This window comes from Cetorhinus maximus, chromosome 6 (assembly GCF_964194155.1).
Source record: "Cetorhinus maximus chromosome 6, sCetMax3.hap1.1, whole genome shotgun sequence".
Lineage (NCBI taxonomy): Eukaryota > Metazoa > Chordata > Chondrichthyes > Lamniformes > Cetorhinidae > Cetorhinus > Cetorhinus maximus.
The window spans coordinates 43501769-43573857 of record NC_135884.1 but is presented as its reverse complement, the minus strand read 5'-3'; the positions used below and the strand labels follow the sequence as shown (position 1 = coordinate 43573857).

Here is a 72089-nt window from a genome sequence, read left to right as displayed (position 1 = left end):
ACTTTGACATATCCTGGAGCTCCAGCACTGCGCCTAGGTGCAGCTCCTCTAGGTTGCCCCCAAAACAGTAATGCGGGTCACAGTGTACCTGCCTGGCCTGCTCACCAGCAGCGCTCTGGGGAGTTCTTCTACTGATCATGATTCACAGCCTTGGAAAGGCTGCAGCAATTTTTTAAAACAGACCACGGGGTCACCATTGGACCCGGCGATCATTGTAGACCCCCTGCCGCCCGCCGACTCCCGCTGTCCTCAGGAGCCATGATTTACACTGGGTGGGCCTTAATTGGCCCACGCGCGTAAAATGGCGGCATGGGTCCAACTGCGGTCGGTGATCAGGTCCGCGCCCGCTCCCGAACCACCACCACCACCCCCCACAGCATCACCCCCCCCACCCCCCAACCCCGCCACCCCCCCCCCCCCCCCCCCCCCCGTAGCTGAAACACTATTGTGAAAGCTTTCTTTTTAATTAGTTGGAAAAATGCAAAAATGCAGCCATTACCACAGGAAGGGTCTTTTGTATTTTAATGACTTCTCACACATATGTCCAGAAAGATCATTTGCGTCTTAATGACTTCATCAAGACTTATCCAGACATGAAGCTTATCTCAGGGTTCTTGCAGTTTCATTTGTATTGACAGGAAAGGAAAGGGCACCTTACCTCTCAACTCAACAGGAAAGTATCTATTTCAGGTTAATACTTTACAAGTTCATATCTATATAGCTCAAAAGCTCATTTTGCATAAGTGTGACAAGCTTCAAATTAGATTAAACCAAGTCTATGCTTAACCCTAGTACATTATGTCTCACAGTCACAAATGAGAAGCTTCTTTCTGTTCTATCCTTCACTGACGGCTAACTGTAACAGTTGGGCCTTAATAATTCTATAAGTGTTACCGACATTCATCAAAAGCAAAATATACAGATTGGAGATAACTCCACTCCAAGCATATAAAGGAAAGCACCCAAAAAGTAAAATGGAACCAATTCTCCGGCATCAAGGACTTCCAAATAGACCCAATGAAATAGAATGTCACACAAAGAATGATAGTCTAATCCAACCTGTGAATCGAAATAGGGCAGAGGAAAGTTAAAGTGTATCAAGAACACAATGGAACTGATTGTGTACATCTGAAGCAACTCCTTGAGAGCCAAATGACAGAGATACTGTCATTGTAAGTTACACTGGGCACATTAGTTAATATGGTCTTATGACTCTTAAGAAGTTATTGCTCTTATTCAAAGATTAATATCTACATCTTCATATCATCACTTCCAAGTGGCATCAAGCATTGCGTACTCTACGGCAAAATATAAATTAATGTTTCTGCTTCACTTAGTTCTTTATGCATTGTTGTATTTCTGTGTATTTACATATGTTGAGATGGATATGTTGCTTAAGGGTAGATCAAACCATCTCACAGGTTGCCTGATTATTGGTTGGATATCAAAACTTTCATCAATGGGATATGTTGCTGGTTCTGAATGCCAGCAGCTGTCTATATTTTTTTCTGCGTGCAGCACTTCACTGACCTCCATTCTTGGCTGGTACACCGTGTTAACTTCGTCTGCAGCTTTTAGTCAAATTTGGCTTTTGTCTCCCTGGGACAGTTTTAAGTACCCAAATCTTTAACAATGACTCAATAGGAACTGTCTTCCATGAAAAAGTGGTTGGCAAACCTTCTTTCTTTACAATGTAAATCTCCGTAAACACATAATTACAGCAATTGTGTGTATGATGTCAGTGTTACAAAAGTGAAGCATGGCTCTTCTCCATCCCCAAACAAAACAAGGTTTGGCAAAACATTTTACAACAGAATGCTCCTTTAAAATTTCAAAACATTTGTAATTGTTAGTGACCGGAGGCCAATTTCTTCAGCTGCATAAGTTCTCGGAATAATTATTGCCCTTCACTGTTTTGGCTTAAATTCTGTGGCGTGATGTCTACTAAGCCAAATAGAGGTCTTTAAAATTATGAAAGGTTTTGGGAGGATACATTGGCAAAGATTGTTTACATTGATGGAACACAATGTGACATGCAAAGGCCATATGACAATTCTCTCAACTTCACAAACATGTAGAGCTTTTCCATTAATTCTTGTTTCACCTTGTCAAGTGCATGAATAGCCACTACCCAGAAAGTTGCCATGACGTTCACATCATACACCAATTGATCATATCAGCCCTGATAGCTGAAAGCCATGTATCAGGATAGAGCATGGCTATTCCTTTCAGCCATGGTTTATGACTCCAGTAAGGCTTCCAACAGTAGAGTACAATAAGTATTACCCTGCAATGTAATGGATCAAAAGACTTTGAGTGCCTGCAATACAGTCTAGAAAGAATCCAGAATCATTGTGGCTACATAAGATTGTTGTGAAAAGACATGCTGTGATTCCAGAATTTGACAGAGGTGATGAAGATGTTACAGAAATTCTTCCCTCCCAACAGTATGTTGAGAGTATGCAGAAGGGAGAGCACATAGAACTAGAGAGCCAACAGCCAGGGCAAGAAAGTAACAAGTTATAGCCCAGTGCTCTCAATGAATAAACATTGAGAAACTAAAAAAAAATCTTTCCACCAGTCGGCATTACCCCCTCACAAAGCCCTTTGCCATCCATGACTTCCTATTCCATTTATAATGCAGAAGTTTCCCTTCCTTCTACCTCCATCCAGCTCCACCTCTGGTCTGTGTTGAGCTAATCATTTCAATTTAGGAACTGGAAGAGAGGAAGAGGAGATACTAATAAATCTTAATATAAATGAGTTAGGGAAGAATAAAATGGTTAGGATGCCTTCTTCTGATTAACAAAAATGTCCTAAGTGGAAACTGAGTAAAGACAGCATCAGGATTGGCTCTGATGATTTCCATACTAAATTAGTGTCATCTTCTAGTACTTTATATTTTTAAAAACCACAAAGGGCTACAAAATGAAGGCCATCCAAAGATCACCTGACTTCTCTTGTGGGATTTAAACACACCCCTGTAACAAGAGGGGAGTAAAGGAACTTTCCAGACTGATGTTGACTTGATACCTTTTCCTGAAACTAATTGAAAGGGGTAACTTCAATTTGAATGGATCATTCAGGTACAAAGGCACAGGTTGTCACAAACTCTTAATGTGTGAAAGTCACCACACGGGATGAATAATCAACCTAGCCACCCATCTTATTTGGAAAAGGGCTTTGCACTTGTAACAGGTCACATGGTGAGATAGCCATGTTTGTTGCCTGTTTTTAAAACAGCAGGAAACTGTTCTGCAGAAATATTCCACTGAAAGCCATCGACCAGCTGCAAGACATCCAATCTGCCAAGGTACTAACCAGCAATACCTTGAAGGTGGGAGATTCCTAACAAAGACAACTTTCCCCAACTTGTTCCAAGTTCAAGTTCACCTGAAAATTCAACCACAAGGAACCTCGCATCTTACAGAAAATCTTCTGCTTTACAAGACCTTCGCTTCAACCAAAGCATCAACTCATCTAAGAAACTATAGGCCTGCTATTAAAGAGACTGAAACAATCATACATTGTAATTGTATTGTTTTTCCCTCATCTTTATCTAATCTTTGTGTGTGTGATAGTGTACATGAGTTGAGTAAGTGAGACGTCACATTTTTAAACCTCCGGGGCAAGCGTATGATAATAAATAACTTAACTTATTTTTAAATTCACAAAAAAGCTTGCTGCTGGAATAATTTAAATCGGGGCAATCCTTGTGAGGGTAAGAAAAACCCACCCCTCATTTACAAAACACACTTGATCATAGGTAGTAAAAAAATACATAGGGTGGAACTCTATGGCTCCTCCCGCCAAGGGCATTGTCCAGTCCTGCCAAAGTCAATGGGCCTTTGAACAGCTCGCTGCATTTTACAGCCTCGCCCCCGCCACACGGGGCGTAAAATTCTGCCTATAAATTCTGTTTGTGACATTAGCCACATATGTACTTACATCTAAAGTATGGAAAGTCAAGCATTGAACAGCTGCATATGAAGCATAAGCTCAGAAAAAGAAGAAAGGTTATAGGGAAAAAATGTATGAAAATATGTATAAATGCAAAATGTTCTCTTTTGTTTGAATTACACTCAAATCATATTTGCCGGTCAGAATTAAATTATTATTTACTGAATGACTGTTTATTTTTTAAGTGCATCAGGAATTTTATAGAAAAATTGGGCCCCATTATCTGATAGCCTAAGGCTTTTGATTTGCTTAAAACCCAAAAGTAATGTTATGCACTAATGCAACTGGCTTGTATGTTATTCCAATGTTTGAGCATATCATTCATGCATCTCTCCTCAAAACGATATTTAAATGTTGTGACATTGAGGCTGCGTTTACACTAAAGATAATAGGTATTAACAAGTAAGGTGCATAAATCAAGCATCAGGGGTAACAGGAGCCTTGCTCTTGTGAATATGGCTGCATTTTCTTTTCTTAAATTCAGTCTTTTCATATCAGAAAATGTGCATGAAATGGACCTAGATTGAAGCAAAAGCAAGTCTGCTGTGGAAATCATGCTACCCTCATTTTTGCCTGGTCACTGTGTGACTATTTTCCTGCTGTGGGATCAAGCTGATGGCAGGAAAGATTGTTTATATTTTAGTCAGAGGTGCAAATGCTAGTCTACAGCTATGGGGAAAATCACTTGACCCAAGGGAATAGAGTGTACACATGGAAACAGATTGGGGTCTCCATGCCATTTTTTTTTATTGTAAGCAACTATAGACAACCCTAAGTAGTCTGGTGTAATTTATATTGTGTGATAATTCTGACTAAGCATTCATTAGTACCTTCTCCAGTGAGAATTACATTACTCCGCATTGCCATGACTGGAACCAGGTTACTCCAGGTGTTGCATCCCTGCATGAAAGTGTTGGCATGATGTAGCATCAAGAATCAGCACTTATGTCATATCATTCAAATTCATCATTCTTAAAGCAAAACTAGCAGGTAACAAGCCGAAGACAAGGATTCAACAAAAACCAGTAATAAGAGAGCCTCAAACATCTCAGTGTATCATATTCTAACTGAAATTAGTCACAACTGAATGGAGGGAGAGGGAATGGAATGGTGAGAGTGGGAAGCAAGAGACTTGATAATACAGTAGTTAGGACCATGTCAAAAGAAGAGGCACAGACAGTGAGTGGTAACACCCGAACCCACCAGATCCCTCTCCAATGCAAGAGAAGGTTTATGAGGACCACAAGGTCAGGAGGGGTAAGTATTATTCACTCTTGTCATTGATTCATCTTCCTACCTGGTCACTGCTTCAAAACCAATCTGATCACTTGAACCTCAGTGTCCTATATGACAGGCTAAGGGCAGAATCACCCCAGATTTGCACTAAGTGAGGTGGCAGGCAGGAAAAACGATATTTTACCTGCCGACCGCAATGGCAGCTTCTCACGCCGTATCATTCCAAACCCGCTGCATTAATTATGCATTCCCAGGAAACACGCCGTTTCCATGTCGGGCAGGGTCTCATTTACCTGCCACGCCATCATCTCACCATTTCATCACGCCGGGCGCCATATTTAAAATGCAACCACATGCACACAAATCTCAGTCCTTCCAGCCCGTGGCTGCTGCAAAGAAGACATAGCCCCAAAAGGCAAAAAGACTGCAGCCCCCAGGTTCAATGACGCTTCTCTCAAGCACCTTTTGGACACAGTGGAGTCCGGCTGGAAAGTCCTCAACCGCCGCTCTGGCCTCAGAGTGGGCAGCATCCTCACAAATCCAGCTTGGGAGGTGGCCGAGCATCAACACCCTTCAAAAGAGGACAGCCACCCAGTGCCGCGAGGATGAATGTTCTCCTCTGTTCCACCAGGGTATTCTCTCTTCTCATCACTCTCAACTCACACACTCACAAACCCTTCACACATCCACAGGGCCCTCACGCACTGCCCGTTCAAGGGACATCACCATTCATTCTTTCACACACACCTTCATTATCCTCATCCCATCCATGAGACTACTCACCACCCACACATGCCAGCATACTTATCATCTAGCCTGGAGGGCATCCTGCTTACAATCTCTCCATCTCTATCCATGCAGGACAAGCTGACACACAACAGGAGGGAGGGGTCGCAGACTGGTGGAGGAATGCCTGAAATCAATGTCCTCATGGACTTTGAAAACAGAGCCATCCAGCTGGCTGGCGAGGATCTGGACCAGCCCTGTGCTGACAGTGAGGTCGGTGGTGCTCTACCAAGTGAGGATCCAACAATGCAACATCCATCAGACCACCATGCTGTGAGTGATGTGTCCTGTTTCACAGGCCACTACCATGTACTAATTATCCCTCCTTGCTTTCGCAGGCACATCTGGGAAACAGCTGAGGGAGTCCAGAAACCAGAGCCTCTAATCAAGCCCCGAAGAAACCTCTGACGAGGTATCTGGAGACACCCTCCTTGAAGTCCCATCATTGCGCTCACCCACACCCTCCACCAGCGCAGAGACACACACCTTGGTGGGACCTACTTTACAGCAGTCTCAGGATAACAATCTCATGAGCACATCACACTGTCTGATCCGCAACAGGCGGCACCAGGGACTTCCCAGGTCCTCGGCATTCGGAGGACTGCTGGAGGCCAGAAATTTGCTGAGTCCGAGTCAGATGATGAGCCTCTGGACTCGGTCATGTCACAGTTGCTGGAACTACAAAGGCAAGCTCGGGAACATCAGGAAGGAATGTCCACTGCACTCCTCAGATTGCAACGCACGATGGAGGAGTCCGTCTGCCTTCAGGCTGAGGTGATAGCGCCGGCATGCCAACGCACTGAGGTTAGCACTGGTAGGATGGTGGCCACCATGGAGATACTGGTCCAGGACATCGCTCCTGCATGGTTGTGCGGGTTCAACTCAATCTCTGATGCCATAGTTGGTTTACAACAGTATGTATGCGAGAGGGGTGCGGGGCAGGTCAGTCTCATTTCAGCTACCCCTTCTCCTCAAGGAGTCAGCCTGGGGCCCTTGGGCACCCACAGGGAGGAGGATCAGCAGATGTACCCCCTGGGGCCATCCATCTAGGTGACCCCGGGAGTGTCCAGCCCATCTGAATCCCCTCTTCCTGTGACTTCAGCAGCTCCAGCTCCACAGGCCGAGGAGGGTGCCACTGCCACACAGCAGGACCCCGAAAGCAGGCTGAGGCCCTCCAGGTCTCGGACCTGCAGCGGACCCCTGTCACTATCATCACAGAAAGTAGCAGTCAGCAGGCTGCCTCCACCTCTGCTGTGGATGTCCAGGGAGCACCAAGACCAGCAGGGTTAGGAAAGTTAAGAAGATGCAATTGCACAGCTTGGGCACGGGTGTTAATCACTTGTCCATGCTGTTCACTATTGCCAATAAATTCCCAAGAATGTCACTCTGCCTATCACTCCTTGTTCAGATGAGCAGTGTTCCTGTCACTCAGATGTGAAACCTTTCTGCACAAGATAAAGGCAGGTGTCTCAGTCCAGGGCCTCTTCCCTGTGCTTTGTGCAGCCTTCAGACCAAAGTGATGGTCTGGTCTCACACACACTGGACACATTACTGATGCCTGCACCTCGGCGGTGCTGGTCATTGCTGCCAGAATGTGGTGGGCAGGTGTCACAGAGTTCCATCATTCTCTCTGTGTGCTCTTAGCACCTTTAAGGTGGGACTGGCCCCCACCTCTTCAGCATCTGTGACCAGTGACGCCGTGCTCCTGAAGGGGTGAGTGCTGAATGTGGACAAAGGATCAGATGCTTTTAAAGTTTCATGGCTGCGTCTCCATGATATGACCCTGATCACAGAGCGCAAGTGAGCTGCCCTCAGCCAGACAGGAGTCAGACATTCTCAGAGGCTATATGAAGATCTATGGAGTGTCGTCATCATCCTCCTGGAATTGAGTGACTCTTAGGGCTTCCACTGTGTCTCCATGGCAAAAGCCTTATCACAGAGGGTATGTGTGCTGCCATCAGCCAGACTGGAGTCAAACGTTCACAAATGCGATGTGAGGATCTATGGTGTCTCCTCACTGCATGTCATCATCATCCTCCACAAATCTAGCAGCTATGATGGCCTCCTGAGCGCGCCTGCCTCGTCTGGTCAGTGCGAGGGCTCATCCCAGTCATTGCTGCCTTGAGGACCTCCTCACCCTCATCCCCATCGATGTCCTCCTCATCGGAGGAGACCTCCAGCTCCTCCATCTCCTCCTCAGCCAGCTCATCTCCCCATTGCAGCGCCAGGTTGTAAAGGGTGCAGCAGATGATGACGATGCGTGACACCCTCTGGGGACTGTATTGCAGGGCTCCACCAGACCGGTCCAGGCATCAGAACCTCATTTTCAACATCCTGATAGTTTGCTCCATCAAGTTGTGAGTTGCAGCATGAGCCTTGTCATACCATCGCTCTGCTGCAGTCTGAGGCCACCACACAGGTGTCATCAGCCATGTCCTCTGTGGGTAGCCCTTGATGGCCACAGTCACTTTCACGGCCACTGGTGGTGGATGTGCTCCATGTACCTGTGGTGCCAAATCCTGCAGTAACTGGTAGATGTGACTGACCAGTTCCCTAGACATGCGCAGTCTTTGGCGACACTGGTTATCAGTCATCTGCAGGAATGAAAGGTGGCGTCTATAGACCCTGGGTCTATCTAGGCAGCAACCGGAGATGGCTCGCTGTGGCTTTTCGGTGGCGTGTGTGGGAGCCCCAGCCGCCCCTTCTTCCAGAGGATGCTGCTCCTCCCTCTGCACAACCAGGTGCCTCAGTCGCTCTCCTCCAGTCATCTTCACTCTTTATACGCCATGAGGCACACAGCCAGTTCACCAGGCACCATGATCCTGAGGTACTCCCCTTGCAGGATGAAAGAGAGAGATGCTTACGTTAACTTGGATGTTCCAAGAACCTCTCTTGTTTAAGTCTGAAAGCCCCTTAACGCACCCTAGAGAGTGCTAGCCACCACTTGGATGGCTAGAGATTAGTGCGCTGCATGGCTGCCTGAAACCCCACCTCATCTTCGCCCCACTCCACCTGGCTGATTGGCAGCAGCTTTGCCCACTGGACTGCATGCTTTGCTCTCAGCTCAGGCACAGGCATTCTCCTAACCCACACTGCAAGGCTGCACTGTTAGCTTGAACCATGGGGGAGACTGGCCCAAATCAGGATGATGACATAGCAAGGGGCTGTGAGCAACTCCAGCAGTGACTGCTCCACGGCCAGCTTTAGCAAGGAGATTGTACAATGTGCCCAGTCATCCAACTGTTCTGCAGTCCACTAAAATGCTCATTAGTTTGCAGTCTGTGCCCGAGGGGTGAAAAGCTCTGGAGCACTTGGTGGCACTTTGATGCCTCTGCATTGCTTGAGTGGGCAGAGAAGCTAGAGACCCGACTCCAATCATATCAATGTGACTGCGCCTGAACTGTCTCAGCTGCAGAGGAATGGTCACATTGTACAAGATTTCCCTAATGTGTGACCGCTTCCCTCACCCATCAATCCCCTCCACCCCACACATGCTTGTGCAGTACTTTCAACCGCAGCGCAGCCCTTGCCACCCTCCCCACCACCCACCAAGTCACCTCATCTGCAGGACAGCTCTTGATCCCTCCACAATGCACCTCAACCGCAGGGCAGCCCTTCGCACCCCCCTGCCCCCTCCATGCCTCAAACTTGAAGCCAACAGGTGACCCTCTGCAGTGTTACTGTGTACTCACCTCCGAGTTCCCCTCAAAGTGCAGCCCTCCAAGTGCACGCCTTTTATATGCTGTTGTGAAACACATTGACGTGCTTTCCCGCCGATGTGGGTGGATGATCCAGCAGGGAGAGAACAATATCGGCAGGCTGGGCTTATGGTGATATGCAGATATATTGCAACAAGGTTCCTGACGTCCAATGGCGGGAAACGCAGCCCAACATTGTCGGGCATAGCGGACAATCACAAGCTGGTTTCACAACCTCGTGAAACTCATTTTTGGCCTTCTCTCCAAATTATACCCATAGAGTCATAGAGTTATGCAGCAAAATGGGATTAGAATTGATAGGTGCTTAATAGCCGGCACGGACACGATGGGCTATTGTCCACTCACGCCACCGAACACGCCTGGCGCCAGCGGGCACGGACAATTCCGCCCTAAGTTTTTGCTCCCATATCCTCAGGGTGCTTGGCTTTCTCTCATTCAAACAGGTACCTGACATGTAATCGATGTGCATGTGACCAGCATTTTGTCAGCCCAAGACTGGATGTTATCCATGGCCTAGAAAATTGTAGATCTGGATTCAAATTGCAAGGGTGATTAGTTTGGACATAGATTCAAACTAATGAGAGGTATCAGATTCTTATTCATGTACAGAGTGACCAATTCTTCCAATGGAATTCCCAATAAGAGTGTTGGAGGAGAAAATCTTGGAAATATTTAAGATGTGGTTGCATGTTCTTCTGGTTGGATGACCTAAAATGGGCCAAATTATATTCCTCATTGATAATTATTTTGTGACTATATAATACAGGAGATTAATCAACAACATTTTGATTGCATGTTAATTTTATATAGAAGGCTATGTTGTCCATACCGTGTAAGTGTGAGTTCAAAATGAACTCAGTGCCCCTCTCAGATGGAGGTTACATCTATACAAACAATAGAGGAAACCAGTGAGAGTATTTGCATCTCACAGGCCTGATATATATTGTGGTTTTGTTGAGGACAGAGCATCTAGAGTACAATGCAAGATGACTCCATTAAAAAAAACATTAATTATAATTAAACTTTGATTATACAGCCAGAAACTTCTGGCTTCAAAAAGCCTCTGTCCTGTCAGAACCAAAAAAGTCTGCTTAATATTTCTATTCCTATTCTGGAATTTACTGATACAGCTTTCTAAATGTGCACCTGTGAAGGCTCACAGTGGCTGGGGGTGGGGAGGGGGGTGGGTCCTCCATCAAACTAAAAAGAAGTCTCACAAATAGCATAAAAAGAAAACTTCAAGCACTGCTGGAACCTAATTCATCAAGGAGCAACAGGGTCAGAGGTTTTGCTGCAGATTGTTTTGTTATCTAACCCCAACAGGTGAGTTGTAAGGAAATCACACACCACATTTGACAGGAGCAAAGAGTGGACAGTATGCCAGTAATCAACGGAACAAACACGTCCCATCACTCAATTCCAACCTCTTCAAAAGGAGTCAGCAGACAGCGTCTCATCTCAATAGCTTCCAGATATACGGAGATTTGCCTAATTCAGCAATCCACTCCCCATCACAGAAGAACTGTCAGTATGCTCTTGGATTGGTACAATGTCAATATTTTGTCAGTGGTGTCTAGTTCTTGACAAGTAATTTAAAACAAATAAACTCACAGCTGTGCTGAGAAATCTAGCCAAAGTCTTAAAAAGAGCTTGAATGCTCTAATTATTATCGTCAAGGTAATTCTTTTGTGGAATCATAGTATCATAAAATGGCTACAGGACAGAAGGAGGCCATTCAGCCAATCATTTTTGTGCTGCCCCTCTAAAGGAGCAATTCATCTAGTGCCACTGCCCTGCCTTTTCCCTGTAACCCTGTAAATGTGCGGTAGCGGGCGAGATAAATAACGTTTTACCCATCGGCTGCAATGGCGGCTTTTCACGCCGTATCGTCCCAATCCTGCCGCATTAATTATACATCCCCAGGAAACAATGTTTCAATGCATGCAGGCTCTCATTCAGCCACCACACCATCACCTCGCCGCTTCCTCACGCCGGGCACCATATTTAAAGTGCAGCCACACGGACACCTCTCAGTGCTTCCAGCCAACGACCACCGCAAAGATGACATGACCCCGAAAGGCAAAAGGACTGCAGCCCCCCAGTTTAATGACGCATCCCTTGAGTGCCTTTTGGATGCAGTGGAGGCCCACCATGATGTCTTCCACCCCCGCTCTGGCCACAGGATTGGCAGCAGCATCACTGATCCACCATGGGAGGTGGTGGCTGCGGTGGTCAGTGCCCATGCCCTGCAAAAGAGGAAAGCCACCCAGTGCCACAACAGGATGAATGGTCTCATCCATTCTGCCAGGGTAAGTCACTCTTCTCATTACTGTCAACTCACTCACTCACAAGCCCATCACACATCCCCCCAACAGGGATCTCACACCTCAAGGGACAACACTACTAACTCTCACACACACCCTCAAATCTTCCTCAGGCTCATATCCTCTGGAGCTCATGTGCTCATCCCATCCATGGCTCTGCTCACCACACAAATGTTCCACACAGTGCCACGTGATCTGCTCAGACTCTCAGCAGGGAGAGGTCCCAGGCCAGGGATGGAGTGGCCCACATTAGGCCCCTCACTTACTTTGAGGAGTGCCATTGCGCTGACTGATGAGGAGGTAGCGTGTGCCTGTGGTGATGGTGAGGTCGGTGGCAACATCCTCATGAGGATGCTGCACCACATCATCCCTCTCTCAATGCAACTGAGAGTTCTCTCTCTCCTGCTTTTGACTCTGCTGCCATGCACTAATTATCTCTACTTTGGTTCACAGGGAGCTCTGCCAAGCGACCAGTACCCTCAGCCAGCCAGTCCCTCAGCTCCATCCAGGTCCTCACCTCCAGCCAAGAGGACACCTCCTCCATTGAAGAGGAAATAAGCAGCCTGGAACAGCGCTTACCTACACCCTGCACCAGCGCAGACACACACACCTCATTGGGACCTAGATCTAGAGCAGGCTTGGGTTCACAATCTGGTGGTCACTGCACGGACACGTGTCCACAGCAGGTTCAGCTCCCCGGTATTCAGAGGATTGCTGAGGAAGAGGCATCTGTCAGTTTCCAGTCAGTACCAACCACCCTCCCCATCCCTTCTACGATTACGTCGGACCCTCACCCTCCCACCCTACCACCTCAGTCCGCCCTCGTCATTCTCACCATTCCCTTGTACCACGCCCACCCTCAGCTTGCTCCCCAGGTAGCAGTCATGGGTACATCAGAGCCCTCTCTTGCACATTCACTTGGACATTCCCCTCACACTCCGGACTCCTTCCCCCTTGGAACTCCTTCCTCTCTCTGGACTCTTTCCCCCCTTGGAATTCCTTACACCTCTGGAACTCCTTCCCCCCAGACTCCCCCACCCCCAGACTACCTCCCCACTCCACCTAGTCATTCAGACGCCCTTACTTCCCCTTCCACTCTAACTCCTTCCCCTCTCCACACTCCTTCGTCCCCCACCCCCTCCCAAATTCCATCCCTGACACCCACCTCCCCAGTTGCTGTTTTCATCCCCATTGCCCCCTCCTCCCCCAGTAGTCCCTCCCCCTCCCAACCTCACCCTATCCTGACACCTTCATTCTCCCCTCCCAACCTCCCCACTCTGTCATCTTTGTTCCCCCCCTCCCAACCTGCCCCCTCCAACACCTTTGTTCCCCGTCCGACACCTTTGCTTCCCCACCTTCCAACCTCACCCCATCCTGACACCTTTCCTCTACCAGTTGATCCTAGACCTTCCTCTCCCACCCCCCCGGTACATCTTCCTCCCCCAAACACAGCTGAAACCTTCCTCGCCACCCCCTCGACGATCATCCGTTGTGAGCAGACCCTCAACAGTGACTTTCCACCTCCTGTGAGCTGCTTCGCAGCAGAGCCACGTCCATAAGAATCCACCCAGCATGCCATGGACGTTCCTCCCAGATCTCATTGCTGTCGGGCTCCAGCATCTTCTGCTCCTCGGATGTCCGCGATGTGAGCGAGGCCCTGGGGATAAGTCCTGACTCCTGCACGTCACACTTGTCAAGACATGTTCGGCACTGGCATGTTTTCCTGTCAACGTGGGTAGACGATCCAGTGGGCGGCGGGGATGATTCCGGTGAGCTGGCCTTATAATGATATGCAGATGTATTACAATGTGGTTCCCAACATCCGACGGCAGCGAACGCAGCCCACCATTGGCAGGCAGGGCCGACGATTGCAAACTAGTTTCAGAATATCGTGAAACCGATTTTCAACCTTCTTGCCATTTTGTCCACTCATGCCACCGAACACGCCCAATGTCAGGGGCACAGAAAATTCTGCCCATTGTTTTAAAATGCTTCTCAAGCACCGGGATTAAACTGACTGGCCCACCTCATTCCCAAGAACTAGGTCCTGCTATTTACCCTTTCTCATTGGAACAGAAACACGCAGCTGTGGAAAACTCACCTGAACACATGCTGGGAACTCTTGCCCCCCTCTGCCCTTTACACTACTACTATTCCAGGTAATATTTGGATAATTAAAATGCCTCATTATAACTACTCTATAATTCTTGCACTTCTCTGTAATTTCCTTGCAAATTTGTTCCTCTACATTCCCACTAGCTTGTGGCCTATCGACTGCATTGAGAAATGTAATTGCACCTTTTTTGTTCCTTAACTCTAGCCAAATAGATTCTGTCCTTGACTTCTCTGGGGCTTCCTCTCTCTCCAGCACTGCAATGCTCTCCTTGATCCATTATGCCTCAACTACTCCTTTCTTTCCTTTCCTATCTTTCCTGAACACCTTACATCCAGGAATATTTAATACCCAGTCCTGCCTTCCTTTGAGCCAGGTCTCTGTTGTTGTCACAACATCATAATTGAATATTGCTGAAGATACAAGTTGCTGAAGCTTCTCATCTTGCACTCATCAGGACAAACATAAGAATGCCAATTTTCAAATGATCGCAACAATTTATACCACAGGAGAAAAGGTGGACGATTGGTTGACAAGTCAACTCTGATTGGCTGAGGCTGTGCCATGGAGAAAGCAGCAAGAAGCTGTGGACTCACCAAGCTCTTGGGTAATTCAAAATGGCGCAAGGCTTGAAAATGTTCCTTTTGTTTGCAGAGAACAGGTCCCTGCATATGAACATATGTCACTCCTAGCAAGCATAAATGAGCCACGTTATGAGCTTAACTGATTATCTTAAATTGGTTGTTGGTGTTCTACTAACACATTCAGGATTGTTCAGCAAGTGGCACCACATCATGGAATCACACCTAACAGTAGACGCTTTGTAACATCATATTTCCACATGGCTATCTGCATCTGCAATTCACCAATCTTATTCACCAAACTCTGCGCATTCACATACAAGTGCTACCCACCTAATATCTTACAATTTTCTATTTGAGTACTATCGCAAATCACCTCACAAGGAGATTAGTCCAGGCTCTGTTTAGGTGCAAGCTGTCCAGTCTGAGCAGGTCTCATCAACCCTAGAACTGTCCCAAGGATCTAAACCCCTCCCTCCTGCACCATCTCTCCAGTCATGCATTTATCTGATCTGTCCTCCTATTTTTATACTCATCTGTGCATGGTACTGGGAGTAATCTGGAGATACGACTTTTTAGGCCCTCCTTGCTAATTTTCTACCTAGCTCCTTAAATTCTGACTGCAGGGCCACATCGTCCTTTCTACCTATGTCATTGGTACCTACATGGACCATGACTCCTGGCTGTTCACCCTGTTCCCTCAAGGTGCTCTGCATCCTTGACCCTGGCACCAGGAAGGCACACACCATCCTGGATTCACGTCTCTGGCTGCAGAAATGCCTGTCTGTTCTCTTATTCAATCTCCTATCACTGTTTCTGCTCCAGTCTTTTTTGTGCACACCTGTACAGCTGAACCAGCCAAGATGCCATAGACATGGCTCTGGCTGCACTCCCCAGATGAGCCATCACTTTCATTAGTATTCAGAACTGAATACTGGTTGGAGAGTGAGAAACACTCAGGGGACTCCAGCACTACCTGTATTTCTTCAAGACTGCCTGACAGTCACCCATTACCTCGTTCCATGCATAGGCTTAAGCCGTGCGGTGACCACATCTATAAATGTGCTATCCACAAAGCTTCCAACCTCCTGGATGTGCTGTACTGACACCAGCTGCTGCTCAAACTCCAAAACCTGGAGCTCAAGCTGCTACAGCTGATGACATGTCCTGCAAATATGGTTATCCAGGACACAGGAATTGTCCTGGAACAGGATCCCTGTGCACTCCAGGGGTCACAACTGCCCTGCCATTCCTCTATCTATCAGATAACAAAACTTACTACTCAAAAAAAAGACTCATCAGCTACTGATATCCCTTCTTCTTTTGTCACTTAAATATAGGGAGGTTAATTGAAATGCTTTACTTAACCCTTATTATCACCAGGCAATCAAATCACAGCCTTCCTGTGATATCATAGGTTGTTTTTCTTTGGAAGCATAGATTCTTGGGAGCAGAAAGGAGAGCCTTTTACACAGTAGCTTATCAATTAATCTGCCATACCACAAACTGGGAAACCCAGCTCCCAATCTTGACCTGTGATGCATTCATAATAAAGTTTCCACTTGACTAGACCCCAGTCCTGCTCACAGTGTTGAAGGCGTGAGAAGCACATAGGAAATGAAAGCAAGAGATAACTGGTGTCAGTATTTCAATGCCCCCAGATTGGCACTTGTGGAGAGTGTGGTTACATTTCCATTTTGGCCATTATAATCTTCAATACATTCCAGATACAGACTGAGAGGGGCACAAAAGAGTGAAATGGAAATAAAATAAATTAATATAAAAAACAGGTAATAAATAATTTAACTAATGCCTGTGAGCCAAATAAATAGAATGAATATGTGGGAATGGTTTCAGCAACTATAACCCAAGTATTCTGCCAGACTGATTTTCTTTAAACATGCCCATAAAGAAAAGTACTGAAGATAACATTAAGGCTAAAAAACAGAAAATGGACATTAAATACTCTAATCAAATAAACTGAAATGGGAAAATAACAACTTGTTTTTCCGACAAATCATGACCATTCTTCTCAGCACATGATGCCTCCAACATCCTTACATCTCATTTATACACAGTAAACATGTTTCAGTAAAATACTGACCCAATGGTGGTACAGAGCCAAAATCAGCATTTTCCACAAATTTCATAGGCTCAATAAAATAATTGGGTTTCCATGCCAAACTACAACAAATAATTGATAGGTCTAGGATCACAATTTTATGTTAGATGGCAACAGAACATGCATAGAAAGATTAGGAGAAGCTTTCACAAAATAGTTCTCCCACTGAGGCATCATCAGAAGCAAATTTTAACACCAGTAAAAGAGAACCCATCATGATTTCAATTTTTAAACAGCCTTAAGAGAGAAACAATTCCCAGACAGGTTTGGAAAACAGAAACTCAGGGTAGATGAATCTAAACTGTTGATGAAAGGAGAAAAATTGTTAAACAAATGAGTAATAAATGTGAAACTCTGCTTCCCATCAAAAAAAGCTGGCAACCAGCTTCACCAACCAGTTACAATACAGCATTGAGAGTGTCTGTAAAACAGCTAAAATAAATAAGTTTCTTCAGAGTAGAAATGAACTGGAAATTAATTGTTCTGCCATTTTACATACAACCCAATAGGTTTCCTTTTATTTCTCAGTGCAGTGTTTTTAGTGTATAGTTTGTAGTTTGCTACGTTCTGCTAAGCGCTGCTCAATAATAAAGATTTAGGAGATGATCTGGAAGAGCTGAACATTAGGAATTAGGGTTCAGTGGGAACAGAATGAAGCAGGGTATGGGCCGACGCATCTTGACTCCTATCCTGTTTCAAACATGTAAGATCATTACCTATGTAATATCATGCAACATTCCTTTATCATTTTACAAACCTTCTCAGGCAAACTGGTCTCATTTATAACAGAGCAGCCTACTTGTGCATTGTCCCCTGAACATGGTTGGGAAGACCCTGTAGCATTGAAGTTTGGGAAAGCAGTCGCCATCCAAATCACTGCTCATGCAATTCCCACAACTTATTGTCCCTGTAGTTCCTTGCTGGTAAAAAAATCTCACTGCTGAGTCTGAACATTCACATGAACTACTTCTCCATAATGCTGATAATATTGTGGCAATCCTGCAACTGAGATTATACCTGATCCAACTCACAAGCTGCCAAAGTCACCTGTCCTCCTAAATCTCTACCTATACATCCTAAACCATAGTATAGTAGCCATGGACATTATGTTCATGATCTCAGTCAAAAACAACTACAGTCCTCATTGCTCTCCTGGTAGCTGGAAGCCCTCATATTCATGGGGCCAGAATGTTCTGAACAACGCTGAGCATAGTCCAGTACCCTATGGTCTTTTCTCACAACATTCCACCACCCTTTGCTCAAGTTTACTTTTCTTGCTAAATTTTGCAGAGGAATGCCAGGTGTAGATAGTTTAATGAATTTGAAACACTGATTTGATGTTTCAGTGTGTATTATTATAAATCTTGATGACAGTCACCTGAAGTATGCTTGTATGACAGAAAGTCAAGGGGTTTCATGTATTCCTGAAAACTTTATTTAGCTTATCAACAAATATTAAACCTGCAGGCCCTGAAAACCAATGTTGTTTTCAGTAGTTCATCAGCATTAAATTGGGACAATTCATTTTCCTTACCTACTAAATTCTTCAACCTACTGCATGAAGACCTGGGAACACATTTGCCTAATGCTATGAAGGTGTTAACTGCATTCGAACTTTGTGGCACCGAGTCATTTCAGACAGCCATTGAAAATCTCATATCTCAGTCAGGGCTGTGTTGAGGTATCCATTCACTGGTGACTGGCACACATATCAGGAGGACTGAGGACTTCATCCAGTATGGCATCACAGCAAGGCACCACTGAGATGTGGCCATTCAGTTTTACAAAATTGCTGGGTTTTCCAAGGTCTAGGATAGAATAGTTGGTGCTTACTTTATTTTATGAGTTTATGAGTCAATGCCCTCCTCAACTGAATAGGCTTCCACTCCTTGAGTGTACAGATTATGTGTGACCACCTGCAAGCATATTAGATATCAACAAGGGATTTTCTGGAAGACATCACAATATATTTAACTCTCCCTAAGCTCTTTGAGGATGAAAAGTGTGTCAATAGATAGCTTCACGTGGTCACCTGATTAAGGCCAGCACAAAATAATTGCATCCTTGCCTATTTGGCTTTAATCTCCCTGAATGACAAACTCCAACAGAAGTGAAAATTCTCTTTTAATAGGCTTTCAAAGTGAACAGAAGCCAGCCTACTCTTTCTCTTGTGTGACCAGCTATGCCTTTTTTCTGTTCTAGTGCTTCTCATAGCTGCAACCCAATTAGTTGTATTGCAAGGGATGATTAATTGACTCAGTCGACTGAGGTGGCCCTCTTCTAATTGGAAGCTTGGCCCTAGGAAGGAACACATGCCGGCTGCATCTCTGGAGCCTGTATCTGGGCAGCATGGAATTGTGTCCTACTGGTACGAGGCTCTGACATTACACAGGATTTTCACTAGAGGCTCCTTTAATGGTGATATATGCAAGTAGACAAACAAAATTCTGGCAGATTCAGCTCCGCGGAGATGAGCACAAATCCCGATACATTGGTGCAAATTGAGCCGAACTCACCACGTGGTATTTCACATCCTCGTTATCTTCGCTGTGATAATAAAGAACAGCAAAGAAGTTCCATGAGTTAATAATGGAGTTATTTCCATTTACCCTCCTGCCAATATTCTTACTGATGTATACTTTATTTATATATTAGAAAGGATCCTATCTCTAACCTGGAAGATTATTGTCAGTTAAAAAGTGGAAGGGCTGTAAATTCACCTGCTCCTGTTCTTGGATTCGGCTGTCATGATTCGTGACTTGTCCTTGTGCAGTCTTGTTGAGCTAATACACAAACTTCCTCATTTCCATGATTGTAGCCAATCTGCACCAATGCTGAACATTCAATGGGGTACCTAGCAAAATGTGAGGCTTGCATGTGTTCCAGCTAGCCTCCAGCTCCTAAAGGCAGTTAACCCATCTTAAAGGAGAGCTGTGCTGAGTAAAAGGAAGCTGATACTGCCAGTACTGCAACTGTCTGCATTTGGAAACAAAAGAGCTGGAGAACCAGGGCAGAGAGAGGGCTCTGCAGTTCATGGATGCAGTGCTGACAGCCTTAGTCATGGAGGTCAACAGGAGGAAAGAGACCATGTTTCCACGCAGGACCAGGAGGCTCTGAAGGAATGCCCTCTGAAAGGAATGTGAACAGGTGGCCTGGGATGTCAATTCCTGGAGTCTGGCCCTGAGGACATGGCAGCCATGCCAGAACAAGTTCAATGACCTCAACTGGATGGGAAAGGTCATTGAATGCATCTTCGCATGATATCTCCTACCCCACAGTCCCCCACCCCTCACCACCCCACACCACTAACCATGCACTCTGCTCAATGCACTATACCGCCACCAGCCAGCGATCTGCACTTGTTGGCATTCAGGACTCAGGCCTAACATTAAGATACTCAACCTCATCGTCACACACCTACCAATGTTGCCAGCCTCATGCCAACCTTTTGCTGCCTCCACATAACTCCAGCTATTCAGCTATGGCAGGTATATTACCCAGACACAGTGCAACACAAGCGCTGACATTCCTGTTGCAGGACAAGGTAGCCCACAAAAGAAAGAAGTAGAAGAAAGCCCACAGGAATAAGAATGCCTGCATCATCTGAGCTCACTGTGCATCATGGGTTCAGCCACAATAGAACCCCCTGGGATCCAGCAATCCTGAGAACATTCAGGATAGTAGCATGTTCCTGCCTTATGCCCCCTTCTCATCTCCCACCACACCTTCACCCTGCGAACTGGCATGATGAGCAAGTCACAGATGGTGTGACCATGGACCTCTCGGTTTCCATCCCACATCATTTCCCTCATTCCAATCCTCCCCTTCTGATTTTATGCTTTCAAATACCCAGGAACTCCTGCCAGCCTAACCACAGCAGCCCCAGAAGCAAGAGAGAGGGCAACAGGACAGCACTGATGAAGAGATGCTGAAAGTCATTCTTGAAGGTCATCTGCAGTCTCTCCCGCTGGGAGTAGCAGTCTTCTACCAGTCATGCTGCAGATACCGAGGTAGCACTATGTGGGAGCATTAGGACAGGCAAAGAAGAGAATGTGGGTGAGTAATTCATTTTTGTTTATGTAAGTGCAAATGCTTTTAGTTAAATATGATATGGAAAAGTTACTGTTGGTGTTTTAATTGCAGGATTTTGGTCAATAGAACTCTGAAATGGGGTATCTCATATGGATGGTAAGGTGGAAGTGATGAAACCAGGGTGGTGAAAGATATTCCCCTAAGGGAAGTGGTTTTTGAGCAGGTACATTCAGAGTGAAGAGGGATCTGAGCTACATCCCCCTGCCTCCTCCTCTTCCTCTTCCTCCTCCTGCTTCCCTTCCTCATTCTAAAGCAGCACCATATGCCTGGTGTCAATGGCAGCACCCTCATGATGACACCATTGTGGAGAGTGCTGCAGAGCACCACGAATCTGGAGACATGTTCCAGCGAGTATTGTAGGGACTCCCGATTGATCCAGGCAGCCAAAGCATTTGATTGGCATGCCAATGGAAAGAAAAAGAAGACATTTTGGCTGCTGCCAGGATGACGGGCATTCACCAACATGATGGTTTCTGCATAGTCACTCACCAGCTGCACAATCATAGAGTGATGGACTTTCAGTTCCTACACCTCTCCCTATTGACATGTGGTGCCTGGAGAGCCATGTGTGTACAGTTGGTGGCTGCATGCACCATTGGGAATCATGCCATCCTGGCAATGCCATGTGCCCTCTCATCCTGGTTGCCTCTGCTTAGAGAAAAAACTGATGAAATTGCCTTTCTTCACATAAAAGGCCTCTGTTACCTCCCAGATGTAGTGATGGATGGCATTCTGGTAGGTGTTCACTATATCCCCTCTCCAACCACATGGAAGTTTAATGCAACTGTGATCTTTACAATCACTGCCAGTGCCATCCTCACTCTGGTGACCTACACACTAATGCCTTTAAGGGGAGACCCAGTGTGGCCTACGTGTGACTCCAGACTCAGAGCAATGTTGTTGATTCTTAACTTCCCTTGGAAATGGCAAACCAATCAGTTGTACCAAAGCATTACTGAAAAGTCAAATAAGAATAAAACTGAATGAAATATTCAGCCCCTAGGAACAACAAAGGCACAGTCTTCCCAGTCAACTCTGCCAAGTCTTCCACACTAACATCAGGGGATTGTGCCAAAATTGAGAGAGCTGTCTCACAGACTAGTCAAGCAACAGACTGACTTAACCATATACACCAAGTCACACCTTACTTCCAAGTACTAGACACCTCCATTACCATCCCTGGGTATGCCTTGTCCCACCAGCAGGACAGACCCGCCAGAGGTGGTGACAGTTAGGAGGGGGTGGCTTTTCGAATTCCCAACATTGACTCCAGACCCCATGAAGTCTCATGGCATCAGATCAAACATGGGCAAGCAATCTTCCTGCTTGCCACCTACCACCCTCCCTCAGCTCCAGGTCCTCCATTTTGAATACCACTTAGAAGAAGCATTGAGGTTGGCAAGGGCACAGAATATACTCTAGGTGGGGGACTTCAATGTCCATCATCAGGAATGGATCAGTACCAGCACTGCTGACCTGAAAGACATATCTGCCAGACGGGATCGGTCAGAGAGCCAACAGGGAAAATCTACTTGAACTCGCCCTCACCAATCTACCTGTTGCAGATGCATCTTAAAGTTTTGATAGAAGTGACCACTAAGTTCCATCTTCATATTGAGGACACACTCCAGCATGTGGCTCAACCATAATGCTAAATGAGAAAGGCATTTGATACAGAAATGGCTCTGATACAGAAATGGCTCTATGTCCTGACAACATAGAGGCTTTAGGACTGAAGGCTTGTGCTCTAGAACCAGGGCTGCACTCATCGCCAAACTTTTCCAGTACATTTATAGCACTAGCATGACCACATAATGTGGAAAATTGCTCAGGTATGTTCTGCCCACACAAAGCAGGGCAAAACCAATGCAGCCAATTATCAGCCCATTAGTCTACACTCAATCATCAGCAAAGTGATGGAAGATGTTGTCAACAATACTATCAACTGGTACTTACACAGCAATAACTGACTCACTGACCTCATTTTGGGTTCTGCTAGGACCACTCACCTCCAAACCTCATTACAGCCCCAGAAACATGGACAGAAGAGCTAAATTCCAGAGGTGAGGTGAGAGTGACTGCCCTTGACAGCAAGACAGTATTTGACTGAGTATGGCAACAAGGAGCCCTGACAAAATTGAAATCAATGGGAATTAAGGGGAAAACTCTTCATTGGTTGGAGTCATACCTAGCACAAAGAAAGGTGATCCTGATTGTTGAAGATCAATCATCTCAGTTCACAGAATCACAGAATTTTATTGGCACAGAAGGAGGCCATTCAGCCCATCGTGTCTGCACTAGCTCTTCAAATGAGCATTATGACTTAAGGCCACTGCCCTGTCTTTTCCCCATACCCCTGCACATTGTTTCTATTCAAATAATCATCTAATGCTCTTTTGAATGCGTCAATTGAACCTACCTCCACCACACTTCCAGGCAGTGAATTCCAGACCCAAACCACTCGTTGTATGAAAAAGGTTTATCTCAAGCCACATTTGCTTCTTTTACAAATCACTTTAAATCTGTGCCCTCTCATTATTGATCCTTTTAAAAGCGTAAACAGCTTCTCCCTTTCTACTTTGTCCAGCCCCCTCATGATTTTGAACATCTCTATCAAATCTCCTCTTAGCCTTCTTCTCTCCATGGAGAACAGTCTCAACCTCTCCAATCTATCTTCATAATGAAGTTTCTCATCCCTGGAACCATTCTTGTAAACCTCTTCTGCACTCTCTCCAATGTATCCACATCCCTCCTATTGTGTGGCACCCAGAACTGTACACAATACTCCAGCTGAGGTCTAACAAGTGTCTTATACAAATTCAGCATAACCTCCTTGTTCTTGTACTCTATGCCCCTATTAATAAAGCCCAGGATACTACATGCTTTATTAACTGCTCTCTCCAGCTGTCCTGCCACCTTCAATGATCTGTACACATATACACCCAGGTCTTTCTGCCCCTGCACCCTCTTCAAAGTTTCACCCCTTATTTTGTATTGTCTGTCCATGTTCTTCCTACCAAAATGCATCACCTCACACTTCTCAGCATTGAACTTCATCTGCCACCTATCTGCCCACTCCACCAACTTGTCTATGTCAGAGGCTGGGAATTCTGCAGTGACTAACTCATCATCTGAATCCCCAAAGCCTGTCCACTATCTTCAAGGCACAAGTTAGGAGTGTGACTGAATACTCTCCACTTGTCTGGATGAGTGTAGCTCCAACAACACTAAAGAAGCTCAACACCATCCAGGACAATTAGCAACCAGCTTGATCGGCAGCCCATCCACCACTTTAAATATTCACTCCCTCCATCACCTGTGCATGGTGACAGCAGTGTGTAATATTTACAAGGTGCAATACAGCAACACACCAAACCTCCAATGACAGCATCTTCTGAACCCATAACTTGAGCACCTACAAGGGCATTAGCAGCAGATGCCATCAACTGCCACACCCCCTCCAAGCTACACACCATCCTGACATGGAACTATATCACTATCCCTTCACTGTCGCTGGGTCAAAAACCTTGAACTCCCTTCCTAACAGCACTGTGTGTATAACTACATCACATGGGCTATAACAATTCAAGATGGCGGCTTACCCCCAACTTCCCAGCATGGGACACCATATGGGCAGCACCAGAATGACCGGAAGAACTGAGTGCACCTTCTGCAGACGTCGGTCCTTCTGTACTAACGACACCAGTAGTGCTACGGAGCAGAATTTCATGGCCAATTTTTAAAAATATGGCGCTAACATTTGACCATGGCCGTATTCTTTTCCAGGATTATTAACATAAGCAAAAAAAACTTTCGAAACAAAATTTTTACATATAAAATACAAATTTCAGCATTGTGAGTGCCAATGCACCCAGTGACTATAGGGCATGCCAACAGCATATAACTTGTGCTGTTTTAAATGTTGAGTAACAGCATAAAACTTTGTTTGCACATGTAGTCAGTGTAAAATATAGAGTAATCTGGCACTACAGATAAAAGTCCCATTTGTTTGTAAATTTTAAAGGTCTATTTTAACTAAGGTATCCAAAAGAACTTGGCACAGGGAGATTTAAAGACAAAAAAAGCCTTATTCTCTCAGCCGCCATGGGAACAAAACAAGTTACTTGGTTATTCGCCAAGCATCTGTGCGATTTGTTTCCCTTATTTGCCCAGGAAAGGCTGGCTGAAAAGTTTCTTCTTTTCAAACACAAATCACTAATTATCTTTTGAACTTTACTGACACAGGGAGAATTACAGTGACTAAATATTTTCATAGTAACTTTCTATCTAGGTTTGTCCAGTAGTCATGTTTCTACAAAAGTATATTTGGAAGCATTCTCTGCCTGAGGTTTCATCTCAGAAGAATTGAATCACGTCAGCTCTTAATCACAAGGGCAATGCACTTTTTAATGTAAAAGAGGAAAAGCACTGGGAAAAAAAACAGACAGTTTGCCTAAATTTGTCATTCCTGTTCTAAAAGGCATTCTAGTCAAACAGGCAGCAACAGAAAACGTTACAGATTCGGTTTGCAGTGAAGGATGTATGAATTATTTAGAACTGCCTGACAGGCTAATGAATATTATAGTCCCTAACTGTGTGGAATTTCAAACAGACTTTGCTAAACTTGGCCACAGATAATAAAGGGCATTCTTTAGCATCTTTCTGGCTTTGAAGAGTGGCAGCAGGAACACCATGGTCTGGATTGCTTTAGCAATGAGCAAATGAGATTTAGAGGCCTCAATAAATCACAGCTGTTTCTAAGAAACCTGTTCAAAGTGTTGTGTGCCTCTGTTATTTTAGCACATACACAGAAGTGTAGAATACATTCCACCAACCAAGTAGCAGGCAATGGTAAACCATCTCTTTGCTATATTTGAGATTTTATTGACATCAGATGAGGCGTTTTAAAAGATTATAGTTGACTGTCGCTGTGCTGAAGTGAGCCCCTTAGTTGTTTCATATCTTTCACAGCCATAAATAGGATTTATTCCATTACAACTTAACTTAGCAACAGAAACATATAAAGCATAAAACATATAATAACAAATACTTTTCACTTTCTGTGTAAACTGTTTAAAATCAAACTTTGCCTAACATTTGTCTGGCTGTGATATAATTGCAGCTTCATATTCATATATAAGCCGTATGGTGCATTTTGGCTTAAGACAACACTGCCCTGCCAAAATGCTTTACATAAGTTAAACGTCATTAACATATTGGCCTCAAGTCTCCTTGTTAAATAGTAGTTTGGTAGAAGAGGTAGTTCCTTGACAACAATAGGTTAATACTGAAACACATATTATTGTGAGTAGAAATCTAGGTGCCCTCTTTTTTAATAATAGAACCAAGGCCTTTCACTAGGGATTAAAGGCAAAATAACTTGCAACTTCAAATTGAATCAAAGTATATTTATTCAGGCTTTGCTTAAGTCAACCTGTATAGATGTGTTCAGACCTGTAAGGTGCAGCCAGCTGAGCTTAAGTGCACCTCCTGCTCATTTTCAATTGCACCTGAAACCTAAAAGACCGAAAAATACTGATGAGAGTCCCTGGATCTAAACATCACAACTGGATATAACCACTGCCTTAGATCCCAATATTCACTCCCATGTGCCCAATGCTGCTTTTAATCAAAAGCTGGTTTCAGTAAAATTGGTCATGAAGCTGTTGGATGGTTGCAAAATCCTTTTATGTTCTTTGGGAAGAAAAGCTGGGGCTGTATTTCCACAAAATCAGGCCAACTCTGCAGGCCTTTAAAAATGGTGGACGGCACCCAGATGCAGAAATCTCACCCCCATTTCCAGCAGATGCCACTTTTGCCAGCAGGAGGAAGAGGTGCGATGTGAATTACACAGACGGGAAACCCAAACAGCAGTGCCATTTGAAATTAGTGCTGAGTTCAAAAAGACCCCATTTTCGCTGTTCCAAGACTATTAACCCTGGCATGGGATAAGGTGTGGGAGACAGACATTTATGAAGGAGGCAGAAATGCTCCAGGAGGGGAGGTAAGGTCTGTTTAAGTGTCATAATCTGAAGTTATTTAAATCCCCAGTCCTTTATAAATGAAAAAAACAGGCTGCAGCTATCGGAGTGAAAAAAAATAAACACCTGCTGCTGGACTTCATTGGTTGACAAGACATATGGTGTAGCTTAGAAAAAAACATTACCATCTGTTGCTGAGAGTTTGAATAGACTTCATTGTTAACATTTTCCAAGGGCTGTTATTATAGCTGAACCCATTATGAATGTATGGCTGAACTCCAAAACCACTTACCTCAGCAGGGGAAGCTGAGTTCACATTTATATTGACAGTTTTAAGAGGCTATTAAAGAATAGCTGTCTTTGGTGTTGTTACTGAATAGAAGTTTACTCATTTTTATAACAGATTGACCACTTGAGGGGTTTTAAATGAGTTTCATGAATGCGACTTTTTCCAGTATCAAGTATGTATGAGTGAGAGCTATCTTAGAATTTTTTTTCACCACCACACAGCTCCTGAGTTCTACCCAAATTAAATGCTGGGCGAGTGGCTATGGAGGTGGTACATGAGGTTTGAGGTGTCATGGAGGCAGCATGCGGGTATGAGTGGGTTTGGGGGTGTAGTTGGAAGAATGAGCAATATGGGTTAGAGGGCCTAACAGCATTTTATAAAGCTGGGCCAAAATCTCAAAGAACCAAGGCAGGTCTCCTAACCAGCCCGCCTCAGCACTCCCCTACCTCCATGGCAGCTTCCCAACTGCCTTCTGAGACAGCAGACCTGAATCAACCATGTCCCACCCCTACTTCCCTCGATCGAAAATTGTGTGTGCAGGTCTCATTTTCATGGAGGTGGGTCTGCCAAGTTGGGAAATTTCCTGAATCGAGCCTCCCACTTCCTTGGAGAAAATCCAGCTCCTGGTCTCACCTACATGTGACTCCAGCCTTACACCATTGTGGTTGACTCTTAACTGGCGTCTGAAATAGCAAACCACTCAATTGTATCAAATTGGTACTAAGAATTCCATTAAAAATAAAGAAACTGCTGCTTGCTTTTCCATGATCTTGAGAACTGTAGCCATGTTTTGAATCCTGTTTATGCTCAGTTACCAGAAGTCAAAAGCAACAGCAGCCAGCTACTACAATCAACATCAGTACTGGAATAGGGAAGGGAAGATAATTTTTTAAATCAGCAAGGTTCCCGTTGCATTCTTCTGTTTAGCGCAAATGTACCAATCATACAAGGATTGATAGAACAATAATGTGAGTTATTTATTTGAACGTAAGATTATATACATACAATGGTAACTGGGAGGCTATGTGGACACATCTTACCCGCAGGACTGCTGCTCTGTTCTGTCTACAGAGTACATGGGGTTATACATCACATCCTGTCTCATGATGGAGGGCGGTGGACAGTAGTTTAAAGGTGTATCACAACAGTTCCCACACCTGATTGTGTCCCAATGACACCCCACTACACTGCATGTATTCCATAAGATAGCAAGGACATGGCCTTCACACACCTACTACTTAAAGCCAAAAGCTGTCCATGACATAGGGAAAGTAAATGCCCCCTCGGGTCCCAAAGGTCCTGCTGGAACCTCAGAGCCTCCTGTCACACAACGAGCATGAGGAGAAGTAGGCATTAGGATTGGCGGAGTATGCAATTGTAATCACAAAAGAGAAGCGTGACAGTAAAGCAAAACAAAAAGGAGGCACGCAGATTTGTTTCCCTTCAAATGTGTTTTTAGTGCAGGTGGGATCCATGAAAAATGTTTCGCAGCAAGTCAGAGACATGACTTATAAACGGAGAAAACGCTTTCCAAAAGACGGGATTGGAAGCCATGGTGGAGATTTGGTCAACAATTGAATAAGTTGCCACAGTTGCTAAAGGAAAATCAGGATTTTAGGACTGGCTTTGCAGTTGGTATGGACTTTATTCAGGTCAAGTTATACCTTGTGTGAGGAGATGTCTGGCAGCTGACAACAAGCCCTCCTGGGAAAGCTCAGCTGCCTCTGACTCTGCTGCCCTTCCTCACTTTCCCATTCTTTGTGCTTTTAGCTAAGGTACAGGGAATACCTAAGAGAAGCATTGTTTTGTCCAAAGGTTCATGGATTAACATTTAAGCAAATTTACACAATACTGCCAGCAATGAAGGAGCTCTTTTGTAAGCTGCAAATAGATTTTTTTTTAATTACCAAAAAGTAAAGGGAAGCAACAATTCTTCAGCAAATAATATGAATAGAGTACACTCTCCAAATTTGACCACCTTTCACAATATTTGCACTTGGCTGATCTCACCTAGTAACCAGCTAAACTTTGTTTACATAAATATTTTTTTCTAGGAGATCCACAGGCATCAAGAGGAGGGGAACCCAGCTGAGAGAATCTTAACTCCCAAAGAATGGGGTGAGTTAGGATCAAGTGAGAATGTAAAAAAATTGGTACATTCTCAAACCCAACCCGCCCACTTCTGGTTCTAATGGGGGCGGTAGGGGGGGGGGGGGGGGGGGGCGTTGTTGAGGTGGGGTTGGGGGGTGAGTGCCCAACCAACACATTTGCTAGGAGGTGGGTTTGTTTCAAAACATTTCCAAGGTGGCTGCATGCCTTCATTCTAACACCACTTTTACTAGCAATGCATGCAAGCCAGTATGCCCATACCTGGGGAATTCCATCAGATAAAAGGAAGTGAGAATGACCGATCCATGAGGTTAGATGCCTTTATTACACTTCTTGTGTATCAGGAGGAGCAGGAGTGTTTCCTGGGCCCAACAAACTTACCTCCACCTGATCAAATCCCCATAATTGGCTAGCCGCTCCCACCTTCTCCGTGTTAAGCTAAACCCATCTCACAATGTCCAATTAAAACCCTCTCTCCCCCATGATTGCAATTCAAATCCCTCTCACCCCATGATATCCAATTCCTAACCACCTGCCACCGCTCCCTGATTAGCATCCCATCCTGCAGACTCCTGGGCCTACCCCTATCGAATGTTTTCTTGACTGACTGTGTCCCTGCATCTTTTTTCTCTTTTCAGAGTGTTGCGATACACACAGCAGTCATTATGGTAGAGTCCTCATTTTCATACAGTGTGTATGTAGAAGGTGGCTTTGAACCAAATAAGCTGGGGTAATAACTGCAAGATTAATCTAGCTCAGGAAGGCAGAAGCAATTAGGTCACGGCAGCCATTTGTTAATGGAGTCCAGCTGCCCTCTTATATTTGCTAGACTCCATCTGAATAGTTCCAAGTCTGGGTCCTTCTCTTCTCGTGGACTTTGTTGACCTGGAGCCAATTTACATTGTAGTGGAAAACAGGAATTGAATTCTGAGTAGATTTGACCCATGTTTGTCAATATGACGGGGACATGAATGCAATTCACAGGTCTCACTTTCCTTCCTGATAGGGACTGTCGATAGTAAAAACCTAAAATAAAGTTTTAGAAAGATTGCACAAGTGAATATTTGGCAACACAAACAGTTAACAGCTTGAATGCAGTCTTTGAAGCTGCAGTGTTACAAGAATGTACAATACTTGCCAATATGTTTCCAGTAATTTGTCTCTTTCCTACTTTTAAAACCCCCACTTTAAAAATTACACTCAGTTTGTGAACAATTGTTCTGCAGGAAGTTTTCCAAAAGAATGCGAAGGACAAAATTTAAAGTTCTGGAGATGATCAATGTGTTTACCTTAAACATCTGTGTGCACAGTAACAGCTTTGAGCAGTATTGTCTCAAAAAAAGTTTTGCTGCCCATATGCTATGACATTCCTTTATTATTCTCTAAGGTGTGCATATTAATGCACACTAAAACAATGACAGAAGAAAAGTTTTCCTTTTAAAATAAGTAACTAAGGGCAGAATTTTCCCATTGGTGTGGCGCCGCACACATGTGCGTAAAATGACACGTGGTGATAACGGGCGAGTGACCCGACGTCGCTGCGCACTATTGCGATATATCGTTGGGCAGGCACGCGATGCTCTCCAATGCGCGCCTGCCATTAATCAATGGGCCACTTAAGGCCCTTGACTCACCAATCGACGCTGATTTCTCGGCATCTGTGCAATCTTCGGGTTGGCGCATGGGCGCAACGGGCAGGCGGGTAGGAGACATTTGTCTAAACCTCACCGACAGGCGGGATAAGTGGGCTCAGTGGGGTCGCGAGTGTGAGCAGTCAAATATTGATGTTTCAAAGTTACAGATACTTGCCTGTGTGAGCTGCAATACTTCAAAATGCATACCAGATGCTTGGTCTGGACTCACAACCTTCAGGTCAGCACTCTGCAGTGGGGAATCTTTTTTGAGCCTGCATGTTTCAGGAAGCCTTCCCTTAGTCTGGGGATGGGAGTTGTGCTCTCCACAGGAGGCACCTCCTCTGAGGAGGAAGGGAGGGCCAGAAAGGGGAGGTGGCCAGGAGTGTACATTCAGCCTCCAGGGGAGCCACCTTTGGGAAGACAGGTGCAGGCTCAAGGGGCGCAAGGCCAACAGGAAGTCCAAGGCAGAAGGGGCTGCAGAAGATGCCACTATCCTGCTGCCAGGGTATACAGGCAGTGAAGCAGCTACCTCAATATGTCTGAGGTGCAGTGCCGAAGGAGGCTCCGTCTGTCAAGGGAGACAGTCAAATATATCTGTCAGATGATTGGCCCTGAGATCTCAGCTAACTGTGTGGGTGGGTACCCCATGCCAGTGGCTCTGAAGGTCACAGCTGCCCTCAGCATCTATCCCTCACGTCCAGGGTGCAATAGACTGTACACATGTGGCCATCAAGGCGCCAGCAGGTGAGTCCGGTGCCTTCATCAACAGGAAGGGCTTCCACTCCATGAACATGCAGATAGTGTGTGATCACAGGATGCTGACTCTACAAGTCTGTGCAAGGTACCCAGGCAGCTTCCACGACACCTACATCCTCAGACACTCCCAGGTGTCTTCAGTGCTCCGGCTCAGCTGGATGGATGGCTGCTGGGTGACAAGGGCTATCCCCTCAGAAGGTGGCTCATGACGCCTCTCCGCCATCGATTAACAGAAGCTGAGTAGTGGTACAATAGGAGCCATTGGTCTTTTCAAGATGCACTTCCGATGCCCGGACCGCTCAGGGGGCGCACTGCCCAGATCGTGTGTCACTGATAGTGGTTGCATGTTGCATTCTCCGCAATCTTGCGCTGGAAAGGGGGGACACTGTGGACGATGAAGATGTCAATGCAGTGGCTGTGGCTGCACACGATGAGTCCAGCAGTGAGTCTGAGGTTGAGCACGCACAGGAAAATGCTGAGGGGGTAGACGCTGACCCGGGCATACTCCAGGGAAGCAGGAACACCCGGGGCGATTTAATCCAACGAACCTTCAGCTAACACACCACATATGGACCACCAGGACAAGCCTGGGCTGTATGCTCCATATTTGAGACCTAAGTGCAAAATCTGCCTGGATGGGAACAGTAACTAAGGTCCTTGTTAATAAAGCTGAATGTCCCACAATGCGCACATTACATTATTGGAAACCATCCACCTGCAGAACAAAAGAGGCACCCTCAGCCATGGTGACATGTCCGAATTTATTATTGCAACCAAAGAAACTTAATGAAACAAAATGACCCGTGGTGTGCCTAAGGTGCCTTATGTTTTGTTTCCAGGTGCTACGTCTTGGTGCTGCCCCATCACTCGGAGTGGTATCTGAGACAGCCTGCTGACTCTGCTGTCCTGTTGGCCTCGATGACCTTGGTGGAAGTCCTCTGGCCCGTGGAGCCTGTGCTGGCCCCGTCTGGGAGGGAGCTGCCAGTTCCACAGCTGGCACCTCCCCATTCGTCGCAGCCTCACCGGATGCAACGGTCACTGGCAGAGGGGCAGAAGAGCTGCCGCCCTCATCCAGAGCACCCTGAGAGGAGACCACAGAGAAGACAGGCAGCTGCTGCGCCAACGTGAGGTCACTTCGGACATCCCTGCTCATCGTGGATGGATGGTGGGCACCAAGCTGGGAAACTTGGTGCCCAGGCCATCTCCCACACTGGCACTGACCAGCTGAGGCCAATGCCGATGTGAGGGCTTGCTGGTCTGAGTGCATCCCCAGGAAACCCTGATTGGTTTCCTGGAGGAGCCTCTCCATGAGAGTCGCCACCCTCTCCATAGAGGACACATGGCGCTCGGACATGAGGCTCATTGCTTCAGCGATCATCCGCTTAGACTTCTCCACCACAGAGACCAAGCCAAGCATAGCCTCATGTATCTCCCTCAGATGCTCCCGCACACCCGGCCGCATTTCCTGCACCTGCTGCATAGCGGACGACTCCAGAGGCACATCATCAGGCACCGACAGAGCATTTGCCTGGTCCCCTGCAGTCCTCCAACTGCTGGCGCCATGGGCACTCTCTGTCTCTGCCAGCTCCTCCGGCGACTGTGAAGTGCCCTCACCGCTGTGCCCCGGGACACTAGCCGATGATCTAATTCCCACTGAGGTGCTAGAATCTGCGCTGGTGCCTGCCTGGCAGAGATGGTGTGACGCTGGTGAAACTTCAGGGACCTCAGGTGTGAGAGGGGCCTCAGGTGTGAGAGGGGGCCACTGCTGCTCCTCCTCCCGGCGCTGCTCCGCTGATGCTGAAAGGAAGAATGAGAACATTGAATCAGTTAACATGGAGACAATGTCAATGTATATCCCTGTCCCCCGGATCTTTATGCGCTTATCCTTCCATAAGCAATAGTCAAGCCATGTTGCAATCTTCAAACACTGAACATTCAGCACTGCCATGGCTGCTGGGAGAACAATGGTGACCTCACTGCTGGGCAAACATACCTGCCTGTGGCACCCCAGCCTCACCAACACCGGTGGACCTGGGCTCATGGCGCCTCTCCAAATCTAGGGCCTCCTGCTCGAAGTGGCTGAGAATCACTAACTGGGCCGGCCCTCCGCCAGTCCTCACCCACTCGGCTGCATTATGCGCATTCTTCTCCTGAAAAGGAGAGAAGAGCATTGATTAGTGTTACTTGTACCTGGACTCTCTTCACAGACGGCCCATCCCAACCAGAGTGGGACATTGCAGGGCTCCAGTGTCTCCTCACCCCGCTGCTGTCAAACACTCACACAAAGATGCCAGGCCTGTCCCCACCCCCAAACCCTTTGGTCAAATGCTGCCTACATCACATTAGGCACCACACAGTCTAACCTTCCATAGCAAGGAGGCGCAAGCACGTGGAGCGCAGAGGGCAGTAGATGGTTTGTTGCCACGCCACCTTGAAGCTCCCCTCCCAGCATGTCATCACCCTGACTTTGACATGTCCTGGAGTTCCAGCACTGCACCTAGGTGCAGCTCCTCCAGGTTGCCCCCAAAACAATAATGTGGGTCTCAGTGTACCACATGCTGCGGGGGAAGAACCCATCTCTTCATCACCCTCTCAGGGTGACCTCGGCATGGGCAATATCTGCTGGCCCACCCAGCGAAGGACACATGTCGTCAATGATTTAATGCAGTCACTGCACTCAGACTTGGGGAGGAGCGGGGGCCACCAGGGAGGAAAGCCTACCTGCTGGGTTAAGTGATCAATGCCCACATGGTACTCACCTTTCCTGAGCACAACAAGTCATTGAAATGCTTGCGACACTGGATCCAGGTGCGCCACACCACATCGCGGGAGCTCACCTCCTCCTCCACCTCCCCCCAGGCACGTTTCATCACCTCTTCCTCCCGTCCTGAGGTACGAGGACCTCCCACCGTGCTGCCACCTCCTCGAGGAGGGCAGCAAGGCAATCATAGGAAAAATGAGGGGCACTGTGCCCCCCTGGCCTACCCTCCTGCCTGGCCTGCTTGCCAGCAGTGCTCTGGGAAGCCCTGCCACTGGCCATAATTCGTGGCCTTGGAAAGGCTGCAGCAACTTTTAAAAACAGGCCATCAGGTCACCATTGGACCCGGCGGTCATTGCAGATCCGCTGTCCTCGGGAGCCTTAATTGGCCCAACCACGTAAAATGGCGGCGCGGACTCAATCACGGGCGGCGATCAGGTACATGCCTGTTCCAGCTCCAGCTCCACCCCCACCCCCCGGCCAGCCAGAAAATTCAGCCTTAAGTGTAAATGCTTTTTTTATTAATACCCAGACTCTAGTTATATTTCAACCAGAATACATTAATCTGATTGGGCCTTTAGTGGCAGCTCATTCTGTCCAATCTGCACATAGCTGTTCATTATAGTCTGGTTCTTTATGAGTCCTATTCCAATTCCAGTTCATATTGCAGCAAAATCTCGCTGAGTGGAAGAAATTGGAAAAAAAGTTACTTTTAACGCCAGATTTTACTCAAGACTGCCTGTACAGTGGGACTTTCATTATCCACCATAATGGACCCTGATGGATATTAGAAATTGGTGGATAATCAAGAAACCCTGAATTTAGCTAATTTTGACCCATAAAGTATGCTACACTCAGAAATTAGTGTAATACGATAATAAACCCTATTTAACCTTCATTGTCGAAGAAGAATGGTTATTAGGAAGCTGTACAATGCGGAAACATCTTGTATGCAACTTTGTTTTGCAAAAATTCTGCTTAGTGATCAAAAAGCTGGAGGTAAAGGGCAAGTGCAATAAAACATTGATTTAATGAACAGTGACGTGGTGATCCCACTTTATTGTTCCCTAGGGAAAGAGTCAGTCTAAAAGGCAGTGGGTTAACAAGCCAAGAAAACCAACACTTGGCATTTTTTTTTCCTTTTCTGTTCAACTCTTCTCCGATGGATGTTTCCATCAGAATTTTATCAAGTCACACACTTTTGGAGCCCAATCCTCAACAGGGTAGAATTCCAGTCACACATTTCAATGATTACCAATGAGGTTAGAAAAAAAAAACGTTATTTTGAAGATGCTAATTCCTTTTATCCCAGTCCCACTGACACACCATCTGCAGCTAAATGGGTAGATGGGAATGTTTCAGCAATGCTGTCCTCAGCTGGTCATTTGAAAATAAATGACAAACCTGAGATTGAGTTCTGTTTTCCTTTGCCCCATGATATGTGACGTTTTGCTCAGTATCTTTGCTGACCTTCATTGGCTCCCCGTTCAGAAATTTAAAAATTCTTATCCTTGTTTTCAAATCTCTCCATGGCCTCACCCCTCCCTATGTCTACAACCTCCTCCAGCCCTACAACTTTATGGAATCTTTTCACTCCTCCAAATCTATGGGCAGGATTTTCCTGGGGGGAGGTTGAAGTGCGGGCGCGCAAGAGGCGCACCTCCGATCGGCGCCCCCAATCGGGGGCGCGCCGCCATTTTACGTGAGCGGGCCAATTAAGGCTCACCCAGCGTGACGTCCGCAAGGAAGTGCTGTGCGCTGCCTGTGCGGGCAGGGGAGAATCCCTAAACCCAAGAGTGCGCTCTTTCGCCCATGTGCACGAAAGAGCGCACTCATCATCCTGAGGCTAAGTGCTGCCTCAGGGAGATCGGCTCTACAATAAAAAATATTAAAAATAGAAAAAAAAAATTCCCTGACATGTCCCCTCATGTGACACTGTCACATGAGCTGGGACATGTCCATAACTTTTTTTAAAACTTTAATTAAATTTTTTAAAACCTACATGAAACCTCATCCCGCCTGTGGATGAGGTTTCGTCTTTTTTCTGAAGCCTGCCAGGGCTCCTGGCCTGCCCGCCAACCTTAAGATTGGTTTGATTGCTTCAAGGACTCTGTCAATGGCCTCAATTGGCCATTCACAGGTCGGTGGGGACACAGCTGATTTTGCTGAGCCCCCGCCTACCTGAAAATTTAAATAGGGCACGGTGACATCGGGAGTTCCACCCAACATCACCATGCATCATTTTACACGTCGGCGAGCGGGCCCCGCCCCCTGCTCGCTGACGGGAAGTTCCTGCCCTATATTTTTGTGCACCCCTGGTTTTAATCGCTCCACTACTGGCAACCATGCCTTCAACTACCTGGAGCCGAGGTTCTGGAATTCCCTCCTTAAACCTCTCCACTTCTCAACCTCTCTTTCCTCTTTTAAGATCGTTATGATGCTGGACCAGACCCCTCAAAATACTGGTGCGATTCAGTTAGGAACCAGTATCGTTTTGTTTAAAGTAGAAAAAGTTTGAGATTCCAGGTACTTACTAAGAGAACAAAGCCACATTCCACACTGTTTGAACAAACAAAATAAACTTTACTATACAAAGTCAGAAAAGTAAAATATTTACAATATCTATCTTATACTCTGACATTCAGAATTAACATGATATACATGTGAATTAACAGGCAAACTGTGGCCGAACACATTGCACCGCACAATACAGGGGAGATGCAACCAAGACAGATCCTACGGATTTCGCCTCAACCCACTCAGACGTCAGTGTGAGTTAGACAATCTTGTTAAAACTTTGTCTCCCTTATGAGGGACTGCAAGTCTTCACTCTTCCCTTTCAAGATCAGCCTCAATTCCCACCGGAGATCACTCCAAATCAGATTGCCTCAACAACTGTTCACCTCCGAGGGGTTCAGTCTTGTCTCCTGAGGCTCCATTCCCCTGGGTTCCTGAGTCTGCACTCCAGCACCAACTCACAGGCACAACTTCAGTTCTTCAGCCACACTGACCAGAATACCACAGCCCCAATGGCCTGCAGCACAGAGTCATCAACCTTCCACTGCTTTTTCAGCTCTCCAGGGTTTCCCCCAAACTCTCATTACTTGGGGTCTGTCAACCGCAGCACTTATCCTGCTTGGAGGCTCTTTCTTTGCTACTCTCCCCAGTGGATTCTCTGCCCGGTGGTTCCTATTGGTGATCTCCTCCCAGTGGTCTCCTCCTCCTCCCAGTGGCCTCCTGCTGGTGGCTCCTGCTCCAGTCTCTCTCTGGGACCTCTCTCTGTCTCCTGTCCCTGCATTTCCTCTCTGGGTCCCCTCTAGCTCTCTGGGACCTCTCCCTGGCCCGAGACTCCTCTCATTATGGCACCAAATTCCTGGGTCCTGTGATTGGGATTTCACACCATTTTTTCCATGCAGGTGCCCTGGGCACTTGTCCCCGGCCCAAAGATCTCACAACGCTGAACTGCACATGTGCAGTCCACCCCTGATCTGTGCATGCATGGAATCTCCGGGGGCATGCTGGGACTTGTAGTTCCCAGCCTCCACTCAGGAATCAGGTGGTTGGGGTTCCTAACAAGACAATCCTTAAAACCTACCTCTTTGGCCAAGTGTTTGTTCATCTGTTGTAATATCTTCTTACATGCTCAGTGTCAAATTATTTTTCTTTAAATAAAGACTCACACTTATATAACACTTTTCATGTCCACCTGACATCTCAAAGCACTTTACAGGCAATGAAGCGTAATCACTGTTGTAATGTAGGAAATGTGGCAGTCAATATGCACACAGCAAGCTCCCACAAACAGCAATGTAATAATGATCAAGTAAGCTGGGTTTCTTTTATGAAGCTGATTGAAGGATAAATATTGACCAAGAATCTCCCCTGCTTTTCTTCAAAACAGTGCACCAAATAAGCAGATGGGGTCTCAGTTTAACATCTCATTCATAAAATGCTAGCTCTGATAGAGCAACACCCTTTCACTGGAGTAGCAGCCTTGATTTTTGCATTCAAGCCCTAGTGTGGGACCTAAACCCAAGAACCTTGCAACACAGAGACAGGGGTGCTACCGAGCTGATGCATGGCTGACACTTGTTAGGAAATAGAGATTGTTTAAGTAAGCTTTTTAAGTATTTTGTGGGGGTTAGAAATGAATTTTAACTTTAATGTTTAAGATTGATTTGTATTTCTGTATCTGTGTGTTAAGAAAAGGTCAAGTTTTAGTTTCACTTTAAAAGGTGTTGCATTTCTAGTGAGAGTTTTACGACTGTTGAAGCTAAGTTAAACAAACGAGAGTAGAGAAACTGGCCGAGCAACAGAGGTCCAGAGAGGCAGGTCCCCCCCACAGACACACACAGAAGAAACTAGAAACAGCAGTTTGATTTGGAAGCTGTTTGAGTGCAGTTGGTTTTGAAGACAGCTGCCAAGCAGAAGCAACCTAGAAGGGTCAGATAGCCAGTTCCAAGCTAGAGTTGGTTAAAAATAGCTGCCAGAGAGAGAGTGGAGCAAAAGAGTCAGATAGCAAGTCCAAAGCTAAAGAAGAAAGTCCCCAAAAAATCCAGGGGAGTGGAACAGGAGAAAGTCCCAAGCAGACTTTATAGTCAAAGGAAGGACAGAAACCTGGAAAAAGGTCCTGTTAAGTGTGAGGAGAGAGAAAGGCTCCAGGCTTCAATCTTAAAGAGATAAAGGCTTGTGAGAAGTCAGAAAGTCCAAAGAGGCAACTGAAGGTTTGTAACTCTTTGCTATGGGCATGTGAAGCAATGGTGTACTGTTGACAGCTGGTTAGAGAGAGTGCATGGAAGAAAGCTTGAATGCATGTGGTGACCCAGGGGAAAGGAATATTGGAAGGAGAGTAGAAACCCTGGAGGTGGACCCTTGCGGAAGGCGTCTGAGAGAAAGCGTCGGTTTGGGAGAAGATTCCAAAGCGAGTTCTTGGAGAGTGGAGATTGGAAACCCTCATGTGAAAGACAGAGTTCAGTGAGACTGATAGGCTCACAGTGTGACAAACCTGTGGGGTAGCTGAGGAGAGATCCGTAGCATCTGGTTGGGGTGGCATCTGTCACTTGGTTTCCGAGTGTGGCGTGTCTGACTATAGGTCGTTAATTGGTTTACATGGAATGTACTTACTGTGAACATGAGAGTATAAGAAAACTTTTGCGTCTTGTGTTAACCTTACAAACCTGTGTATACCTGTAAAGGTATAGCTGTGAGTGAAGGAGCATTGTAATATAGTTCAACTTTTCTTGTTTAATAAATGTTTTATGTTTTTGTTAAAAGTTCATAAGCTGGCTATGTTCAGTAGCCCTTCTCCACGTATCTAGACAAACAAATAAAAGTTAGAATCTATCTGGGTTCCACCATAGGATCAGGCTTGTCCATGGTAACCTCAGCTGGGGATATAACACACTGAAATTTTGTTTGATATGCTCCTGTGAAATGCCTTAGGATATTTTACTACATTAAATGCACTATATAAATGCAAGTTATTGCTGTTGATATTGTTGTGGAAGATCAGCCTCTCAGCAATAAAGAGGATTGGTTCTACACGTATTACTCTAATAGACATTTAAATCACTGCATTCCACCATAGAATATGAAAAAATACAAATTCTGCTTCATGAAATTTGGATCCATGACCATCTTGAGAAACTAGTGTCCCAAAACTTGTGATCTGAGTTGAAAACCCTATTGGAAACTCCAGAGTTGGAACTTCCCTTGGGGAGGGGAATGGGATCAAGGGGCCTGGGAGGGAGTCAGGTGATGGGGGCTAGTTAGATCCGGTCAGGGGCGGCCCAGGGGGGACATCGGGTGGCGGGGGCTAGTGAAGTCGGGTTGGGGGTGTCAGGGGGAGTCGGCTGGTGGGGGATAGACAGATCTAGTCAGGGGGGGGATTTGGGGAGGTTAGGGGGAGTGGTGTGGGGGGAGGTAGTCAGGTTGGGTCAGGGGGGAGTTGGGGGTTCAGTGGGGAGTCAGGGGTCATGGGGAGAGTCATAGAGTGTGGAAGAGTCGAGTGCTGAGATCGGGTAGGGGGAGTCTGGGAGTCGCGGGGGAGTTGGAAGGGTCAGTTGTATAGTTACCCAAGAGTTAGGCTAGGATTTTTCTGTCTGACATTCCCTGGATAACTATCCACGTAAGTAAGTCAGAACTGTCTGAAGTCTCTGACTCTAACTCAGAGTCGGAGACCTTTTTGGAGGGTCCTGAGGAGCAAGGGAATTGCCTTTCGGAAGTTCAAACTTCCGGGGCAATTCCCACAGAGTCATTGCGTTGGGACTTCCATGAGGTTCAGATGCACATCTTGGGGGCTATGTCCAGTCTCCGATGATCCGGAGACCAGAAGATCTGGGCCACTCTTTCTTTTAATTTATTGGTAATGTGGTTTATGATAGTTACTAGAAATTCTAAATCGGCCTTAGATATTTTGTTGTGTTTATGGTGCTGGTCACTCCTGTAAGCAATCCCTGTGTTTGTTACATTAAGAACTGCTTCCGTATTGTCCTAACTCTAGTGATGCAATGCATACAAGCATACGAATCAGGAGCAGGAGTAGGCTATTCAGCCCCTCAAGCCTGCTCTGCCATTCAATAAGATCATGGCTGATCTGATTGTAGTCTCAATGTCACTTTCCTGCCTACCCCCAATACCCTTTGACTCCCTTGTTAGTCAAAAATCTATCTATCTTGACCTTAAAAATATTTAATGACCCTGCCTCTACCACATGCTGGGGAAAAGAGTTCCAAAGACTCACAACCCTCTGAAAGAAAAACATTTTCCTCATCTCCATAGAGGATCAAATAGGGGACCTCTTATTTTTAAACTGTGTCCCCTAATAATAGTCTCTCCCACAAGTGAAAACACCCTCCCTGTATCTACCCTATCAAGTCCCCGCAGGGTCTTATATGTTTCAATAAGATCACCTCTCATTCTTCTAAACTCCAATGGATAAAGGTCCAACCTGTCCAACCTTTCCTCATAAGTTAACCCCGTCATCCCAGGAATCAGTCAATAGAACCTTCTCTGAACTGTTAATAATGCAATTATGTTCTTTTTTAAATAAGGAAACCAAACTGTACACAGTATTCCAGATGTGGTCTCACCAATGTCCTGGACAACTGTAGCAAAGCATCACTACTTTTATGTTCCATTCCCCTTGCAATAAACAACAACACTCCAATTACCTTCCAAATCACTTGCTGTACCTACATACTAACTTTTTGTAATTCATGTACCAGGACACCCAGATCCCTCTGTACCTCAGAGTTCTACAATCTCTCTCCATTTATATAATATGCTGCTTTTCCATCGTTCCTGCCAAAGTGGACAAGTTCACATTTTCCCACATTATACTCCATTTGTCAAATTTTTGCCCAATTGCTTAACCTATCTATTTCCATTTGCAGATACCTTACATCCTCTTCACATTTACTTTCCTACCTATCTTTGTGTCATCAGCAAATTTAGCAACTATACATTCGGTCCCTTCATCCAAATCATTGATATAGATTGTAAATAGTTGAAGCACCAAAATTGTTGCCTTTTGCTAACCCGAAAATGATAAATTTATGCCTGTTCTCTGTTTCCTGTTAGCTAACTAATCCTCTATCTACGCTAATATGTTACCCCTACACCATGAGCTCTTAATTTGTGTAGTAACCTTTGATGTGGCACCTTGTCAAATGACTTCTGGAAATCTAAGTACACCACATCCACAGGTTCCCCTTTATTCATGTTGCATGTTTCTTCCTCAAAAGAACTCTAATAAATTAGTCAAATACAATTTCTCTTTCACAAAACCATGTTGACTCTGCTGTATTGCACTGAGACTTTTCTAAGTGTCCTGCTATAACCTCTTTAAAAATAGATTCCAGCATTTTCCCTATGACAGATGTTAAGCTAACTGGCCTGTAGTTTCTAGCTTTCTGTCTCCCTCCTTTCTTGAATAGAGGAGTCAGATTAATTAGTTTCCAATCCGATGGGACCCTTTCAGAATCCAGAATAGAACATAACCAGACAGATGTAACAATGAGAAACTTTGCTAAATGAAGTGGATATTATGATACTTACACGTACCCTTAAATATATTTATCCAATCATCCAAAATGCATAACTGATGAACACTTGTGAGAGGAGGTCAATATAAAGTCAGAAAGCTGGGGCAGAATTTTCTCGTTAGTATGCAGGGGCGGGCCCTGCACACCGACACGTAAAATGATGCGCGGTGACGTCCCAACGTCACCGTGCGCCATCGCGATATTTCGGTGGGCGGGCGCGCAATAATCTCTGATGCGCGCCAGCCATCAATTAACGGACCACTTAAGGCCCTTGAGTCACCAATTGATGGCGATTTTTCGTGGCCCGTGCGATCTTCAGGTCATTGCATGGGCACAACGGGTAGGACACATTTGTATAAACCTCATCCACAGGCGGGATAAGAGGGGTCAGTGGGGTCGCAAATGTGCTCAGTCAGATATTTAATTTGGAAAGTTACTGATACTTGCCTGTGTGAGCAGAAATACTTCAAAACTCATACCAGCTGCTTGGGCAGAACTCACAACCTTCAGGTCAGCACTCTACAGTGAAGATCTTTTTTGGGGCCTGCAGGTTTCAGGAAGCCTTCCCTTAGTCTGGGGATGGGAGTTGTGCTCTCCACTAGAGGCATCTCCTCTGAGGAGGAAGGGAGGGCTAGAAGGGGGAGGTGGCCAGGAGTGCACATTCAGCCTCCAAGGGAGCTTTGGAAGGAGAGGTGCACAAGGGGCGCAGGGCCAACAGGAAGTCCAAGGCGGAAGGGGCCACAGAAGATGCCACTATCCTGCTGCCAGGGTATACAGGCAGCGAAGCAGCAACCTCATTATGTCTGAGGTGCAGTACCAAAGGAGGCTCCATCTCTCAAGGGAGACAGTCAACACTATCTGTCAGGTGATAGGCCCTGAGATCTCAGCTAACTGTGTGGGTGGACACCTCATGCCAGTGGCTCTAAAGGTCACAGCTACCCTCAACTTCTATGCCTCTGGCTCCTTCCAGGACTCCAGGTGATCTTTACGGTGTCACCCAATCGGCTGTCCACACTTATGTCAAGCAGGTGACAGACGCTCTATTCAGGGGTGCATTTACCTTTATCCACTAGGGACCAGGCCAGCCAGCCAGAGGCTTCGCGGCCATTGCTGGGTTCCCCTGTGTCCAGGGTGCAATAGACTGCACACATGTGGCCATCAAGGCGCCAGCAGGTGAGTCCGGTGCCTTCGTCAACAGGAAGGGCTTCCACTCCATGAACGTGCAGATAGTGTGTGATCACAGGATGCTGATTCTGCAAGTCTGTGCAAGGTACCCAGGCAGCTCCCATGACGCTTATATCCTCAGACACTCCCAGGTGCCGGGGCTCTTCAGTGCTCCAGCCCGGCTGGATGGATGGCTGCTGGGAGACAAGGGCTATCCCCTCAGAGGGTGGCTCATGAAGCCTCTCCGCCATCCAAGAACAGAAGCTGAGCAGCGGTACAATAGGAGCCATACCTCCACAAAGGCTGTGGTGGAGAGAGGCATTGGTCTTCTCAAGAAGCGCTTTCGATGCCTGGACCATTCAGGGGGCGCACTCCAGTAACCCCCCCCCCCCCCCCCCCCCCCTCCCCCCACCCCCCCCCTCCCCCCACCCCCCACACCGTGTGTTGCTGATGCTGCGCTCTCCACAATCTTGCGCTGGAAAGGGGGGAGGCTGTGGATGAAGAAGATGTAGACGCAGTGGCTGTGGCTGCACACGATGAGACCAGCAGTGAGTCCGAGGATGAGCACACACAGGGAAATTCTGAGGGGGTAGACGCTGACCCGGGCGGACTCCCGGGAGGCTTTAATCCAATGAACCTTCAGCTGGAACACCACAGATGGATCTCCAACCAAAGGCTGTGCTTCAGGCTCCATACTCGATACCTGAGAGCTAAATCTGCCTGGATAGGAACATTAACTAAGGATCTTGTCAGTGAAGCTCAATGTGACCCAACTCACTCATAACATCATGGGTAACCATCCACCTGCAGAGGAAAAGAGGCACCCTCAGCCATGGTCACATGTCTAAATTTAATGATATAACAAAATGAACTTAAGGAAACAAAATGACAAAGGTGTTAAACAGCACACCAACTAATCATGGCCTCATTTCAGGGCAACACAAAAGCACCAGTGAGAAACCCGTGGTGTGCCTAAGGTGCCTTAAATTTACGTTTTTGGGTGCTACATCTCGGTGCTGTCCCCTCGCTGAGAGTGGTATCTGAGACAGCCTGCTCACTGTGCTGTCCTGTTGGCCTCGATGACCTTGGCGGTCGTCCTCTGGCCCTTGGGGCCTGTGCTGGCCCCGCCTGGGAGGGCTCAGCCAGTGCCATGGCTGGCATCTCCCCAGTCATCGCAGCCTTACCAGATGCAACGGTCATTGGCAGAGGGGCGGAGGAGCTGCCGCCCTCATCCGGGGCGTCCTGAGAGGAGCCCACAGAGACAACAGGCAGCTGCTGCGCCAACATGAGGTTACTTCAGACCTCCCTGCTCACCGTAGATGGATGGGCACCGAGCTGGGAAACTTGGTGCCCACTCCATCTCCCACACTGGCACTGACCAGCTGTGGTCAATGCCGATGTGAGGGCTTGCTGGTCTGAGTGCATCCCCAGGAGGCTCTGATTGGTCTCCTGGAGGAGCCTCTCCACGAGAGTCGCCACTGTCTCCATGGAGGAAGCATGGAACTTGGACATGTGGCTCATTGCATCAACGATGGTTCTTGTGGACTCCTCCACCACGGAGACCAAGCCAAGCATAGCCTCATGTATCTCCACCAGATCCTCCCGCACAACCTGCTGGACTTCCAGCATTTGCTGCCTCACAGATGACTCCAGAGGCACATCATCAGCCATCGACTGAGCATGTGCCTGGTCCCCTGCAGTCCTCCGACTGCTGGCGCCATGGGCATTCTCTGTCTCCGCCAGCTTCTCCAACGACTGTGAAGTGCCTCACCGCTGTGCCCAGGGACACTAGCCGATGAGGTGCTAGTATCTGCGTTGGTGCCTGCCTGGCAGAGATGGTGTGACACTGGTGGGTCAGAGACTTCAGAGCCCTCAGGTGTGAGAGGGGATCCCTGTGCCTCCTCCTCCCGACCCTGATCTGCTGATGCTGAAAGGAAGAACAAAGACATTTGATTAGCTAACGTGGAGACAATGTCAATGTGCATCTCTGTCCCCCGGATCACTATGCGCTCATCCTTCCATAAGCAATGGTCAAGCCATGTTGCAAACTTCAATCACTGAACATTCAGCAGTGCCATGGCTGCTGGGAGAACAATGGTGATCTCACTGCTGGGCAAACATACCTGCCCATGGCACCCCAGCCTCACTGACACTGGTGGACCTGGGCGCATGGCACCTCTCCAGATCAAGGATCTCCTGCTGGAACCTGGTAATGATGGCCAACTGGGCCAGCCCTCCGCCAGTCTTCAATCGATCGGCGGCATTATGAACATTCTTCTCCTGAGAAGGAGTGAAGAGCATTGATTAGTGCAACTTGTACCTGGATTCTCTTCACGGACGGCCCACCCCAACCAGAGTGGGACATTGCAGGGCTCCAGTGCCTCCTCACCCCACTGCTGTCAAACACTCACACAAAGATGCCAGGCCTGTCCCTCCGCCTTGGCCAAATGAAACCTACATCACATTTGGCACCACACAGTCCAACTCACAAAGCAAGGAGGCACAAGCACGAGGAACACAAAGGGTAGCAGATGGATGGGTGCCCCACCACCTGGAAGCTCCCCTCCCAGCATGTCAGCACCCTGACTTTGACATGTCCTGCAGTTCCAGCACTGCGCCTAGGTGTAGATCCTCCAAGTTGCCCCCAAAACAATAATGTGGGTCTCAGTGTACCACATGCTGTGGGTGCAGAACCCATCTCATCACCACCCTTTCAGGGTGACCTCAGCATGGGCAATATCTGCTGGCCCACCCAGCGAAGGACACATGCCGTCAATGATTCAAAGCAATCACTACACTCAGAGCTGGGGGTGGGTGGGGACGCGGCCAGCGGGGACAGCCTACCTGCTGGGTTAAGTGACCAATGCCAACATTGACCTCGCCCTTCCCGAGTGCAACAGGTCGTTGAAGCGCTTGCGGCACAGGACCCAGATGCGTCGCACCGTGTTGCAGGAGCTCACCACCTCCGCCACCTCCTCCCAGGCACGTTTACTCATGTGGGGGGGCCTCCTCCTCCCGTCCCTGGGAACGAGGACCTCCTGCTGTGTTTCCACCTCCTCCAGGAGGGCAGCAAGCAATTGTCTGAGAAATGAGGGACACAGTGACCCCCTGCCCTACCCTCCTGCCTGGCCTACTCACCAGCAGCGCTCTGGGGAGCCCTTCCGCTGGCCATGTTTGACAGCCTTTGCAAGACTGCAGGAGCTCTTTTAAACAGGCCGTCAGGTCGCCATTGGATCTGGTGGTCATAGCAGTCCCGCTGCCGCCCGTCCACTCCCGTTGTCCTCAGGGGCCCCATTTCATGCTGGGCGGGCGTGAAATTGGCCCGCCCGCATAAAATGGCAGCACAGACTCGATCGCGGGCAGTGATTGGGTCCATGCCTGCTCCTGCACAGGCCAATGAAAATTCTGCCCCTGGTTTATTTTACAGAATTCATGTGAATTAACATTGTGACAATTCCAGACCTTTTTTGCTTCAATAACGCTTTCTGTAAATTCAGAACAACAAAGCATGCTACACCATCCCTTTTAGTGGGTAAAGTTATCATTTTTTTTCCACTTCTGGCCAGCCCTAGCTGAAATCTGACCACCATGGTGGTCCCAAGTGCACAGTTAGGTGCAGCCGAGTGCTTTGCTGAGAGACTAGCCTAGGCAGCAGTAGTAAGCAATGGCCAGATCTTCCATTCTCCAGCTGTCATAACCTGGAGGTACCCCAGATGATGTGCTGGTGGATCCCTCAGACACCGTGGTAATTCCCGTGAAGTTTCAACTTCCACTCTGTCTGGAACCCTCCAAAACTCCAATTACAATTCGACACTTTGGATGGCTCCTCAGAAAAATAGTTACCCAGGAAAAGTTAGAAGCATTAAAACCAGTCCTGACTCCTGGGTAACTATACTGCTCACCACCCCCCGACCCCTCACTGGACTCCCCACCTACACCCTCTCGAGCTCTGACTACCCCTCACCCAACAACAACAAGCCCCTGACTACCCTTCCCACTCACGACCCACCCGACCACCCAACTATCCCTCCCCACACCGTCAGCATCCCTGACCACCCAACTGCCCCCCAACCCACTCCTGACCACCCAACAAACCCAATCACCAACTACGCCTCCAACCCCACCAATGGACCCCATAACTACACCTCTCCTGAACCCCGACTGCACCCCCACCCCCTGACTACCTCCCAGCCCCTGACCACCCAATTATCCCCTCATCCCCAATCTCCCCTGACCACCCGTCACCCCTGACCACCCTTTGACCACCCCACCTCCCTTGACCACCCTACCATCACGATCACCCACCTCTGCCCTGTGCAACTTCTTTTATTTACAGGCAAAGGGAGTGTTCTTATTTTTCATTAAGTAACTTCAGACCATCTGTAATGCTAATTGGGTTTTGCTGACTACACTCGTGAGTTTGCACACATTAAGTCATAGGCCTAACAAAGATAGCTGGGAAGCATTTCAGAAACAGTGACATCAGTCTCTAGGAACACAAACATATGGGCCCTTGCCCAAGTGCCAAAGCCTTGACCTACGTCAGCAGCAATACAGATAACTGGTTTAGAAGTATAATTGGATTATTGAAAAATCATCATGTTGACAGGTGCCGAATTCTGATGACGATACAAATAAAACTAGTCATCATAATCATCATTAAAATAAAAATAAAGTATAAATAATAAAAGAATTGCACAATTATGAATATTTCAGCATGCAGATAATTACAATTTGTTGCAAAATGCAAGTCTCCTTCATTTACAGAATAAAAATGTAAGGTCTACTGCACTCTGCATTTTATATTGAAGTTCATAGATCATATGTTGTCAGGTTGAGTTCATTAAATTCCCAATCATTTACATACTGTTTATGAGTTTTATTAAGTAGGGGATTGGGCTGTCTCAGTCCATTCGCTCTATATTTATGAAATGGTGTCTTTTCTCTTAATTGCATTGTACATTTACTTTTGTGTGGTTGTGGCAAGAGATGGTGGCAATAGGAGGTGGGATTCAAGAGTTTTCTAATGAAGTCCAGACAGAGTTTTTTCCACCTTTCAGCAAAGGAAAACATATTCAGTTGTTTGATTGTGTCAGAGTAGTTTTGGTATGCTATACCTAGGATCAGTTTCAGTGCTCGTTTCTGAATGCTTTTGAGCTTGTTCACATGCTCGTTGGTAAGTCCAGCATTCCAAACAGGCTTTATCCATGATAAAATTAGCCATGGAATGTATTACAGTGTAGTACAGGTGGTTTAATTTTTAATCAGAAAGTAATCCTAAATATAGTGTCTAATGTAATATTATCTAAAAGTTGCTAAAGATAGTATATTGTGGAGGACTGTCATAGGTTCCATTGTAATTATTCAATGGCTCAGCTCAGCAGCAAAGAGCTGAGCTTCACAAGCTTTCCTCTGTACGCAATATTCGTCCCCAAAAAAGTCAGAAACAAATCTCAAGGTGTCCCCTGAAGTATGTTGCATTCCTTCGGCTTTTCTTTTTGAAACTCAGTCTTAGACAGTCAGAACAAATGAGAGTTTTTATTTGTTTTTATGTCTCCACAAATCAAATGCAAATTATATTTGCACAATGGCTTAAAAAAAACAAGATTCAGAAAATAGTACAGCCAAATGAATAGATATTTTTACATGACTTCCACCATGTTCTAACATACAAATCTGTGTGCCTCCACCCCATCAGGTTATGAAACCTGTAGCAAATCTACTCAAGCTGACAGTTTTATACCTTCTGCATGGATAGCCTTGCAGACTTTGCTGTGTGGTTGTCTCTGTGTATTAGGCTTGATAAATATAGCTAAACCTCAACCAGCAAAAGTCTAACACACATACATGGCACTAACATGACTTTTCTATTTCCAATATTGACCCATCTTGTAGCCATATGATAAGGCTCGTTGAATGGAGCTAGTGCAGTGAAGCAACTTAATGACATTGCCTCATAGTCACTGGTAACTGAAACCCTGTAGGTATTTACAAAGATCCTGAACTGGCACAAGAACTGGTTCTTACTATCTCTGCTTGGGCTAAATTTATACTGGGATCATTGGGTAGAATACTTCTGTAACTGACTACAGGATATACTGGTGTGCTTGACTTGCCAATCTGCCTTAGTAACCTAAAAATTGTGGTATAAAGCCAGCATTTTAAAGCAGCAACATAACTTATTGCTTCATGTAGTATCCTGCCAAAGGTATCTATTGAGATATCTTGGCTTGTTTGAAAGGAATATAATCCAGAAAATTACTTATTTTCTGTTGTGTATGCAATGTCCTACCTTCCCACACCCAAAATTAAGCTTCAATAATAGTGTATCTAATTATGTCAAATTTACTGAAATGACGAATATTGAAGGAAAGTAAAAGAGCAACACTTAGCAAACTGATGTTGGACCAGCTCTATAATATTGAGCAAGCACAAGAGATGTTCTGCACCCACATAAGACAACAGAGAGACATGAAATAAGAAAGCCAAGGCTATTGCACTCTTAATATCTTCTATTAAGCCTGAGCAAAGGCATTTATATGAATGCCTTCTTTTCCCCTCCATAGCAGTCAACATTTGCAATAACCTGAGACTGGACTTCTGGCACATAACATAAAATAAAACATATCACTGTCGTACTGATGTTTTTCATTATTTGAAATTGATTGTTTTTATTTTCTAAAGTAAAAGGCCATCAGAAAGACAAGTTCACTTTTGCTTCAATGCATTTATCATCTGAACTAGCACCGGCTTGTCTCACTCAGCAACTTTCTATTGAATCACTGACACTATAGCTTTTCAGGATATTACACATAGACCTTCAAGGCAAGGCATACTTTTCACCCAGCTCTTAACTAGATTTAAGTTACAGCTCCATTAAGAAATACATATTTATGTCAAATCAGAATATGTATTTACATAGCTCCTTTCACAACCTCAGAATGCCCAAATCACTTTTGAAGTCTTTTGCAATGAAGGGAAATCTAGTAATCAATTTGCACACAACAACTCCTTACAAACAGCAGTGAGATAAATGACCAGCTAATCTGTTTTTGTTATCATTGGTTGAGGGATGCATGTTGACCAGGACAATGTCCCTTGCTTTAATTCTTCAGGGTCCTATGGTTTAGGGCCTTGGTTAACATGTCTTGTTCCCTCCTAACCTGTTTTTCCTCCCAAAACTATGAACTTACGAACATACAAATTAGGAGCAGGAGTAGGCCACTCAGCCCATCAAGTCTGCTCCGCCATTCAATAAGATCATGGCTGATCTGTTTTTAACCTCATATTCCTACCTACCCCCGATAACCTTTTACCCGCCCTTGGTTATCAATGATCTATCTACCTCTGCCTTAAAGATATTCAAGGATTCTATCTCAGCCACGTTTTCAGGAAGAGAATTCCAAAGTCTCACAACCCTCTGAGGGAAAAACATTTTCCTCATCTCTGTCCTAAATGGGCGACTCCTCATTTTGAAGCAGTGGCATTTGCCCAGAAGAGGAAATATTCATTCCACAACCACCCTGTCAAGTCCCCTCAGGATCTTATATGTTTCAATCAAGTCACCTCTTACTCTTCAAAACTCCAGTGGATACAAGCCTAGTCTGCTCGGCCTTTCCTCGTAAGATAACTTGCCATTCCAGGTATTGCGTAAACCTTCTCTGCACTGCTTCCAATGCATTTGCATATTTCCTTAAATAAGGAGAACAATATTGTACACAATACACCAGGTATAGTCTCACCAATGCCCTGTATAACTGAAGTATAACCTCCCTACTCTTGTATTCAATTCCCCTTGCAATAAACAATAAAATTCTATTAGCTTTGCTAATTACTTGCTGCCCCTGCATACTAACCTTTTGTGATTCATGCACAAAGATACCTAGATCCCTCTGCATCTCAGAGCTCTGCAACCTTTCACCATTTAGATAATATCCCTTTTTTATTCATCTTGCCAAAATGGGCAACCTCATATTTTCCTACAATGTACTCCATTTGCCAGGTCTTTGCCCACTCATCTAATCTATCTATATCCTTTTGAAGGCTCCTTACATCCTCTTCACAACTTACTTTCCTACCTAGCTTTGTGTCATCAGCAAATTTAGCAATAATACCATCGATCCCTTCATCCAAATCATTTATATAAATTCTAAAGAGTTGATCCCTGTGGCACACCACTCATCACATCCTGCCAGCCGGAAAATGAGCCATTTATGCCTACTCTGTTTCCTGTTAGCTAACCAATCTTCTATCCATGCCAATATGTTACCCCCTACACGATAAGCTTCTAGTTTCTGCAATAACCTTTGATGAGGCATCTTATCAAATGCCTTCTGAAAATTTAAGTCCAGCACATCCACCAGTTCCCCTTTATCCACAGTACCTGTTCCTTCTTCAAAGAACTCCAATAAATTGGTTAAACATGGGGCAGAATTTTCCCCCCATTGGGGGGGGAAATTTAGGAGCGGGCGCGTGGAGGCACACCTCTGATCGGTGCCCCCCCCCCATCCAGGGTGGGCCACCATTTTACGTGGGTGGGCCAATTAAGGCCTGCCCGGCATGACGTCCACCACAAATGCACTCCCTGTGCGGGCTTGGGGGGAGATTCCCTAAGCCAAGAGTACGCTCTTTCGCGCATGCACTTCAAAGAGCTCACTCATCTCCCCGAGGCTAAGTGCTGCCTCAGGGAGAGGGGCTCCACACTAAAAAATCTTAAAAATAGAAAAGAAAAATTTCCCTGACACGTCCCCTCATGTGACACTGTCACATGAGTTGGGATATGTCCAACACTTTCAAAGACACTTTTATTACATTTTTTAAAATCTACATGAAACCTCATCCCGCCCATGGATGAGATTTCATGCTTTTTCTAATGCCCGCCAGGGCTCCCAGCCTGCCCACCAACCTTAAGGTTGGATGGGCAGGTCCATTAATTAGTTTAATGACTCTGTCAATGGCCTCAATTGGCCATTGACAGGTCGGTGGGCGCACAGCTGATTCTGCTGAGCCCCTGCCTACCTGAAAATTTAAATGGGGCGGGGTGACGTCAGGAGTTCTGCCCGATGTCATCCCGCATCATTTTACGCATCGGCGAGCAGGCCCTGCCCTCCGCTCACCAACCGGGAAATTCTGGCCATGGTTTCCCTTTGACGAAGCCATGTTGACCCTGCTTTATTACCTTGAATTTATCTTAGTGCCCTGTTGTAAAGTCTTTAGTAATAGCTTTTAACGTCTTCCCTATGACAGATGTTAAGCTAACTGGCCTATAGTTTATTGCTTTCTGTCTCCCTCCCTTTTTGAATATAGGAGTTATATTAGTTATTTTCCAATCTAATGGAACCTTCCCAGAATCTGGTGAATTTTGGAAAATTAAAACCAACACATCAACTATCTCACTAGCCACTTCTTTTAAGACCTAAGGATGAAATCCATCAGGACCCAGGAACTTGTCAACCACAGTTCCAACAATTTTGTAAGTCCCACATCCTTGATGACTGTAATATTCTCCTGCCTTCCAATTCCTGATTTACAGGTATTTATGGGGTGTTACTTGTGTCCTCTATACTAATGCAAAATATCTATTCAATTCATCTGCTATATCCCTATTTTTCATTATTAATTCCCCAGACTTACTTTCTATAAGACCAACGCTCACTTTGCAAACTTTTTTCTTTTTTAAATATCGATAGAAACACTTACTGTCTGTTTTTATATTTCTAGCTAGCTTTCTCTCGTACTCTAATTTTTCCCTCTTTATTAATCCTTCAGTCATTCTTTGCTGTTTTTTATATTCTATCTAACCTTCTGACCTGCCACCCATATTTGCACAATTATATGCTTTTACTTCAAGTTTGATACTGTCTTTAATTTAACTTTTCCAACTACAACTAAACTGGATCTCCACCACCCTCTCAAGGGCAATGAGCGATGGGCAACAAATGCTGGCCTTACGAGCGATGCCTACATCCCATGAAATAATTTTTTAAAAACAGACTAAAACTAAAGCAAATTAATGTTCAGCGATACTCAATGTTTGGTACCTGCCCTTGAATAATAATTAACACTATAAAAGAGCTACTACAATTAACTCCTGTTTTGACTATGCAGAAGTCACCTAAACTGACTCAAGCTCAACTCTTGCTCCTATTTCTAAACATTATGTAGGACCACAGCCATGCTGAACAGTGGTAAGTAACCCAACATGATGCTTAGTACAATTATAAACATCTACTTCAATTAACTGACCACTTGTTGCAAAAGCCTATTTTGCTATTATCATCACATAGAGCTGTTGGTATCAGTGAACATAATTAAATAAACTTGCACAGAACTAGTCACTAATTATCATTTCTGTACTGTAAATGTTTTCCTTTTTGTAATCAAATATTTCTTACTTTCTCTTTACCTTTAGATTGTGTTGAAATAAACTACACAGCTTTATGAAATATTTTGGTCCAGATTTTGCAATGACAGTGAAGTTGTCAGCGTTCACTGTCATTACTCTACAAAGCTGATTGCAACTTCTTGAGTCCACTGCAGGTGAAGTTAGATGTGGAAATCCAGAATTTGCTGTCAACAATCCCCCATTCCTCCATCAGATGTCCTGTTCAAGTACTCGCAGATGGAAATATTTAGAAATCAGTGAATTGACGTGAACTTGTGAACTGATGCACTGGAAAAATCCTTGTAAAAGTTAATAAAAACAGAAAACAGAGCAGCTCTGAAGAAGAATCATACGGACTCGAAATGTTAACTCTGTTTCTCTCCACAGATGCTGTCAGACCTGCTGAGTTTTTCTAGAATTTTCTGTTTTTATTTCAGATTTCCAGCATCAACAGTATTTTGCTTTAAGGTTGTAAAAATTAAGCCTGGTTGAATGAAATGTATCTGGGTATTAATAATATCCCCCTCCTCCTACAGGTATTTTGCCCTAAGTGGGCATTGATGACCACGGACTTCCATTGGATTGATCCATGATTATGGTTGGCAAAGTACTGCTGCAGTTTGCCATTGCCTTCTGCAGTTTGGCTGACTAGAAAATTCTCCTGCTTTTTACTGCCTGCTATCAGGCATATTGAAAGGGTTCACAGGTTGATAATCAACCTGCTTGGCCACATTATGAATGTACCTACCATGGCCGTCAAGTCCTAAAGTGGGACTTGAACCTAGCGCTTCTGACCCAGGGGTAAGGCACTACCACTGCTTCCTTTAACAGCATACTAAGTCATAATTACTGCTGAACAACCTCTTTGACCCTGAAAGGGCAAATTTTATAGCTGTAGCATGTCATATTTCTCTATTCCATGATAAAAATTCCATCGTTTTTTTAAATAATAAAAATATTTTTTTTAATGTTTGTTTATGATATTTCAGTTTCTACCTTCATTTTATGTGCATCTCTCAATCTTTAGTTTGCTTACAGTAAAACTATAAAAAGTGAATGCATCACTGACAAGAACAGCACATGTTGCCATGCCTAATTGCCCTGGAGAAGGTGGTGTTGAGCAGCTTTCTTGAACCACTGCATTCCAAATGGTATAAGTATACCCAGAGTGCTGCTAGGTGGGAGCTCTAGGTTTTTGACCTAGCATCAGTGAAGGAACAGCAATATAGGTCCAAGCCAGGCTGGCGTGCGGCTTGGAGAGGAACTTGCAAGTGGTGGTATTCCCATGCTGCTGCTCCCTTGTCCTTCTAGGTGGTAGAAGTCGTGGGTTTGGAAAGTTTTGTCAAAAGAGGTTTGGCAAAGTGCTGCATTGCATCTTACAGATTGTACACACTGTTGCCAATGTCCACCACTGGAGGAAGTGAATGTTTAAGGTGGCGGATGATGCTCTACTTCGGAAAACCAGTTGGTGAAGGATGATATGGGAGCCAATCTTTACTCAGTCTTACATTTATTTATAGAGTGGAACATTACAAGCTTAAACTTCCTAACTCAACCACACCACAGTTTCAATAAGTGTTTCTTCATAGTGAAACCAGAAATAATGCCGTACACCAACATATACTTAAATGCAATTGATATACAATTAAAAGACTGGGTGCTAATCAAGGGTCTCCTTTGTGCAGAATGATGTTAAGCTTCTTGAGTGTCATTGTAGCTGCACTCGTCCAGGCAAGTGGAGAGTACTCTATCACATTCCTGATTTGTGCCTTGTAGATGTGCTTGGATTCGGGCTCTCGCTCCAATATCTATTTATACTACAGAATTGTCCTAGGGCAGAGTGGTCACCACACGCTTGCCGCAATCACACAGAGGTGGATTAGTAGCCACTTGAGAGAGAGGGGGCGGTGCTGCCCGAGCCCAGGCCCCCCAAAGGCACAGGCCTCAGTGATTAGTACCGTGTGCACTCTCCTCTCTTGGGCACTGGTTTGGACTGCAATGGAAATTATAACATCAGCCATAATGCATTATGCTTGGTCCACAGGTGTGCTGACGGAGGTGACCCCTGCTCCATGTTGAAAAGAATGGGCTCCAAGCTCCTGCACAAAGCCCTCTGCCAAATTGGAGCTGGACGCTGCTCCTTGACATTGTGCACAGACTTTTTGCCAGGCTTTCCAGTGCACTCAGCATTTGATTATGTACATTTATCAGCCTTCTCCTGTAGCCTGGCCCATTGAAGTCCTCACTTGGCTCCTCTGCAGCAAAGCAAGCGGAAGACGTCTCCCTCCAATGAGCTGGTACCTGAGCAATCCTTTTCCCTGTTCTGGTTCTTGCACAAATGTCCAGTTTCTTATTATAGAGCCAGAAAGCTAAACTGCTTTCTTGATCTGGACCACTTCAGGTTAGATCTGCTGGAATACACCATTTTGCCTTGAAAAGATTATACATGCTGAGGAAACTGGCACAGAGATTCATGAAACAGCTTGCTGGAGAAGGACATGAAATACTAATTCCATATCTTTTAAGCCTAAACTACATAATGTATTCATTCAAATTGCAAAAGGCACAGAAAGAATGTCAATAAAATTAATACTGTGTCTAGAGTGAAGAGGATGAGAAAGGCCTTGAAAAACTCAGTCAACAATGTAAGGAGGACAGACAAAAATAAATAGCTTCAAACTAGAAGTTTAAGAAGAAATTCTCCCCAATAGCCAAAAAAAACCCATTGAGTTCCTTCTTTTTACAGACAGCTTCCGAGAGGGCCAAAGGTTTGATATTACCTGGTGATTGCACCTGTGAGGAGAATTTGGGAAGACCCTCAATATATTGTTCCTGTAACTTAACTCTGTTTTTATTCCATTTATGAAAAAAGTTACCCTGTGTTCCTTCTTTATTTACCACTACACCATGTGTTCTAAAATGACGACTGAAATCTTTGCACGGGCTGTTGCATGTATACTGATAAACAAACATCAGTCATTTATACTGCTACTTTACCATGAACTGGAAAAAAATGGTCTTACCTTATCATCAAACCAAAAGTTCCTGATCTCAGGCATAGTAGCAATGGAAGTGCGGTACAAAGAACAGATACAACCCCATATGAAATGAAAATGGGAGGCAAATCACACTATATTGCCTTCGTGGCCCTAGTAATAGTTACAGTGAGAGCATTGACAGAGACAAGCCTCCCAAGATGTTGTGTGTGTTATTAAAAGAGGGAAGAAGAAAATGAACATGCATGATTAGACATGCATAGTTAAGAATGGTTAACCTATCACATATGATCTAACATGTTGTTAATGTTGAAAGTTGAAGCCAAAAATTATATCATCTTACTTCTCAGAACCCTCAGTGGAATTTTTAAAATGTCTCATTTATTCTTAGACACCAGTTCAATTATCATGACCCACGTGTCTATTTTACATACTGCTCATCCAATATATAAAAGAAAAAGGAAAGGAGAAAGCAGGCTCTGAAAACCCAAACACTGTTTGGACAATAGGGACACTTAATCCATATGTATCTGTCCAACTGGTTCCATAACAGGAACCACGAGAAGAGCATAAATGTTAGCAGCTGGGCCACATAATGCTGACCCATTGAAGTAGCCCAGGAGGAAAAGACAACCTTGAGCAGCAGCCATTTCAGATTTCTGGGGTCATATTATCTGTTGTTTGAAATGGTGAGGAAAGCACAGCTGGATCTTACATTATCTTAGGCCTGAATTTCATGCTTGGCGTGCGCGCCAAGTCGGTGGGAACAGAAGTGGATGTGGAATCTGCTCCGGGCCGTGGTCACGTTGCAAACATGATTTCATGCTGGCTGGGCAATTAAGGTCTGCCCACCGTGAAACATGCCCTCTCAATTGCCAGGAAGGGCCGGATGAGGGCAGGAGTCTGTCGGGCGCCGGGTCCAATGGCGACCCAGCGGGTGCTTTAAAACCAACAGAGGCAGCTCCCTGTAGGCTGCCAGGCGAGAATCTTCAGAGTCTGTCCAGGAGACTGGAACAATGGCCTCACCAGCAGCTGGAAACATCAGCTGATCTTCTCTGGATAACTACTCCAGTAACATACCAAAATGTTACTGTACCCTTGGTGAAACCCAAAGGTCAAGAGTTTTCTCAGTGCGGCTCTCCCTCTGCTGCCATGCCTCTTGCTGGAAGTATGGCAGAAATTTTATTTCTTCTTTTTGAATAATTCTTCCTTCAGGTCTTTCCTTTAGCTGCCATATTCTCCATTTTACCACCAAAACATTACGAATCACTTTTGTACAGACTTGCTTCCATTTGTTAGAACAGAAAATTTGAATAATTTCTCAGTTAACCTATTGTAGCAAGTTAAACTCTGGTGAACTTAAATCTTTGGTGCATTCATTCAGTCATTGGCTAATGAAGCAAAGCTAACTAAAGTGCCTTTACTCTCAAGGTATTTTCCCCATGAAGTTCAAGGGTGAATAAAATGTTGAGTTTGGTTCCACCTGTTTATGTTAGGCATGGAGGCTTCTGTTCTGCCATGTTTTGTTAATCTGTTTACTGCTGTAACCATTAACACCATGGGCAGGATTTTTACCTCGTCGGGCAGGCGTGATGGGCGGGCCCGGGAGCGGTCGCAAAACTGACCGCCGCCCACGGTCAGGTTCGTGCTGGCTGGACAATTTACAGCCAGCCAGCCTCTCATGCATGCCCACCAAGCGAAATATCGCGAAAGTGCGCGATGATGTCGGGACACTCGCCCGGCTTCATCGCGCACTATTTTATTCTCACTCGGATCGGGCAGCGCCCGCCCAGCAAGAGAAAAATTCTGCCCCATATATTGTTCTGTTCGTTTGATGTGAGTGCCAACATGATATAAAAAGCTTTTAGCTTTTTGTTTTTATGATATAAATGTTGCTTTTGTCTTAACGGCCTGAGTATGCTTCACTTGTTTTGCAGGTGCAGGGCATGCCACTGTCTAATGCTGAACACAAGTGGCTATAAACCTCATTGCACGGTCACAGAGTGGACTTTGGGTTCAAAGGAAAGAGTCAATTCAGGCATCGGGGATGGAGGCGGCAGCCCTAGTATGAAGTTCTTCTTCTTATTGTGTCCACGGACAATCTATACATGGCCCAGCCAGAACTGGACACATTTTTGCGCCTTGTTGTTGAATTCGGCAAGATCTGCAACAGTGCAAGGTTCCTCTAGTGATAGGCATTGCAGGAGATGTTGCATAGTCTGTGGCTCAGTTCCACATTCACAAGTTGTCGAGCTGGTTGTATATTCCCATTTGCTTAGTGACACCTTTGAATGACCTACACCAGTCCTAAGTCTGTTAAGGCACTTCCAGGTTGCCCAGTTGCAATGAGCTCCTGGGGGTATGAAGTGGAAGCAGGTCTTTGGCAGCCTAACTGAAGGAGCGTTGGATCAAGGCGTCCCTGGTGTCCCTGCTTCAATGAAGGATCCAGAGGTCTACCTTCATGTCCTCACCGTGCTCCTCTTCTGATCCACCACTGGATGCACTACCTGTGGCCTGTGGAGCTGCCTCAAGACCTTCTTCCTCCTTGTGGGTCCCCCCTTGCCAGTGCCAGGTTGTGGAGAGCACAGCATGCAATCACTATCAGTGACACCCGCTCTGGGGGGTATTGTAGTGCTCCCCTTGAACGTCCAGGCATCGGGAGTGCACCTTCAGAAGACCTATGGTCCCCTCTATCACCGCCCTTGTGGAGCTATGACTCCTATTGTAATGCTGCTCTGCCTCTGTTCTTGAGTAGCGGAGAGGTGTTATAAACCACCTTTTCAACGGATAGCACTTGTCACCCAGCAGCCATCCATCCAGTCAGGCTGGAGCAGTGGACAGCCTTGGCACCTGGGTCTCTGAGGATGTAAGCATCATGGGAGCTGCCAGGTACCATGTACAGACTTGCAGAATCTGCATCTTGTGGTCACAAACTATCTGCACGTTCATGGAGTGGAATCCCTTCCTGTTGACAAAGGCACCCGGCTGACCCACTTGATGGCTACGTGTGCGCAATCGATTGCACCCTGGATGTGGGGGAGCCTAGCAATTGCTGGAAACCCTCTGGTTCGCTCAGCATGGCTGGCCTCATCCGTTCAGAAATGAATAACAGAACATCTGTCACCAGCTTGACGCAACTGTGGACAGCTGATTGGGGTACTCCACAAAGATCCCCCACTGCCCCATAGAAAGAGCTGGAGGCATAGAAGTTGAGAGCCACGGGCATGGGTATCCACCCACACACCCAATCATCTGGCAAATGGAGGTTACAGTCTCCCTGGAGAGGCGGAGCCTCCTTTGGCATTGTACCTCGGACATGTTGAGGTAGCTGCAGCTGCGACACCTTCCGCCTTTTTTTTTATTCATTCATGGGATGTGGGCATCGCTGGCTAGGCCAGCATTTATTGCCCATCCCTAATTGTCCTCATTCAGAGGAAATTTTTAAGAGTCAACCACATTGCTGTGGGTCTGGAGTCACATGTAGGCCAGGCCAGGTAAGGATGGCAGATTTCCTTCCCTAAAGGGCATTAGTGAACCAGATAGGTTTTTAATGACAAAAAACAATGGTTTCATGGTCATCATTAAACTTTTAATTCCAGATATTTATTGAATTCAAATTCCACCATCTGCCATGGTGGGATTCGAACTCAGGTCCCCAGAGCATTACCCTGGGTCTATGGATTACCAGGCCAGTGATAATACCATTATGCCACCACCTCCCCAACCTTGGACTACCTGTGCCCCATATGCCTGCGCCTCTCCTCCCACAGGTCACTCCCCTGGAAGCTGCACTGGGACACTTGGTCTCCTCTCCCTTCTGCCCCTCTCTTCCTCCACCAGCGGAGACCATAATCCTCATTACCAGGGTAACCAAAGGCTGTCTGGTACCCGGAAGGGTCCATACAGACAAAATCCTCCGGGGCCTTGGAGACACCAATGAGTACTGAAATGAAGCCTGGAAATGCTCCGAATGAAGCTCAGAACAGAGATGAAGCTGTCAAGTTTAAATAAGCAACCAGCAGCAAACTATCTCCTAAACTCCTCACTCCTCACAATGGCAATGGTGCTGACCCATTTTATCCCGCCCTTGGATGAGGTTATGTTATGAGGCTGCCCGCCTGTCCATTTTGCCCGTGTGACGAGCACGAAATTGCACGGGCAACGTAAAATCAAATACAATTGGCTTTTTAATGGTCTTAAGTGGCACTTTAATTGTTGGCGGGCGTGGCTCCAACACCCACGCACGCCCACCGACCTGAAGATTATTCACGTGCGGGCCGACGTCAGGACCCTCAGCCGATGTCATCTCGTGCTATTTCACGTCCGTTCAGGTCGGGCATGCGCCCGCTGGGAGATGTAAAAGTCTGGCTTTAAATTTTGAAGAATGAGGAAATGTTCCAGAAGAAGTAATATCTGCTTAGTTAGGGACCAATGCACAACATCTTGTGGAAAAGATGCAAGTGACCTTCCAGAATGGCAAGAATTTGTTTCCAAGGAATGTCCAATATGGTTCCACTTAGGGAATGTTCACATGCCATAAACTGGGATGCAGCATTAGATCTCAACTCCCTGTGGAAACCAGTAATGTCACAGAATGTCTTTCCTCTTGTTTCAATTCAGTTTTTGGGAAGTTCATTTATCTTCTTGATCTTTTCAGCAATGTATTGACGTGAACTATTGAATGTGTCAGCAAAACGTGGTGAGTAATTGATGCTACACAAATATGACATAGAATATTTTTCACAAATATCAACAAATCTTTGGTAACTATCAATTTTGATTCTAAACCTTTCTGTTAATTTTAGCATGTGATCATGTTACTGGGTTTACTCTCTCTTGCTGCAGTGAGGAAACTTATGTTGCCACAGCTTTTCCCTGCAGTTGCCTGCAGTTCAGTTTTTGCTTTTTAATCGCAGAATCAGAATACAATCGGGTGAAGATTGCCAGCTGCATACATGTCTTGATAATATCACTGTTTGCATCAGTTTTGGCAAGTTGCATGTGAGGTAATTATACTCTCTTGAATTTTCATTTTGATATTAATCTGATCAGGCAATCTTCAATAGCGATCAGGAGAATTTGGGGATCTCAAATTCTATCAGTAGTTGTATTTCTGCTGCACTATTAAGCTGTAAAAATGTCATTGCCTGTGCAACTAATGTTCATACTGCAACGTACATTACATTAGGCATTAAATACATTAGGCATTAAATGCCCTGTCCAGAATTTTGATTCTTTTGGATTTATAAATACAGAAAAGAAATCAGCAGCTCCCAACTTTTTATATCAGCCCCACCTGTCTGCAGGACATAAAAGTTGATGTCTCCAAAGACATCGGCTGGGGTTTTCCATGCCTGCCAGCGCCAGGCATGTTCAGTGGCATGAACAGACAAGATGGTGCAATCGGTTCCAAAACAGCATGAAACCAGTTTGTGATCGTCCGCTCAGCCCACTGATGGCAGGCCGTGTTTCCCACCATCGGACGTCAGGAACATCATTGTAATACAACTGCATATCATTATTAGGCCTGCCTGTCGGAATTGTGTCCCCCCACCACTGGATCGTCTGCCCACGTCGGTGGGAAAGCATGCCAATGTGTTTCACAACAGCATACGATAAGCGTGCACTTGGCGGGTTGCACTTTGCCGGGAACTTAGAGGTGAGTACACAATAACATTGAGCAGCGCTCACCAGGGTCGCCTGTTGGACTTCAAGCTTGAGGCGCGCTGCAGGGTGAGGGGGCAAGGGCAGCCTGTCGGTGAGGTGTCTTGTGGGGGGAGGGGGTGCAAGGGCAGCCCTGATGTTGAGATGACTTGGGGGGGGGCAAGGGCAGCCCTGCAGTTGAGGTGACTTGGTGGGGGGCGGGCTAGGGTTGCCCTGCAATTGAATGTAGCGCACAAGCATTCGGAGTGGGGAGGTATGGTGGGCGAGGGAAGAGGTCACACATTAGGGATGCCTATATCTAAAGTGACCATTCCTCTGCAACTGAGACAGTTCAGGCGCAGCCACATTGATATGATTGGAGTCGGGCCTCTAGCTTCTCTGCCCGCTAAAGCAACGCAGAGACATCAAAGTGCCACCAAGTGCTCCAGAGCTTTTCACTCCTCGAGCACAAACTGCAAACTAATGAGCATTTTAGTGGACTGCAGAACAGTTGGACTACGACGCATGTTGTACAATCTCCTTGCTAAATCTGGCCATGGAGCAGTCACTGGTGGAGGCGCTCACAGCCGCTTGCAATGTCATCATCCTGGTTTGGACCAGCCTCCCCCATGGTTCAAGCTAACAGTGCAGCCTTGCAGTGTGGGTTAGGAAATTGCCTGTGCCTGAGCTGAGAGTACAGCATGTGGTCCAGTAGGGAAAGCTGCAACCAATTGCTCAAGTGGAGTGGGGCAGAGGTGGGTGGGATTTTGGGCAGCCATGCAACGCAATAGTCTCTGACCATCCAAGTGATGGCCAGCACTCTCCGGCATGGGTTAAGGGGTCTTCACACTTTACTAGGACAGGTTCTTAGTACACCCATGCTAACCCACGCGTCTCTCTCTTTCAGCCTGCAGGATCATGGAGCCTAATGAACTAGCTGTATGCCTCATGGCGTACAGAGAGTGAAGATGATGGAGAAGGGAGCAACTGAGGCAATAGTGACTGAGGGAGGAACAGTACGCTCAGGAAGAAGGGGCAGCTGGGACACCCACACACGCCGCCGAAAAGCCACAGCGAGCTGCCACTGGTCAGAGCTTAGCGACACCCAGGGTCTATAGACATCACTTTTCATTTCTGCAGATGACCAAGAACCAGTGTCACCAAAGACTGCACATGTCTAGGGAACTGGTGGGTCACATCTGCCAGCTGCTGCAGAATTTGGCACCACGGAGACGTGGAGGGCATCCACTGCCAGTGGCCGTGAAAGTGGCAGCGGTGCTCAATTTTTATGCCAGTGGCTCCTTTCAGGGGTCCACAGATGACCTCTGTGGAATATCACAAGCCTCCACCCACAAATGCATCCATGAGCTCACAGATGCCATCTTCGCGAGGGCACACAACTTTGTACATTTCGCCCAGGGCCAGGACAGACAGGATGCAAGAGCGCTTGGATTTGCCCAGATCTCGGGTTTCCCACAGGTGCAGGGTGCCATCGACTGCACTCACGTGGCGCTCAGGTCTCCGTCATAAAACGCAGTCAACTGTCAACCTCAAGGGATTCCATTCGCTGAATGTGCAGCTGGCGTGCCACCACCAGAAATGCATCCTGCAGGTCTGTGCACGACATTGTCAGTCAGTCACAGATCCCTAGCATATTCTAGGATCCCCAGAAGCTGCAGGAATTGCTACTAGGGGAGAAGGACTAACCGCAGAGGGCGTGGCTGATGACACCCGTGCGGCGGCCTCAGACTGCAGCAGAGCGAAGGTATAATGAGGCTCATGCTGCAACTCGCAACTTAATGGAGCAAACCATCGGGATTCTGAAAATGGGGTTCCGGTGCCTGGACCAATCTGGTGGAGCCCTGCAATACACTCCGCAGAAGGTGTCACGCATCGTCATCATCTGCTGCGCCCTTTACAACTTGGCGCAACAATGGGGGGGGAGGAGCTGGTTGAGGAGGAAATGGGGGAGCTGGAGGTCTCCTCCGATGTAGAAGATACCAATGGGGATGAGGGTGAGGAGGTCCTCAAAGGTGACGAAAGGGATGAGGTCTTTGCAATGGTCAGATGAGGCAGGCGCACTTGGGTGTCAATCATAGCTGCTAGATTTGTGGAGGATGATGATGACATACAGTGAGGAGACACCATAGATCCTCACATTGCATCTCTGAATGTTTGACTCCAGTCTGGCTTATGACAACGCACATACCCTCTGTGATAAGGACCCTGTCATGGAGATGCTGGAGGCGCTAATAGTCGCTCGATTGCAGGAAGATGTTAACCACATGCAGTGAGGACACTCCATAGATCTTCACATAGCCTCTGTGAATGTCTGACTCCTGTCTGGCTGAGGGCAGCTCACTTGCATCTTGTGATCAGGGTCATATCATGGAGATGCAGCCGTGAAACTTTAGAAACATCTGATCCTTTATCCGCCTTCAGCACCTGAGCCCTTCAGGAGCACAGCATCACTGGTCACAGATGCTGAAAAGATGGGGGCCGGCCCCCCATAAAGATGCTGAGTACACACAGAGAGAAGGATGGAACTCTGTGACGCCTGCCCACTACATTCTGGCAGCAATGACAAGCACCATTGAGGTGCAGGCATCAGTAATGTGTCCAAGGAGTGTGAGGCCGGACCATCACTTTGGTCTGAAGGCTGCACAAAGCACAGGGAAGAGGTCCTGGACTGAGACACCTGCCTTTATCTTGTGCAGAAAGGTTTCACATCTGAGTGACACAAACACTGCTCACCAGAACGAAGAGCCATAGGCAGGGAGACATTCCTGAGAGTTTATTTACAATAGTGAACATTATGTACAAGTGATTAACACCCATGCCCAGGATGTGCAACTACACCTTCTTAACTTTCCTAACTCTGCTTCTACGTCCTGGTGCTCCCCGGACATCCACAGCGGAGGTGGAGGCAGCCTGCTGACTGTGACGCCCTATCTGCGATGACTTTGCCGGGCGTCCTCTGGAGGGCTGAGACCTGGAGGGCCTCGGCCTGCTTTCAGGGTCCTGCTGTGTGGAAGTGGCACCTTCCTCAGCCTGTGGAACTGGAGCTGCTGAGGTCAAAGGAAGAGGAGACTCGGATGGGCCGGACACTCCCGGAGTCACCTGGGTGGATGGCCCTGGGGGAACACCTGCTGATCCTCCTCCCTATGGATGCCCAAGGGCCCCTGGCTGACTCCTTGAGGAGAAGGGGTAGCTGGGGTGAGATCAAACTGCCCAGCACCCTTCTCGTGTACACACTGTTGGAGGTCAACTACGGCATCAGCGATGGAGTTGAGCCCGTGCAGCTGTGCAAGAGCCACATCTGGGACCAAGGTCTCCATGGCAGCCACCATTCTACCAGTGTTAACCTCGGTGTGTTGGCATGCCGGCGCTATCACCTCAGATGGAAGTCAGATGGACTCCTCCATCGTGCATTGCAATCTGAGGAGTGCAGCGGACATCCCTTCCTGATGTTCCCGAGCTTGTCTTTGCAGCTCCAGCAACTGTGACATGACTGAGTCCAGAGGCTCATCATCTGACTCGGACTTTGCAAATTTCTGGCCTCCAGCAGTTCGCTGAGTGCCAGACACCTAGGAAGTCCCTGCTGTAGATCGGACAGTGCAATGTGCTCACCAGATTGTGAACCCGAGGCTATTCTGAAGCTAGATCCCACCAAAGTGTGTGTCTCTGCGCTGGTGGAGGGTGAGGGAGAGCACGGTGATGGGACTTCAAGGAGTGTGCCTTCAGATTCCTCTTCAGTGGTTTCTTCAGGACTTGATTGGAGGCCCTGGGCCGTGGACTCCATCAGCTGTTTCCCAGATCTGCCTGCGGAAACAAGGAGAGATAATTGGTGTATGGCAGTGGCCTGTGAAACAGGACACATCACTCACAGCATGGTTGTCTGATGGATGTTGCACTGCTGGGTCCTCACCTGGTAGAACAGTGCCAACCTCACTGTCAGCACAGGACCGGTCCCGGTCATTGCCAGCCAGCTGGATGGCTCTATTTTCAAAGTCTGTGAGGACCTTGATTTCAGACATTCTTCCACCAGTCTGCGACCTCTCCCTCTTGTTGTGTGCCAGCTTGGTCTGCATGAATAGAGATAGAGAGATTGTAAGCAGGATGCCTGCCAGGCCAGATGATAAGTCTACATTTATGGTTTCCTCTACATTGGAGAGACCAAACGCAGACTGGGTGACCGCTTTGCAGAACACCTTCGGTCTGTCTGCAAGCATGACCCAGACCTCCCTGTCACTTGCCATTTTAACACTCCACCCTGCTCTCATGCCCACATGTCCGTCCTTGGCCTGCTGCATTGTTCCAGTGAAACTCAACGCAAACTGGAGGAACAGCACCTCATCTTCCAACTAGGCACTTTACAGCCTTCCGGACTGAATATTGAGTTTAACAATTTTAGATCATGAACTCTCTCCTCCATCCCCACCCCCTTTCCGATCCCCCCTTTTTTTTCCAATAATTTATATAGAATTTTCTTTTCCCACCTATTTCCATTATTTTTAAATGTATTTCCATCCATTGTTTTATCTCTACCTTTTAGCCTATTTCGATCCCTTCCCTTCACCTCACCTCACCCCCACTAGGGCTATCTGTGCCTTGCTTGTCCTGCTTTCTACCCTTAATTAGCACATTCCTTAGATAATATCACCACCTTCAACACCTCTTTGTCCTTTTGTCTATGACATATTTTGGCTATCTCCACCTATCACTGGCCCTCTATCCAGCTCTGCCTGTCCCACCGCCCCCCTGAAACCAGCTTATATTTCACCTCTATTCTATTTTTACTTAGTTCTGTTGAAGAGTCATACGGACTCGAAACGTTAATTGAGTTCCTCTCCACAGATGCTGCCAGACCTGCTGAGTTTTTCCAGGTATTTTTATTTTTGTTTTGGATTTCCAGCATCCGCAGTTTTTTGCTTTTATCAGATGATAAGTGTGCCTGGCATGTGTGGGTGGTGTGGATGAGAGAGTGAAGGGTGATGTCCCTTGAACTGGCAGTGAGTAAGATCCCTGTCAATGTGCGATGGGTTTGTGAGTGTGTGAGTTGAGAGTGTGAGAAGAGTGACTTATCCTGGTGGAACAGAGGAGATTGTTCATCCTCTTGCGGCACTGGGTGGCTGTCCTCTTTTGAAGGGCCTTGGCACCGACCACCGCTGCCACAGCCTCCCAAGCCTGGTTGGTCACGCCGGTGCCCATCCTGCGGCCAGAGCAGGGGTAGAGGACATCGCGGCAGGCCCATGCAGCTTCCAAAAGGCGTTCCAGTGACATGTCGCTAAACCTGGGGGCTGCAGTCTATTTGCCTTTTGTGGACATCTTCCCTGCAGCAGTCGTTGGCTGGAAACACTGAGATGTGCTCGCAGCTGGACTTTAAATATGATGCCCGGTGTGATGAAGCAACGAGGTGATGGCATGGTGGGGGAATGAGAGCCCGTCTGCCATGGAAACAGTGTGTTTCCCGGGAATGCGTAAGTAATGTTTGGGATGATACGGTGTGAAAGCCTGTCGTCGCGGCTAGTGGGTAAATTGCCATTTTACCCACCTGCTACCGTCCTTAGTCCAAATCTGGGACATTTCCGCCCATCCACTCTCTTTCCGTTCATACTGCTTCACAGCCAAGTCACAATAAAATAGTCACCAATACGTAAGCCACAGTCACAATGACTTGATTGTGTTGAATTAAATGAGTGATGCTGAGTTATTGTTTATCAAGTGATCAGTGTATAAATCTGAAGCTACAGTGCTAAACCACAGTGAACATAAGAGCTATTCATCCCTTACAATGACATAGTTAATTTAACCTCTATTGCTAAAGTGTTAATGTAAAACTGATGTGCTGGAATTAAGAAAATGTCTGATTTATTAAAAATAATTGATATGTTTTGACATGTGCACCAAGTGTTGCAGCAACTAAAAAGTAAGTGCCTAGCTTGAGACACAGGAACAGGAATACCTCATTTCAGCCCCTCAAACCTGTTACACCATTCAGCAAGATCATGACTGATCTGTATTTTAATTCCATCCACCGGCCATGCCTCCACACCTTTTATAACTTCGGTAGAAAAAGCCTATCAATCTCCAACTTAAAATTATTAATTGAGCTACCATCTACTTGGAAAGAGCTCGACATTTTTACCACCATTTGCATAAAGAAGTGTTTCCTAACTTCTCTCCTAAATGACCTTGCTCTGATTTTATGTGTGTTGAAACCAATGGCCAAGATATCATACAACAGTAACAGGTACGCAAGATAAAAAGTAAACTCTGCACAGACTCAATGGGTTGAATGGCCTCTTTTTGTGCTGTACTACTACGCGATCCTATTGCTCTATAAATGGTGTGCTTATCAGAAAACATCAAACTTTGCTGGTGCTGGTGGATGTAATGGCATCCTAAATATATTCTCCTGTCAAAAGTGGTTTACATACAACATGACACTAGCACTCACCAACTCTGAAAAAGAACCTTCAAGCCCAAAATACTGAAACCTGACAGTAACATGTATCAAAATGAGTTCAAACTGGAAATCAAGCCAGCACAATGTCTAGAAAGGAAGATTCATGCCGTAAATAGGCTGTAGAATGAAGGAGATTTTGAAGGATTACTTGCTGCTAGAACAAATCTCAGTGGTGTAATCTATTAGCACAGTATTTGGCCAGCCCAGAATGGGCATAGCATAAGGATGAAGAACAAGTAATGGAAACTGAAGATTTGGGAACTTGTATGTATGTTGCAGCTTTGTGAATGGGTGTACTGAAAGGATAAAGCAATAAAAGGTGAAAGGATTTCTTTTGTACACAAAGAGAGAATAGCAATTCATCGCACAATGGCTACCGCTCACAATAATGTGATAATATCTCATGCGATAAGGCTAATGTAACACTAGATTCAAGTTACAACATGAAATAATATCAGACTCAAAAAGGCATTAGGAGCGGAAATGTGATGTTCCAAAGCTGCCTTAGTAATTGAAAACCTTAATAACTACTGATGGAACTAATACACAGATTTTCAAGAATCATTGCAAGGGCTTAACTTTTCTTTTATGTGGATCTTGTCACAACATCCCACTAAATTGCTTTACAGACCTGCTTATCAAAACGCCCTGTAGAATTAGATGAATCAGGTTACAGTATGCCTGGGAATGTAAGATGTATTATGTAAATTTGATTATGCAGCACATTGATAGCCATCTGAACAAAGCCAGAGCATCACGATCATTGGCTTCTCTTCCAACATTGCACTATCCTCCCCTTCTTCAGTGACATGCTGCCCTTGACAAAATCATCCACGGGCAAGAGATCAGCTTTCACACATATACTGATGACAACAGGCTCTGCCTCTCGAACTAACTCTTTGATCCCTCCCTATTTCTGTGTTGTCAGACTGCTTCCCTGATATTCAGTCATGAATGACCTCAAATTTGAGGCCACTGAAGCTATGTTCCATCTCCACCCAATCCTCAGTCCTTCTGTTACTGAAACTTTCATTTTTGCCTTTGGCACTTCCAGACTGAATGGCTTTGAACTTCCACAGCAATTTTCTTGATAGTCTGCTTAACCTGGGTGGAAGGTACCTGGAAGCCTTGAGGAACAAAGCAAATGTTGTTTCTCTGATGTATCAACAGATGTTCTACCAAAGCTTTGATAGACATCAGGAGGGCCTCTGTGGAAATTAAACTACAATTATTCCAAAGATGTACTGATCAACTTCCCATCCTCTATTCTCCATCAACTTCAGATCACACATTCCATCTTGCTTCGTCATCACCTTGTTGACCTACATTGGCTCCTAGTTCTCCTAAATTTTCAGTCTAAAATGATCAACCTTGTGTTTAACTTGCTCCATGGCCTCACTTCCCCTTATATGTGACCATTTTCAGTACAATCCTCCATCTAACTCTCCATAAGTATTGGCATTTTCTATGAGAATGGTAACAATCTCACTTGCGAGTCTGAAGATCGTGGGTTCAAGTCCACTCTAGGGTTTGAACACCCAATCCAAACTGACACTTCAGTGCAGTATTGAGAATGTACTGCACTGTCAGAGGTGCTGTCTTTCAGATGAGGAGAGAAAAATTGAATAAGACCCAAAAACAAACAGGGGAATCATAATGCTTTATGCACCCCATTTGTTGCAAATGCACACAAACTTTGTGCTGCCTGCAAATTTAAATGAGAGTAGTGTGCACCCCAGCACTGAACTCTCTGCTGGGTGCCTGTATGTCTCAGCAGGGGGCTCAAGGTGATGTGAGGTTAGCACCATTTAAAGCTAACCTGTACTATTTAAAATCATCCTGGCTGCAGCAGGGAAAGATGTTCTGAGCAGGAAGAAGAATAAAAGCGGCTCCACTGGGTAAAAAGTGTGGTCCATGTTTCTCTGATGCAGTACCGGAGACCTTGGTACTGGAGGAGAGAGGTCCTCTATGTACCAGCGGGGGGTTAGTGGGGGGTGGGGGTGGAGGTGCAGCCAGGGGGCCCTCCGGGTTGACACTGAGAAGGCAGTAATAACAGATGGCCATTGCTGTCAGTGCAAGCAGTCTATCTCCAAGGATCTGACTGCTGTGCAGGATGTAATGACCTGACATGAGGGGTCAAGGTCAGTGAACTCATCTTCAAATTCCATATCCTTACAAATGAACCACGAACTTCACATACATTCCTATTCACCATCATTCCTTCACTACCAACATCGTCTATCAAGCATGACTCATACTAAACATTCATGGTTTCACCTCACCTTCACAGGCTTAGCACTGCTGCAAGCTTCACATCCGCATCTCACAGCTTGTATACACTACCAGCTTTCAACCATGACAGGCACATCACCCAGTCACATTGCACCACACTCACTGACACATTTCCCTCTCTCCTGATAGACAAGGCGGCAAATAAATGCAGACGATACCTAATCGGTGAGGTGGGACAGGCCGGACTGCAAGTCCTCAATCCAGTGGAAGAGATAGTGGCTGGAGCAGCCATGACCGATGGCCAGTGGAGAGGTTAAAACCAGAGAAGATGATGGCATGTTCTGTTGAGTTCTGTTGAAGGGTCATGAGAACTCGAAACGTCAACTTTTTTCTTCTCCGCCGATGCTGCCAGACCTGCTGAGTTTTTCCAGGTAATTCTGTTTTTGTTTTGGATTTCCAGCATCCGCAGTTTTTTGTTTTTATTATCATTAAGATGATGGCATGTCCCTACTTAATCCACATTATGACATCCCACTTCCCCATCATCCCACAATCTCTTCTGATTTACAAGCTATAGATAGTTTAAGCATGCACCTCTTACTTCCCACACCTCCTCCCCTAACTCCTTCACCACAACCCTATAAATGTGTTTTTCTCCTTTCAGCTACCCAAGAATTGCCACTTGATCAGTCACGG

The 72089-nt window shown here is 46.1% G+C and overlaps 1 long non-coding RNA gene across 1 annotated transcript; it reads right to left on the bottom strand.

Moving 5' to 3' along the window:
* Positions 1-18693: 18693 nt before the first annotated feature.
* Positions 18694-49667, bottom strand: LOC144681319 (uncharacterized). The gene is made up of 3 exons (XR_013576759.1): positions 49528-49667; positions 28868-28973; positions 18694-18757 (listed from the first exon to the last, which is right to left on the bottom strand). It is a non-coding gene; the product is annotated as an uncharacterized LOC144681319 (long non-coding RNA).
* Positions 49668-72089: the final 22422 nt, after the last annotated feature.